Source organism: Bufo gargarizans, chromosome 6 (genome assembly GCF_014858855.1).
Source record: "Bufo gargarizans isolate SCDJY-AF-19 chromosome 6, ASM1485885v1, whole genome shotgun sequence".
NCBI lineage: Eukaryota > Metazoa > Chordata > Amphibia > Anura > Bufonidae > Bufo > Bufo gargarizans.
Genome location: NC_058085.1, coordinates 386,218,190 through 386,290,278, shown reverse-complemented (window position 1 = coordinate 386,290,278; position 72,089 = coordinate 386,218,190). Strand labels below are relative to the sequence as shown.

The 72,089-nt window shown below is 45.8% G+C and overlaps 2 protein-coding genes across 2 annotated transcripts; one reads left to right on the top strand and one right to left on the bottom strand.

The window, feature by feature from the left end:
- Positions 1-19,538: 19,538 nt before the first annotated feature.
- Positions 19,539-53,290, bottom strand: LOC122941515 (peroxisome proliferator-activated receptor gamma coactivator-related protein 1-like). Its single transcript, XM_044298830.1, is given in 15 exon segments — positions 19,539-19,948; positions 23,268-23,419; positions 24,278-24,399; positions 26,252-26,309; positions 26,405-26,578; positions 31,913-32,726; positions 33,936-34,003; positions 35,165-35,222; positions 36,598-36,651; positions 38,924-40,155; positions 40,157-41,709; positions 43,660-43,740; positions 43,864-44,016; positions 44,395-44,541; positions 53,154-53,290. Coding segments are annotated over 15 exon segments (4,851 nt in total). The 5' UTR covers positions 53,235-53,290; the 3' UTR covers positions 19,539-19,844.
- A 795-nt stretch (positions 53,291-54,085) lies between these two features.
- LOC122942267 (basic salivary proline-rich protein 3-like) lies at positions 54,086-55,211 on the top strand. Its single transcript, XM_044299771.1, has 2 exons — positions 54,086-54,109; positions 54,534-55,211. The coding sequence occupies exons 1-2, from the start codon at positions 54,086-54,088 to the stop codon at positions 55,209-55,211; spliced, it is 702 nt and encodes a 233-aa protein (XP_044155706.1).
- Positions 55,212-72,089: the final 16,878 nt, after the last annotated feature.

Here is a 72,089-nt window from a genome sequence, read left to right as displayed (position 1 = left end):
GACCAGAAACCAGGTGGGGGCGACCCACGTGCCTCCAGATTTTGCAGTTTGCAAGTTTCTATAAGGTCCCATGCACACGACTGTATCCGTTTTGCAGTCTGCAAATCGCGGATCTGTAGAGAACAGATGCTGTCCACGTTGCATCCACATTTTTTGCAGACCCAATAACTTAAATGGGTCCTCGGACAAATATAGGACATGTTCTATTTGTGGAAAGGACATGGATCATCTGTGTGCTTTCCGCATCCGTATGTCCGTTCTGCAAAAAAGATAGACTATGGGGGTCAATGATTAAGGCCTCATGCACAAACAGCGGGTCTGCAATATGGGGGCACCGGCCGTGTGCTCACCACATCACGGATGCGGACCCATTCACTTGAATGGTTCCGCAATCCGGAGCTGTGTTGCGAAACTGAGTCTTGGAACCCCACGGAGACATTACTGAGTATCTGTGCCTCTGCACCGCAAGAAAATAGAACTTGTTGATTTTTTTTGCGCTGCGGACGGATCACGGACCCATTCCAGTTTATTGCGCCTGGATTCTTCGCGGCAGCCGCATGGATGTTACCTGTGCATTGGGGACCACAACTTGCGGTCCCCAATGCACGTAACGGCCGTGTACAAGAGGTCATTTTTTGGCGGTATTTTATGTACTTTTTACGCCAGCATTGCTGCCTAATTTATCACGGGGAATGCGCGTAGTCTTTCAGCAAATTTTACACTTTTTTTCTTGGTGTAAAATTAGTACATTTCCCAGAGCTGGAGTCACGCTCCCAGCCACCGCCACTCCCTTGTGTAAAAACGCCTGAGTGACAAATATTGTCGCACGGGCATTTAAAAAGTTAATTTTTAGCCAAAATAAGGCATAAAACTGTTCGCAAATGACCCCTTATGTCCACAAAATGCAGACTACTGACACACTGAAAACAGACCGCATCCGTATTTTGTAGATCCGTGATTTTTTATTTCTGTGGGGCCATGAACGCTTCGTGTGGCCATTCAATAAATTATAGGGCATGTCCTATTCCTGTCCGTGCGGCTGTGCGGATAATTTGCGTGGGGTAATCCTACAGCGTATTAATGTACCAGCGAAGTGGATGAGATTTTAGCAAATCTGCTGAAATATCTGCAGCATAAATTTGCCTGCGTTACAGACTTTAATTTCACAGCGTATCAAAAAACTAAAAACATGTAACATGCCTGCAAGTCTAGAACGATTTTCTTTTTAAAATTCCATGATAGCTGCAAAAAGAAGCCGTTTTTAGGTATATATTTGGTGCTTGGCCCAAACTGTGTGACTGTGTTGTGATGGCGCCACCTGCAGGACAGCACTCTCCTATATTTAGTCCTATAACTGCAGCCACCGGCGATGGTAAAGGAAAGGACATGGCTCGGTGATGCGGGGTCTCTATCCAGATGGACGTGTTTCAGATTAGTGAAACTCCTGATTTCCGATATAATGACACGTAAAGAAATCATATCGTTGTCCGCCATTACCCACAACGTTACGTAAAACCGATATCCTGCAGGTCGCGGTCCATAAGTTAGATTTGGTTCTCTAGTAGCCATGGAAACAAAGGAGACGTCTCCTGCGCACATGGTGAGTCGACGTAAGTTTACAGCCTTGTGGATGTGAATCCTATGGAAGGAAAAGTTCTGGAGTGTTTCTAGGAATCATAGGATAGTCCTTAAAGGGATCCTCCGCCTTGGACAATCCTTAGCTATTAGAAGGATCTAATCCCCCCCTGCGGGGACCTCCAGCGATCTGCTGTGGGAAAGGCTAGCAGTAAGTGTTCAGTTTCTCTGCAGCGCCCCCACAGGAGAGAAGAAGCATTACACATGTTCTATGATATCAGTGGGTTATCATAACGCAGGACGGGAGCCTGCAGGTCCTCCAGAGTATAAGAGATGATGGCCAAGAGATGGGGAGCCTGAAAAAGGACCCCCCTTCTATGTTTCAAGGCTTTTTAAAGGGACCCTGCCACCAGGAAATTCACAGGTAATCCAGGCACAGTATCTTGTAGCACTGGCTCAGCTGAATGTAATAATTCCTTTCACTTAGCGATCCATTGCTTCATTATGGAGAAAAAGCACTTTTAATCCATATGCAAATTAGCAGTTAAGTGCACCAAGGGCGGGCCTAAGCCACTCTGTGCAACCTTGCTCCTCCTACTTCCTCTGCAAGTCCCTCCATCTCCTTCTTGATTGACAGGGCCAGGTTCCTGCATAGTCAGCTTCCTTGGGAGGGTCTGGCAAAGGAAGTAGGAAGTGCAGGTGTGCACAGTTTTGGTTGGGTCCTTCCTCAGTGCATTTAACTGCTTATTTGCATATGGATTAAGAAGTATGTTTTCTCCAGAATGAAACAACAGATCACTAAGTTAAAGGTATTATTACCTTCAGCTGAGCTAGTGCTACAAGGCATTGTGCTTGGTTTATCAGTGAATTTTCTGTGAGCTCCCCCTAGTGGTGACTGTATAAATCCTTATGCAGTGAGCTCCCCCTAGTGGTGACTGTATAAATCCTTATGCAGTGAGCTCCCCCTAGTGGTGACTGTATAAATCCTTATGCAGTGAGCTCCCCCTAGTGGTGACTGTATAAATCCTTATGCAGTGAGCTCCCCCTAGTGATGGCTGTATAAATCCTTATGCAGTGAGCTCCCCCTAGTGATGTCTGTATAAATCCTTATGCAGTGAGCTCCCCCTAGTGGTGACTGTATAAATCCTTATGCAGTGAGCTCCCCCTAGTGGTGGCTGTATAAATCCTTATGCAGTGAGCTCCCCCTAGTGGTGACTGTATAAATCCTTATGCAGTGAACTCCCCCTAGTGGTGGCTGTAAAATCCATGTGCACTGTCCCTAATGTTGGCAGTATAAATTCTTATACAATGAGCTCCTCCTAGTGGTGTTCAGGGGCGGATTGGCCAGAGACCTTACAGGAAAGTTTCCCGGTGGGCCGATGCCCAGACGGCCGCCTGAGCCCTCCTCACAGCTGCCAGTGGGAGTTTCTGGGATGCATTTTGTGCTGCTGGCAGTATTTTGTAATGGACTGTGGTATTTGGCTCTGTTGGGGTGGTATAATGTGCCGCAATATGGTATTGCTGGCCCTGCCTACTTGAGTTGGCCCTGTCTTCTATCAATTTGGACCCAACTACAAAACTGAGCCACTTTTAGTATTTTTTCCAGGGCCACTTTAAATTCACAGTCTATCCCTGGTGGTGTTGGTATAAATCCATATGCAGTGAGCTCCCCCTAGTGGTGTTGGTATAAATCCATATGCAGTGAGCTTCCCCTAGTGGTGTTGGTATAAATTCATATGCAGTGAGCTCCCCCTAGTGGTGTTGGTATAAATCCATACACAATGAGCTCCCCCTAATGGTGTTGGTATAAATCCATACACAATGAGCTCCCCCTAGTGGTGGCTGTATAAATCCATATACAATGAGCTCCCCCTAGTGGTGGCTGTATAAATCCATATACAATGAGCTCCCCCTAGTGGTGGCTGTATAAATCCATATGCAGTGAGCTCCCCCTAGTGGTATTGGTATAAATCCATATACAATGAGCTCCCCCTAGTGGTGGCTGTATAAATCCATATACAATGAGCTCCCCCTAGTAGTGGCTGTATAAATCCATATGCAGTGAGCTCCCCCTAGTGGTGTTGGTATAAATCCATATGCAGTGAGCTCCCCCTAGTGGTGTTGGTATAAATCCATATGCAGTGAGCTCCCCCTAGTGGTGTTGGTATAAATCCATACACAATGAGCTCCCCCTAGTGGTGTTGGTATAAATCCATACACAATGAGCTCCCCCTAGTGGTGGCTGTATAAATCCATATACAATGAGCTCCCCCTAGTGGTGGCTGTATAAATCCATATACAATGAGCTCCCCCTAGTGGTGGCTGTATAAATCCATATGCAGTGAGCTCCCCCTAGTGGTTTTGGTATAAATCCATATACAATGAGCTCCCCCTAGTGGTGGCTGTATAAATCCATATACAATGAGCTCCCCCTAGTAGTGGCTGTATAAATCCATATGCAGTGAGCTCCCCCTAGTGGTGTTGGTATAAATCCATATGCAGTGAGCTCCCCCTAGTGGTGTTGGTATAAATCCATATGCAGTGAGCTCCCCCTAGTGGTGTTCGTATAATTCCATACACAATGAGCTCCCCCTAGTGGTGGCTGTTTAAATCCATATGCAGTTCCCAGCTAGTCTTACCATGTCGGCTGTGGTTTCAGCAAGGTGTCTTCCATTGTAGACCCATTCTCAAGGGAACTGCTATCTTTCTCTGCTATTCAGGCTAAACACAACCTCCCCTCCTTGACTAATTACTTCTTTCTGCCCCCCCCCCCCGAGGATCTCTGACCTTTACGCCAAAGTGTCAGAAGTCCGGACCCTAGAGTATATGACAGCTCTGTTTCAGGATAAGGTGTACCTCATTCACACCATTCACACACACACCTATTGGATTACCAGACAACCCTGAGGTGAACCTTGGCTGGTAGTAGACCCCCTTTGCCCCCCTATCTCCTAATGCGTCCTTGTCCGTATTGTCAATGTCTTTTTCTTTTTTTTTTTTTATTATTATAATTTTTTTGTCTGTAATGTTCTAATGAGAAGCAGTTCGGATTATATACAACCCACTATGATATTCTAAGTAGCTATCTCCCTAGGAGTATCTTCTTTAGGGCTCATGCACACGGCCGTTGTGTGCCCTTGGTCGTATTGCGGCCCGCAGTCACAGAGATGCGGAGCAGAATAACAGATCGGAACTCCACGGAAGCACTACGGAGTGCTTCTGTGGTGTTTCTGTCCGTGCCTCCGCACCGCAAAAAAAATAGAACATGTTTTGCGGTGAGGACGGATCATGTACCCATTTAAGTCGAATGGGTCTGGATCTGTCCCGGCTGCCAAATGGACGTTGCCGTGCATTGGGGACCGCAAATTGCGACCCCAATGCACGGAACAGCCGCACAACGGCCGTGTGTATGACCCCTAGGTTGGAAGACTGTTGAAATTCATCCCTTTTTTCAAATAATTGAATACAACAAGAAGCTTGGGTATCAGATAGTCTTTATTCATGTCTAAAAGATATAGATTGCTTTAGATTCCAGATGTATAATCTGTTACCTCAGATACGTGATGTGTACATATACTATGTAAATGACAAAACAAATAGGTGCCATTGTATTTCCAATAAAAACACAATAAATAAAAAAATCCATAGGTAGTGAGCTCCCCCTAGTGGTGGCTGTATAAATTCATATGCAGTGAGCGCCCCCTAGCGGTGTTGGTATAAATCCATATGCAGTGAGCGCCCCCTAGTGGTGTTGGTATAAATCCATATGCAGTGAGCTCCCCCAGTGGCGTAGCTAGAAATGACTGGGCCCCACAGCATATTTTTGAATGGAGCCCCCCTCCCCCAGTAATTTTTTCGCAACCCCTTCCTTTCATGCCTCCCCCATTCCTGTGGCTAATAAAGATCGCTCTCTCAGACCAGCTGTTCCATCCGTTTTATACACTGTCTATACTGCCACTGTATATAATTTAATTGTGTAATACTGTTGAGGGGGCCCTTAGTCCTCCTCCTGGATGGGCCCCTTCGGGGTCAGGGCCCCAAAGCAGCCGCTTCCCCAATAGTTACGCCCCTGAGCTCCCCCTAGTGGTGTTGGTATAAATCCATATGCAGTGAGCTCCCCCTAGTGGTGTTGGTATAAATCCATATGCAGTGAGCTCCCCCTAGTGGTGTTGGTATAAATCCATATGCAGTGAGCTCCCCCTAGTGGTGTTGGTATAAATCCATATGCAGTGAGCTCCCCCTAGTGGTGTTGGTATAAATCCATATGCAGTGAGCTCCCCCTAGTGGTGTTGGTATAAATCCACATACAATGAGCTCCCCCTAGTGGTGATGGTATAAATCCACATACAATGAGCTCCCCCTAGTGGTGGCTGTATAAATCCATATGCAGTGAGCTCCCCCTAGTGGTGGCTGTATAAATCCATATGCACCTACTGTGTCCTTCTCCCATACCATGTAGATTGTAAGCCCTCGCGGGCAGGGCCCTCTCTCCTTCTGTACCAGTCTGTAACTCGTCTTGTTTATGATTAGTGCAATTGTCTGTATTATGTATGTGCACCCCTTATCATATGTACAGCGCTATGGAATGAATGGCGCTTTAATAATAAATAATAATAATAATATACAATCAGCTCCCCCTAGTGGTGGCTGCAGGTAACCAGAGCATTATCATTTTATACGCTATGTTTAAGAGAAAGTTTCAGTTTTGTTACTGGGCTGTATGATTCTCTATATGAGAAAGGGCCCCCATTATTAATTTTCTATATTTTCCTCTGAATCGACTTAAAAAATGTCTTTTTTGTGTCTCATTAGGGAAATTAGATTATTTTTTTCCATTCATCAGCCATGTCTACAGGACAATACCGCCCCCCGAAGCCTGTGCACTAGTACAGGAGGGGCACATTGCCATGTTAGGAAGCTGGCGCGTCCACCATGCAGGTTTTCTATTGCACCCGATATTATTCCCCGTAGCTGTCTGGATTGACACGACTGTCTGCGGCAGGCTTTCTGTCACACAATAGCAGCATTCTTACCTGTGCCGTTTTCATTAAATGCATGCCAAGGTTGCGTGCTATGAATACTCCAAGTTTCTATGACAAACCACTTAATATCAGAAAACAGTTTTTTTTTCTTTGAGCTTTCTGAGCATTTTTAGCAAATCGCAATTATTTGACAACTATATACTGGAAAGATCTCCTGATGGCTTCCATAAAGGACGACGGCCTTAAAGGACAAACACACTAGATGAGATTTTTCCTGTAGTTGCAAGACATTGCTGAAATGACATGATTTATCTAATGGGTTATCAGAGCAAATGATATTAAAGGGGTTGTCACCTTTTTAAAGGGCATCTGTCAGCAGTTTTGTACCTATGACACTGTCTGACCTGTTCCATGTGCGCTTGGCAGCTGAAGGCGTCTGTGTTGGTCCCATGTTCATATGTGCCCGCATTGCTGAGAAAAATTAAGTTTTAATATATGCAAATGAGCCTCTAGGAGCAATGGGGGCGTTACTGTTACACCTAGAGGCTCTGCTCTCTCTGCAACTGCCGCACCCTCTGCACTTCGATTGACAGGGCCAGGCAGTGAAGCATATCACCTGGCCCTGACTTATCCTAAAGTCTCGCTCTGCACCGTGCACTTAAGTATCCGGCGTAGGAGCAGTACAGGAAAGAGGCTCGCAGTGAAGACGAGAACTGCCAGCGAACCTCTTTCCTGTACTGCGCCTGTGCCAGTTACCGAAGGGCACGGTGCAGAGCGAGACTTTAGGAGAAGTCACGGACAGGCATGATGATGTTTTTACTGCCGGGCCCCGAAGTGCGATGGCGTGGCAGTTGCAGAAACCATTACACCTGTACCTAGGTGTAATGGTAACGCCCCCGTTGCTCCTTGAGGCTCATTTGCATGTATTAACCCCTTCAGGACGCAGCCATTTTTTACCTTCAGGACGCAGCCTAATTTTGCAAATCTGACCAGTGTCACTTTATGTGGTAACAACTTTAAAACACTTTTACTTATCCAGGTCATTCCGAGATTGTTTTCTTCTCACATATTGCACTTCATGACAGTGGTAAAATTGAGTCAAAATATTTTTAATTTTAAAAAAATACCAAATTTACCCAAAATTTTGACAAATTCCAAATTTTTATTTGTCTACTTTTATAATACATAGTAATACTGTCCCACAGTCGGTGGTTCTCCATAATTCATTTGCAGCACTCTCAGAATGTAAGGACAACATGGATATGGACTCAAGCACAGAGGGTGAGAAACCATCGACTCCTATGTCTAATGCATGCAAGACTGCAGCCAAGGACAAAAAAGACAAAGTGAAGTCTCAAAGAAAGCAGCTGTTGCTGGGAGATTCAATCATAAGAAGTGTGGAGCTTAAAGAAAATGGTTTTGTGAGATGTCTCCCTGGGGCTACTGCTAGAAGAGATAGAAGATGTATTATTAATATTGTTAAGCAAGCAAAGCAGGAAGGGGACGTGGATGTTCTTGTCCATCTAGGGACAAATGACCTGGCTTGCAATGAAGTGTCAGAGGTGAAAAAATCTTTTATCACACTTGGTAATGACGTACAGGATTTTGCATTCACCATTTCATTTTCTGAAGTTCTGCCTGTGCATAATGTTCAGAATGATAGGCAGAGGCGCATAAAGGAGTTCAACATATGGCTTGGTAAATGGTGTCAAGAGCAAGGATTTGGCTTTGTTTCTCATGATAGCTCCACTTGGAATAGAAAGGAACTGTACAAAAAAGATGGTTTGCATCTTTCTCTCAAAGGAACAAATGTACTTAGTGAACAACTCCAAGAATTTGCGAAAGAGCATTTAAACTAGGAAGGGGGGGCAAAAGAGTGAAAATAAAAGAGTCCAATTGCCCCCCGAAACAAAAACAATGCCAGAACAGATCAGAAGCACAGAGGTTAAGAAATGATAAGCTCAGAGTCCTGTCTACAAATGCTCGCAGTTTAGGTAAAAAAAATCAATGAACTTGGGTCAATAATGGCATCTGAGAATGTAGATTTAGTGGCTGTTACAGAGACATGGTTTAATGAAAGAAATGACTGGGACATAACCATACCAGGGTACTCTTTATACAGAAGAGACAGAGAAGGCAAGAAAGGAGGAGGAGTGGCCCTGTATGTGAAAGATAGCATTAAATCTAACCTAATACAAGTTGGTGAGGCCAACATAGAGTCAGTTTGGGTTACGTTGCAGTTTGCTAATCATGCAGTAACTCGTGTAGGTGTGATATATAGACCACCTGGTCAAGTTAAAGAATTAGATGATCTACTAGTTGAAGAAATAGCTAAAATGACAATGAAAGTAGAAGTTATCATTATGGGAGATTTCAATCTTCCAGATATAAACTGGAAAACCAAAATAGCAAGTTCTACCAGGAGTACAGATATTCTAAATTCCCTACTGGGGTTATCCCTACAACAAATGGTTGAGGAGCCAACCCGGAGGGAGGCCATTTTGGATTTGGTATTCACAAATGGGGATTCGGTATATGATGTCATTGTAGGCGAAACCTTGGGATCTAGTGATCACCAGTCAGTGTGGTTTAATATAAGAACTGTGAAAGAGTCCCACCACACAAAAACAAAAGTTTTAGATTTTCGAAAAACAGACTTTTCAAAAATGAAATTAGTCATAAATGAGTCCTTATCAGACTGGAACGGATTACATGGAGTCCAGGAGAAATGGGACTACTTAAAAGGTGCATTATTGAAGGCAACAGAAAATTGCATTAGACTTGTCAGTAAAAGCAAAAAAAGGAAGAGACCACTGTGGTACTCAGCAGAAGTGGCCCAAATCATTAAAAATAAAAAGCTAGCATTTTGTAATTATAAAAAACCCAGAGCAATGAAGATAAGGAAATCTACAAGATTAGGCAGAAAGAGGCCAAGCAAGTTATAAGAACTTCTAAAGCTCAGGCAGAAGAAAAACTAGCTCAGTCTATGAAAAAAGGGGATAAGACATTCTTCAGATATATAAATGAAAAAAGGAAATTAAAACAAGGAATAACTAAATTAAAAACAAAGGACGGAAGGTATGTAGAAGAGAATAAAGGGCTAGCCGACTGCCTTAATGAATACTTCAGTTCAGTTTTTACAAAAGAAAAAGAAGGAGAAGGACCTCCACTAGAAAGGATGACTAATAAATCGTTTGATGCATGTGTCTTTACAGAGGAAGATGTTCTAAGTCTGCTGTCTAAAGTGAAGACAAATAAGTCACAGGGGCCTGATGAGATACACCCAAAATTATTAAAAGAGCTTAGTGGTGAGCTGGCAAAACCGTTAACAGATTTATTTAACCAATCACTGGTAACAGGAGTCGTCCCGGAAGATTGGAAATTGGCAAATGTCGTGCCCATTCACAAGAAAGGTAGTAGGGAGGAATCGAGCAACTATAGGCCAGTAAGCCTGACATCAATAGTAGGAAAATTAATGGAAACCCTATTAAAGGATAGGATTGTGGAACATCTAAAATCCCATGGATTGCAAGATGAAAAACAACATGGGTTTACTTCAGGGAGATCATGTCAAACAAATCTTATAGATTTTTTTGACTGGGTGACTAAAATAATAGACGGTGGAGGTGCAGTAGACATCGCATATCTAGACTTTAGTAAGGCTTTTGACACTGTCCCACATAGAAGACTTATCAATAAACTGCAGTCATTGAGCATGGACTCCCATATTGTTGAGTGGATTAGGCAGTGGCTGAGTGACAGACAACAGAGGGTTGTAGTCAATGGAGAACATTCAAAACAAGGTCATGTTACCAGTGGGGTTCCACAGGGATCTGTACTGGGACCAATTTTGTTTAATATCTTCATAAGTGATATTGCAAAAGGCCTCGATGGTAAGGTTTGTCTTTTTGCTGATGACACAAAGATATGTAACAGGGTTGATGTTCCTGGAGGGAAACGCCAAATGGAAAAGGATTTAGGAAAACGAGAAGAATGGTCAGAACTCTGGCAACTGAAATTTAATGTGGATAAGTGCAAGATAATGCACCTGGGGCGTAAAAACCCAAGGGCAGAATATAGAATATTTGACACAGTCCTGACCTCAGTATCTGAGGAAAGGGATTTAGGGATCATTATTTCAGAAGACTTAAAGGTGGGAAGACAATGTAATAAAGCAGCAGGAAATGCTAGCAGAATGCTTGGATGTATAGGGAGAGGTATAAGCAGTAGAAAGAGTGAAGTGCTTATGCCGCTGTACAGAACACTGGTGAGACCTCACTTGGAGTATTGTGCGCAGTACTGGAGGCCATATCTCCAGAAGGATATTGATACTCTAGAGCAGGGGTAGGCAACCTCTGGCACTCCAGCTGTTGTGAAACTACAACTCCCAACATGCCTACTTGCTCATTTCTTCTTAGAACTCCCATATAAATGAATGGAGCATGCTGGGAATCGTAGTTTCACAACAGCTGGAGTGCCGAAGGTTGCTGATCCCTGCTCTAGAGAGAGTTCAGAGAAGAGCTACTAAACTAGTACATGGATTGCAGGATAAAACTTACCAGGAAAGGTTAAAAGACCTTAACATGTATAGCTTGGAAGAAAGACGAGACAGAGGGGATATGATAGAAACTTTTAAATACATAAAGGGAGTCAACTCGGTAAAGGAGGAGAGAAGATTTAAAAGAAGAAAAACTACCACAAGAGGACATAGTTTTAAATTAGAGGGGGAAAGGTTTAAAAGTAAGATCAGGAAGTATTACTTTACTGAGAGAGTAGTGGATGCATGGAATAGCCTTCCTGCAGAAGTGGTAGCTGCAAATACAGTGGAGGAGTTTAAGCATGCATGGGATAGGCATAAGGCTATCCTTCATATAAGATAGGGCCGGGGCTATCCATAGTATTCAGTATATTGGGCAGACTAGATGGGCCAAATGGTTCTTATCTGCCGACACATTCTATGTTTCTATGTTTCTCCAAAAATAGTTATTACTTTACATTCCCCATATGTCTACTTCATGTTTGGATCATTTTGAAAATAACATTTTATTTTTTGGGGACGTTAAAAGGCTTAGAATTTTAGAAGCAAATCTTAAAATTTTTAAGAAAATTTCCAAAACCCAATTTTTTCAGGACTAGTTCAGTTATGAAGTCACTTTGTGGGGCTTACATATTAGAAACCACCCATAAATCACCTCATTTTAGAAACTACACCCCTCAAGGTATTCAAAACTGATTTTTACAAACTTTGTTAACCCTTTAGGTGTTCCACAAGAATTAAGGGAAAATGTAGATAAGATTTCAGAATTTCTGGCAGATTTTCCATTTTAATAATTTTTTTTCCAATTACAAAGCAAGGGTTAACAGCCAAACAAAACTCAATATTTATTACCCTGATTCTGTAGTTTACAGAAACACCCCATATGTCGTTGTAAACTGCTGTACGGTCACACGGCAGGGCGCAGAAGGAAAGGAACGCCATATCGTTTTTGGAGGGCAGATTTCACTGGGATAATTTTAAGCTGCCATGTCAGATTTGAAGCCCCCTGATGCACCCCTAGAGTAGAAACTCCCCAAAAAATGACCCCATTTTGGAAACTACGGGATAAGGTGGCAGTTTTGGTTATACTATTTTAGGGTGCATATGATTTTTGGTTGCTCTATATTACATTTTTTGTGAGGCAAGGTAACAAAAAATAGCTGTTTTGGCACAGTTTTTTTTTTATTCACAATGTTCATCTCACAGGTTAGATCATGTGGTATTTTTATAGAGCAGGTAGTTATAGATGCAACAATACCAAATATGATAACTTTTTTGGGTTGTTTGTTTCAGTTTTACATAATAAAGCATTTTTGAAAAAAAAAAGATTTTTTAGTGTCTCCATATTCTGAAAGCCATAGTTTTTTTGGGGGGACGACTGTGTAGGGGCTCATTTTTTTTTTTCAGTATGAGATGACGGTTTGATTAGTACTATTTTAGGGTACTATTTAATTGCTTGGTATTACACTTTTTGTGATGTAAGGTGACAAAACAATGGCTTTTATTTTTTTTGGACGGTGTTCACCTGAGGGGTTAGGTCATGTGATATTTTTATAGAGCAGGTTGTTACGGATGCAGCAATGCCTAATATGTATACTTTTTTATTTATTTAAGCTTTACACAATATCATTTTTGAAACAAAAAAAAATCATGTTTTAGTGTCTCCATATTCTGAGAGCCAGTTTTTTTTTTTTTTTTTTGGGCGATTGTCTTAGGTAGGGTATCATTTTTGCGGGATGAGGTGACAGTTTTGTTGGCACTATTTTGGGGCGCATATGACTTTTTGATCGCTTGCTATTACACTTTTTGTGATGTAAGGTGACAAAAAATAGCTTTTTTGACACCATTTTTATTATTTTATCTTTTTTACGGTGTTCACCTGAGGGGTTAGGTCATGTGGTATTTTATAGAGCCGGTTGTTACGGACGCAGCGATACCTAATATGTCTATTTTTTTTTTTTTACATTTAACACAATAAAAGGATTTTTGAAACAAAATAAAAAATCATGTTTTAGTGTCTCCATATTCTGAGAGCCATAGTGTAGAGGCTCATTTTTTGCGGGATGAGGTGACGGTTAGATTGATATTCTGGGGGGCGCTTGGTGTTGTACTTTTAGTGATGTAAGATGACAAAAAATTTTTTAGCAGTTTTTATTTTATTTTTTTGACAGTGGTCACCTGAGGGGTTAGGTCATATGATATTTTTATAGAGCCAGTCGATTTGGAAGCTGCGATACCCAATATGCCTACTTTTCTTGTTTTCCCTAACTTTTTTGGGGGGAAAAGTACTTTTTATTTTTTTACTTGAAACTCTAATTTTGTTATTATAACAAAAAACACTTTTTTCCACTTTTTATATTCGTCCCACTGTGGAACTTCACGTTTTCATGGTTTGATCCCTGTTCCAATTCAGTACAATACATTATGTATTGTACTGAATTGAACTATCAGCGTCTTACACAGTAAGGCCTCATGCACACGATCGTTGTGTGTTTTGCGGTCCGCAAAACATGGATGGCATCTGTGTGCGTTCCGCAATTTGAGGAACGGCACGTACAGCCATTGATATAACTGCCTATTCTTGTCCGCAAAACAGACAAGAATAGGACAGGTTATATTTTTTTTTGTGGACCACGGAACGGAGCAACGGATGTGGACAGAACGCGGAGTGCTGTCCGCATCCAAGCCGCAAAAACTGCGGCTCTGATGCGGACCAAAACAACGTGTGCATAAGGCCTAAGACGCTGACAGTTGTCTAGGAGACCCAGCCCTTAGGCTGGATCTCCTGGGCTTTCGTAGCTGGCAGGCTCTGATGCCTGTGTAAAGCTTCGGGGCTGCCATGGCAACAATCGTCCCTGTGCCAGCGCAGCGCGGGGGGCCGATGGAATCAGAGGGAGCTCCTCCCTCTGTGAAGCCCAGCACTAGGGTTGCCACCTTTTCTTAAAGCCAAACCCGAACAGAAGGGAGGGAGGGTGGATGGGCGTACAGTATCGAAACAAAGTTTTATGCGAATCGACTTCATCCAAAGTCGATTTGCTCATCCCTAGTAGTGACCATCTTCATCAATGTCCATGTGCATTCATGTGCTGTAGACCGGATGCATAAAACAGTCTGATGACAAGGTTGAAATGTCACAAAGCAAGAAGCTTGGTCATAGGGACAATGGAAATGAAGACCTGTAGAGCAGGGTTCCTCAACTCCGGTCCTCAGGGACCACCTGCCGGTCATGTTCTTGGGATTTCTTTAGTATTAAGCAGGTGATATAATTAGTGTCAGTGCATCAGGACTTACCGCAGGTATTCATTGTGTGGGATATAAATCATGACCGGTAGGTGGGCCCCAAGGCCTGGAGTTAGAAAACACTGCTGTAGATGAGCAGAATACAATTCAATATCTCCTTACCAAACTATGGTCATGAAACAAGTCCTCCTAATGTTTAATGAGTGAGGCCAAGGACTTTATATCACACTTAACACATCTCCTTCTGAGATCAAGCACTTGTGGCACTAATGGAGGTAAAGGACGTCAACTTTTTTGTAAATTCCACGTTTTGTTTGCAAGAGGAAGCTCCATATAAGCTTTGTTCCAAAAAATTCAACTCCTCCTAATATCAGTGGTTCTCAGCTCATAATGAAAAGATCTGCACTGGAATTTACTGTGATCTTGTGAGAGGAATATAAGCTCTTTTGGATCCAGCTAAGGAGGTGCCTTCACACTAGCGTTTTTTGCGGATCCATCATGCATCTGCAAAAATGCTTCCGTTACAATAATACAGTCCTGATCAAAAGTTTAAGACCACTTGGAAAATGGCAAAAAAATTCCTATTTAGCATGGCTGGATCTTAACAAGGTTCCAGGTAGAGCTTTAATATGCAACAAGAAGAAATGGGAGTGAGACAAAAAAAAATTTGAGCATTCAATTTAATGAAAATAACGAATAAACTGAAACAGGCTTTTTTTCAGCTGATCAAAATTTTAGGACCACATGCCTTTAAAAGGCCAAATCTGTGCAAAGATGTGGATTCATTGTCCTTTTCTGTCAGGTAGTCACACGTTGTGATGGCAAAGGCAAAAAAACTCTCCCTTTGTGAACGTGGTCGGGTTGTTGAACTGCATAAGCAGGGTCTCTCACAGCGCGCCATCGCTGCTGAGGTGGGACGCAGTAAGAGTCATTTGGAATTTCTTAAATGATCCTGAGGGTTATGTAAAAAAAAAGTCAAGTGGAAGACCCCAAAAAAATGTCATCAGCACTGAGCCAGAGGATCCAATTGGCTGTCTGTCAAGACACTGGACGATCCTCGACCAAAATTAAGGCCCTTACTGGTGCTGACTGCAGCCCCATAACCATCAGACGCAATCTGAGACTGAAGGGCTTCAAAAACGTCTTCAAAGACCTCATCTCCTTGAACGCCACAGAACTGCTCGTTTGGACTTTGCAAGAGAGCACCAAACATGGGACATTCAAAGGTGGAAGAAAGTTTTAGTCTCTGATGAGAAAAAACATAACCTTGATGGTTTCCAACGTTACTGGCATGACAAGCACATCCCAACTGAGATGTTTTCTACGCGCCACAGTGGAGGGGGCGCCATAATGGTCTGGGGTGCTTTTTCCTTCAGTGGAACAATGGAGCTTCAGGAAGTGCAGGGGCGTCAAACGGCCGCTGGCTATGTCCAGATGTTGCAGAGAGCATTCCTCATGGCTGAGGGCCCTCGTCTGTGTGGTAACGACTGGGTTTTTCAACAGGACAACGCTACAGGACCCAATGCCCGCAGGACAAGTGACTTCTTCCAGGAGAATAACATCACTCTTTTGGCCCATCCTGCGTGTTCCCCTGATCTAAATCCAATTGAGAACCTTTGGGGATGGATGGCAAGGGAAGTTTACAAAAATGGACAACAGTTCCAGACAGTAGATGGCCTTCGTGCGGCCATCTTCACCACTTGGAGAAATGTTCCCACTCACCTCATGGAAACGCTTGCATCAAGCATGCCGAAACAAATTTTGGAAGTGATAAACAATAACGGCGGAGCTACTCATTACTGAGTTCATGTTTGGAGGTTGGATTTGTGTTTTGGGGGGGCTTAGTTTTTTTGGGGGAGGTGTGGTCCTAAACTTTTGATCAGCTGAAAAACAGCCTGTTTCAGTTTATTCGTTGTTTTCATTAAATTGAATGCTCAAAAAATGTTGTGTCTCACTCCCATTTCTTCTTGTTGCATGTTGAAGCTCTACTTGGAACCTTGTTAAGATCCAGCCATGCTAAATAGGATTTTTTGCCATTTTTCAAGTGGTCTTTTGATCAGGACTGTACAACCGCATGCATCTGTCGTGAACGGATCCGGTTGTATTGTCTTCTATAGCCATGACGGATCAGTCATGAACACCAATGAAAGTCAATGGGGGACGGATCAGTTTTCTATTGTGCCAGAGAAAATGGATCCGTCCCCATTGACTTACATTGCAGGCCGTCTTGCTCCGCACCACATCGCGGACAGAAAATTGCTGATTGCAGCATTATTCTGTCCGCGATGGGAGCGCAACCAAATCGAACGCATTGTGGAGCATTCCGTTTCGTTCAGTCCCCATTGACAATGAATGGAGACAAAACTGAAGCGTTTTCTTCCGCAATTGAGATCCTAGGATGGATCTCAATAGCGGAATTGAAAACACTAGTGTAAAAGTAGCCTAAAATTCTGCCATAAAATCCACATCAAGACGTCCACCATGTTATCCTATGGCAAACTGATTCTGCAGTGGAAAACGCTGCACGGCTTTTGTTGCAGATTTTTCCATGATGCTTTCCAGAGATTCTCATACAGGAAATCTGCAACGTGTGATGGCACCCTAATGTGAACAGGATACCTGAATTACAAATTCATATCAATACTTCTCTGATGCGGTGGAGAATAGAGGATCATCTGTCAGCTCTCGTATGTGTTAGAGGCTTAAGCAAATCAAGCTTCAGATCATAGATCCGAAGTCGATCCATTCAAAAATGTAATGGCTGCTTGTAGGCAAAATTCGTATATCAGCCGAAGTCGTGTGAGACTGCTGTATTCCTATCTGCGTCTTTAAAAATATTTTAAATAGGAATCTGAAGTCAGCTGTGGTACCGAGGTACCAGCCAGTACCAAAACAGACTTTAAAAAGATTTTAAAATAGAAATTCAAAGAAAGACGCAGATAAGAATAAGGAAGTGTCACGCGACTTCGGCCAATATGAATTTTGCCTACAAGCAGCCAATACATTTTTGAATGGATCAACTTCGGATCTATGATCTGAAGCTCGCTTTGCTCAAGCCTCTAACACATACGAGTGCCAGACAACATTGAAAACTGTTTTTGAACAAATCGACTTCAGATCTATGATCCAAAGCTCGATTCGCTCGAGCCTAGTGTTAACGTTTTGTCAGAGATGACCACACGTTAGGCGGTTCTTTTACAGCATTATATGCATTGTTTCTGGAGACTGATTTATCTGGGACTAGCACAAGGACCCGGCTTCGCACGGGTATATTTAATTTAATGTTTGTGTGTCTCGTTAAAAGATAGACCGTATCCCCCATAACAGTAAGATCTACAGCACCCCGCCCCCTTAACAGTGACCTGCACAGCAGCCTGCCCCTTAACAGTAAGAGCCACAGCGCCCTCCCCTTTAACATTGACCTCCACAGCGGCTGCCCTTTAACATTGAACTCTACAACAGCGCACCCCTTAACACTGACCTCCATAGAGGACTGCCCCCTTTACTGTGACCTTCACAGCAGCCTGCCCCTAGGGAGGCCAGTGGTCCGGGTTTAGGCCGGACAGTCCGACTTTCAGACTCCCTGTCCTCTGTCCGGCGCAGGGCCTGGGGAGACACAGGGATGTTCTTTTGAACAGCTCACTCTCAGACAGCAGCACTGTGATGTCTTAGTGTGAGCTGCAGAAAATCACCCTCCCTCCCACCCCTGCAGCTGACCGAAGTTGATTTTTACCTTCATTTTTTCAATCCCCGTCAGCTGTGGAGTGGGAGGGGACGTGACGTAGCGGGACCTGGGGGCAGGGTTTTTAAGTCCATCTTTTGAGAATGGCCACCCTACCTGTCCCTGAACTGTGACCCCTACAGCACTCCACCCCTTTAAAGTTAACCTACAGCAGTGAAGAAAAATGGCTGGGTTGTTCTAAAAACCTGGTGTAAAACGGTGTATGTGGAGACTAAGGACCTCCGAGCTTCTATTGGCTGATAAGGGTCATGTGACCAGGCTTCTATTGGCTAATGCATTTTTTGAGAAAATCTCAGGAACGGTACGTCCTAGAGAGCCGAGACCTGGTCTAAAACCTTCCCGGACACCTGAAGTACCCGTGTGCCAAATTTCGTGATTGTAAATGTGACTGTGTCCGCTAAAGGAATCTGCAAACAATACATGCATACAATCAGTTTTATATATTAGTTGAAGTTGTGCAGGAAGTAAAAGGATCTGTAGAGAAATGAACTGCGATTATGGCGCATGGCAGTAAACCTCGATGTATGGATCTATCAAAATTGGCGCAACGGAAAACTGGCTTAGTTGCCCATAGCATCCAGATTCCGCCTTTAATTTTTCAAAGCTTTAAAAAAAAGATTTTTTTACGATCAATGTGATTGGTTGCTATAGGCAACTAAACCAGTTTTCTTTTGCACTAGTTTTGATGAGTCTTCCCCTTAGTGCTTTCATATGGTAATGTCTTTTGGAGAGTTTGCAAGTAATTTAGGTAAAAGCAATACAGAATCATTACATCCAGCCTAAACCAAGTGCTTTCATTCTCGTCTACTTCATTAACATGATAGTTTTGACATTTTATGAAGGCTATTATCCTACCTTTCCGCCCATGGACATAAGTGTCTCGTATTTACTGAAGCCACGGTGCAATTACACAGCAAGGGGTTTACAGAACAGTCACACGATGTGAACAGGCGCCACCTTGTGGTAGTAAAGTGGCGGTGCTCCTAAAGAGATTGAGAGCTTGGGACAGACATCATTCACACACGTGATAAAAATCAGGGCTACATTATAGGTAGAGCACAGGGGGTATGTGCAATGGGGGCCTCTACCAACCACCCCGGCCTGGTTCTTGATACTGTCCAATCAGTGGTGGACTGCGCAGAGACTCATTACCAACCAGAAACACCCAATTGACAATTCGTTCATAAACTTCTTGTAGGAATAATAAAGGGATGAAAAAACTTAGGAAAAGATGCTCCAGTATCTCCCACGTGTGCGCACAAGGCCCTGCAGGAATCTATAAGCACATTAGTGGCATTGTGCATCTAAGCTGCGCTGCCTGCAGACGGCTATATTCCAGAAGAAGGCTGCCACCTAGTGGACAAATGTTTATTAGCAAGACAGGGCTTGTCCTCCCTCTACTTTACACCATGAAACCTACCAACGCTCATCCCCCTGCACCTAAATAATGACAGACAAGGACTCATAGGATATTATATATTTATTATTGATCTGCATAGTGATTTCTCTCCTCATATCTGCGCAGTCAAATCCAGAGTGCACATTAAGCGCCGTTAAATAGGTTAGAAAAAGAAATATCGTAGAAAAAAACAAATTATACCTTTTTTTATGATTATTTTTTTCATTTATTTAAAAAAAAATAATCCAGCACTTGGGCCCTGGATGTCGGGCGTCGCGTGCTCGTCTTTAGTGAATGGCCTTCATCCAGTGTTCTGAGGTAAAGGTGTTTGGATATACGTTATTCTATAGGCTGACGGCGGGCGCAGCGTTACCTCCTGTGACTCTTCTGTGCTTGTTTTAATAACGTATCGAAATCTAGAGATTCAAATTTACTTCTAACAGGCGCCGGGTCAAAATCATCGCGGTTAGAATCTGGGATTGGAGGAAAAAATAAAAAAAGTTACTCATTAGAATAAGTAGGAATATTTACGGCAATAAATAAACTGATGGAAATGCTTATTTTAAATCATTCAGTTGAGTAATTTCTGATACGTCCACTGCACAAAATCCAGACTAAAGTCAATCACAATAGAGAAACATTAGCGGGAGGGCAGAGCCCAGCGACTGGCAACAACGAAACCACAGGGAGACCAGGCAGCTACGTATTATTATACCCATTAGGGCTCATACACACGACCTTATGTATTTTGCAGTCCGCAAAAAAAACAAATTAATGTTGGGAAACGATTTGATGAACCATACATGTCTAAGATGATGACATCCTTTATTCTTTATGCAATAAAATATTTTACAAACTAAACTAAAAAAAACAAATTAAAAAAATAAATACATGACATCCGTGTGACTGTCTATGTTAGTTTTTTTTATTTTGCGGATCCATTGTAACAATGCCTGTCCTTGCCCACAAAACGGACAATAGGACATATTCTATTTTTTGCAGACATATGGGCTGCAAAAAAATCGTAACTTACATGCACAAAAAATACGCTCGCGTGCATAAGCCCTTATACATACAGTACAGACCAAAAGTTTGGACACACCTTCTCATTCAAAGAGTTTTCTTTATTTTCATGACTATGACAATTGTAGATTCACACTGAAGGCATCAAAACTATGAATTAACACATGTGGAATTATATACATAACAAAAAAGTGTGAAACAACTGAAAATATGTCATATTCTAGGTTCTTCAAAGTAGCCACCTTTTGCTTTGATTACTGCTTTGCACACTCTTGGCATTCTCTTGATGAGCTTCAAGAGGTAGTCACCTGAAATGGTTTTCACTTCACAGGTGTGCCCTGTCAGGTTTAATAAGTGGGATTTCTTGCCTTATAAATGGGGTTGGGACCATCAGTTGCGTTGTGGAGAAGTCAGGTGGATAAACAGCTGATAGTCCTACTGAATAGACTGTTAGAATTTGTATTATGGCAAGAAAAAGCAGCTAAGTAAAGAAAAACGAGTGGCCATCATTACTTTAAGAAATGAAGGTCAGTCAGTCCGAAAAATTGGGAAAACGTTGAAAGGGTCTCCAAGTGCAGTCACAAAAACCATCAAGCGCTACAAAGAAACTGGCTCACATGCGGACCGCCCCAGGAAAGGAAGACCAAGAGTCACCTCTGCTGCGCAGGATAAGTTCATCAGAGTCACCAGCCTCAGAAATCACAGGTTAACAGCAGCTCAGATTAGAGACCAGGTCAATGCCACACAGAGTTCTAGCAGCAGACACATCTCTAGAACAACTGTTAGGAGGAGACTGTGTGAATCAGGCCTTCATGGTAGAATATCTGCTAGGAAACCACTGCTAAGGACAGGCAACAAGCAGAAGAGACTTGTTTGGGCTAAAGAACACAAGGAATGAACATTAGACCAGTGGAAATCTGTGCTTTGGTCTGATGAGTCCAAATTTGAGATCTTTGGTTCCAACCACCGTGTCTTTGTGCGACGCAGAAAAGGTGAACGGATGGACTCTACATGCCTGGTTCCCACCGTGAAGCATGGAGGAGGAGGTGTGATGATGTGGGGTGCTTTGCTGGTGACACTGTTGGGGATTTATTCAAAATTGAAGGCATACTGAACCAGCATGGCTACCACAGCATCTTGCAGCGGCATGCTATTCCATCCGGTTTGCGTTTAGTTGGACCATCATTTATTTTTCAACAGGACAATGACCCCAAACACACCTCCAGGCTGTGTAAGGGCTATTTGACCATGAAGGAGAGTGATGGGGTGCTGCGCCAGATGACCTGGCCTCCACAGTCACCGGACCTGAACCCAATCGAGATGGTTTGGGGTGAGCTGGACCGCAGAGTGAAGGCAAAAGGGCCAACAAGTGCTAAGCATCTCTGGGAACTCCTTCAAGACTGTTGGAAGACCATTTCAGGTGACTACCTCTTGAAGCTCATCAAGAGAATGCCAAGAGTGTGCAAAGCAGTAATCAAAGCAAAAGGTGGCTACTTTGAAGAACCTAGAATATGACATATATTCAGTTGTTTCACACTTTTTTGTTATGTATATAATTCCACATGTGTTAATTCATAGTTTTGATGCCTTCAGTGTGAATCTACAATTTTCATAGTCATGAAAATAAAGAAAAGGTGTGTCCAAACTTTTGGTCTGTACTGTACATGACCATTCCTTGTTCATACCAGATCATATTAATCAACATGTTTTTCCAAACTGTAATTGAGGGAATGCTAGTGGACAGCCACAGCTTAAAGGGCATCTGTCAGCAGTTTTGTACCTATGACACTGGCTGACCTGTTACATGTTCATTTGGAAGCTGAAGGCATCTGTGTTGGTCCCATGTCCATATGTGTCCGCATTGCTGAGAAAAAATTCTTAATATATGCAAATGAGCCTCTAGGAGCAACAGGGGCGTTACCATTACACCTAGAGGCTCTGCTCCCTCTGCAACTGCTACTCCCTGTGCACTTTGACAGGACCAGGTGTGATCACATTTTACACTACCTGGCCCTGTCAAAGTGCAGAGGGTGCAGCAGTTGCAGAGAGAGCAGAGCGTCTAGGTGTAACAGCAACGCCCCCGTTGCTCCTAGAGGTTAATTTGCATATATTAAAACATTTTTCTCAGCAATGCGGACACATATGAACATGGGACCAGCACAGATGCCTTCAGCTGCCAAGTGCACATGTAACAGGTCAGCCAGTGTCATAGGTGCAAATCTGCTGACAGATGCCCCTTTCACACGAGTGAGTTTTCTGTGCGGGTTCAATGCGTGACGTGAACACATAGCACCCGCACTGAATCCTGACCCATTCATTTCGATCAGTCTGTGTACATGAGCGTTTGTTTTTTTCACGCATCACTTTTTTTTCCACGCATAGTTTGGCACTTCCAAAGATCTGCACATCTCCCTGTGAATATGGCCTTAGGGGCGATTAAATTGTTTTTGCAGCTGATTTTGAAGCTTTTTCTGCTTCAAAAACCCTCAAATCTGCCTCCTATTGATCTGAATGGGAGTCCGCGCTGAAGCAAGCTCAAAACAAATGCTCTCTCTTCGGGCAGAATCAGTGCTGAAAATCCTATTCAATCAATGGGTAGCAGAAAAAAAAAAAAAAAAAAGTCTACATCAAAATCAGCTTGTAATACAAAAATCTGCCTCCAAACTCAGTTCGGAAAACAAGGATGTGAACGCACCCCTACGACAGAGCATGCACCATGACATTGCCCTCACATGGCCGATCATCATCTCCTTTCACAGAGGTACTTACCAAGATCGGCATAATTACTTTTACAAAACTGCCTTCTGCCTCCAAAGCAGAGATCAAAAGGTAACTCATCCGGAAGGCGCAGCTTGTGGCCATTTTCTATAGCAGCAAAGGCTTCCTTGGTGCAGCGGTACGTCACAAAGCCATAGTTGTCACTGGGGGGAGAAAAGACCACCCGCATATTAATACAGTGCTGTGTGGACTAACTGCGGTGTGCAGAAAGGAGAATACGGGGATTACAGCAGGGGTCCCACCAGGATCAGCCTTTGAAGGGAAACTGTCACAAATTTTTTGCAACCCTAACTAAAGAGAGCAAAAGCTAGAAACAGGCTGTGGGCAAAAGACGGGGCTTTTCTGAGACTGGATAGGTCATCATTATCTGAGAGGTGGGGTGCCAACACCCGGGACCCCTGCTCACAGTAGTGTCCGCAGACTTTTGCAGCTTTTCCTAGGCACAGCCCCCATAGACGTGAATGACACTGAGTGCAATGACCATGTACGGCGCTGTGCTTGGTAAGCCGCGAGGCCAGAGTGCGCCAGGAGCTTGTGGACACCGAGTGCTAATGTCTGATCAGCAATCATGCCGATTACAGACGTTTAACCCCTCAGATTCCATAATCAATTATAACCATGGCATCTGAGGGCTTTTCCCTGGGAGCACCGCACTCCTGTGGCCTGATCAGGAAGGGGTTAAAAAAAAATCTTCGGTCGTCTTAGATGGAATACATGACCACCTTTAGCAACCCAGGCTCTGGGTCGTCCTGCTTGAGAGTAGTCCAGGAACTCGTGTGCATGTGTCCGCTATGGGAGCTGTGATGTCAGTGTGGCTATGAATATGCTGCAGGACGGCCACCGCTTACGGAGACTGAGGCGCGAGCAAGAGGAGAGGTTTACATTTGGTCTTGGCAATAGCCCCTTTTTAACCTGGTAAATTGACATGCCCGGACTGCAGAAACCACCCCGATCAGCTGTAAGAAATAGATTGGCAGAAATGTGTACATGAGACCACTCACCCCTGTTCTCTGAAGTGAATGGTGCATTCCTCGATATCCCCAAAAATAGAGAAACGCCGTCTCAGCTCCGATCTCGTCATCTGGCTGTTGATCTTGCCGATGTACACGACTCTCCTCTCCTCCTGAAAGTTAAAGAGCTATATTACCAATGGGCCCATCAGCAGTGACATACACCGCCATACACACTGCTACAGTATTCTACACCCCAGACGTATATACCGCCATACACTGCTACAGTAACATACAACCCAGACGTATATAGCGCCATACACTGCTACAGTAACATACAACCCAGACGTTTATACCGCCGTGCACATGGCTACAGTATTCTACACCCCAGACGTATATATACCGCCGTACACACTGCTACAGTATTATACACCCCAGACGTATATATACCGCCGTACACATGGCTACAATATTATACACCCCAGACGTATATATACCGCCGTACACACGGCTACAGTATTATACACCCCAGACGTATATATACCGCCGTACACACGGCTACAGTATTATACACCCCAGACGTATATATACCGCCGTACACACGGCTACAGTATTATACACCCCAGACGTATATATACCGCCGTACACACGGCTACAGTATTATACACCCCAGACGTATATATACCGCCGTACACACGGCTACAGTATTATACATCCCAGATGTATATATACCGCCATACACACTGCTACAGTATTATACACCCGACGTATATACCGCCGTACACACTGCTACAGTAACATACAACCCAGACGTATATACCGCCATACACACTGCTACAGTATTATACAACCCAGATGTATATACCGCCGTACACGGCTACAGTAACATACACCCCAAACGTATATACCGCCATACACAATGCTAAAGTATTATACAACCCAGATGTATATACCGCTGTACACACTGCTACACTAATACAACCCAGATGTATATACCACCGTATACACTGCTACAGCAATACAACCTAGATGTATACAGGTGCATCTCAAATTAGAATTTAATCAAAAAGTAAATCTACTTCAGTTAAAGTGAAACTCCTTCTATAGATTCATTACGCAGTCCACTCCTTGTGAATCTCCAAATTCCTAAATGGCCTTTTCCTGACCATCCTTTCAAGGCTGCGGTTACCCCTGCTGCTTGTGCACCTTTTTTCCTTTCTACTCAAGTCTCCATTAATATGTGTGCATACAGCAAACTAAAAAACAGCCAGATTCTTCACCAACGGCCTTTTGTGGCTTCCACTCCTTGTGGAGGGTGTCAACGACTGTCTTCTGGACAACTTAAGTCAGCAGTCTTCCCCATGTAGCCCACTGAACCAGACTGAGGGACCATATAAAGGCTTAGGAAACCTTTTCAGGTGTTGTGTGGATGAGCTGATTACAGTGTGACACCATGAGGCTACAAGATTCAACTTTTTCACAAGATTCAAGTTTTTATAAAAATAAAATAAAATGTAGCTTGAAATAGATAAATCTGTGTGTAATGAATCTATAGAATATATGAATTACTGAAACAAAATTATTTTGATGATACTGTAATTTATGGAGATGCACCTGTATATACTACAGCACAGACAGGTCAGGCAGGTGACTGAATCATTACAGACCAACCACTAAACTACAGCGTAGGATCGTTTATTGTTTCCGACCACACACAAAGTAGGGATTTTCTCTTCTTAGAATACCTAGGTGTAATGGTAACGCCCCCGTTGCTCCTAGAGGCTCATTTGCATATATTAAAACCTAATCTTCCTCAGCAATGGCACATGGGACCAACACAGATGCCTTCAGCTGCCGAGCGCACATGTAACAGGTCAGCCAGTGTCATAGGACAAAACTGCTGACAGATGCCCTTTAAACACCAAAGACTACATCGGCTGATCAGGTAACCCAATTCCTCAGAAACATGCCAAATAGCTCCTGGAGCGGTCCCCACAAAGTTTTTCCCTGTCTGGAAGTACTTACTATGGCTTGCTGTTTCTGAAAAATCCTCCTCCTGTTATAACTTTCTCTGGATTCGCACCTGTCAAACAGACGTCATGTTAACAGATGCAGAATATAAAAAAAAATATAAATAAAAAATACCACCACATAACCACCCAGAGCATGTAAACATACCTCCTACTTCTGCTCCGGTATCTCCGCCTGTCGGGCGATCTGGATCGAGACCTAGATCGACTGGAGGAAGGAGAGCACGATCGGGATGAACAAGAGGAAGATCTGGAGGAGCTACTGGTAGTGTAACTGGATCTGGAGGAGGAACGGGATCTACTTCTAGATTTGTATCTGGACCTAAGAGAGAGAAACAGGAGATGGCGGATCATTTACCATCAGTGTGCAAGCAAATTCCTCCCAAAACAAACCAATAGTATACACCGACGTGCCCTTTTTGCTGCAAGCAGGAAAATTTTACACCCTAAACTCCTTTCCAAAGGGTATAAGGACATCCTAGATAGGGACCCCCCATCCAGAGGAACCCCATCAGTCAGTGGAAGGTCAGAAGAATAGTTGGCATGTAAGATTACGTTTCCCTTGTAGGGGCAGCATGGAGAGTTGATCGTTAACGGTTTCTGGGGCGAGACCTCCGGAGACCACCAGGGCAAGTACAAATTAAAGAGGGATCGTCAAGAGGAGCCCACCTCCTTGTCAAACAGCTGATCAGCAGGCGTGGCGGACCCCCGCCGATCTGATATTTATGACCTATCCTTAAGGATAGGTCATCAATATAAATCGCTGCACAACCCATTTATGTCTAACCCAAGAAAGATGCGCTGCAATAATCGCTGCCAGTGCTCTGGACCAACTCCTTAAAGGGGTTGTCCAAGTTATATTTATTGATGACCTATCCTCAGGATAGGTCATCAATATCAGATCAGAGGGGGTCCGACACCCGGCACCCCCTCCGATCAGCTGTTTGAAGAGAAGACGTGTGCGGTGTCAGCGCTGCCTCCTCTTCACTGTTTACCTTCTAGCCATTGCATCTGCAGTGGTGAGCAGGTGTAATTACACCCAAGCCTTCCTATTGAAATGAATGGGACGGCTTGGGTGTAATTACACCTGCTCACCACTGCAGATGCAACGGCTAGAAGGTAAACAGTGAAGAGGAGGCAGCGCTGACACCGCGCACGCCTTCTCTTCAAACAGCTGATCGGAGGGGGTGCCGGGTGTCGGACCCCCGCCGATCTGATATTGATGACCTATCCTGAGGATAGGTCATCAATAAATATAACTTGGACAACTCCTTTAACACTCAGCAACAGACCTGAACGGGCAGCACGTCAAAAGTATCGCCCCTCCACCACCTCACAACACTGGGGGCTACTGTTTGGGCACTAAACTTGAAGAACTCCATCTTATGAAATAAATGAAGTTGGAAATATTGTGAGAAATCTGCACCATCCAACGTATGCAACGCTGCAGAAAACCTCTACAACATCACAGACTCAGGAACAGTTTACAGACCCCTCTCCCCTGTGGTATAACCCTACCTGGACCAATGTGGTTTTTGGGCAGTTCCAATTGGGGATGTTAGGTAAGGACATTTCGTCACAGGGACAGCCACCGAGAAGTGAAGCTGCCCCTTCCAGGCAGAAGGTGTAATGGTAGAGATCGGGTGAGCCGCCCATATGTCATACAAAGAATTTACGTTCTAACCGCTTATCGATCTCCAGGAACGATGAGGAACGGCCCGATCCTTTGAACATTCATCCAAAAGTGAATGGCCCCAAACACACGCAATCTCTTTGGTGGCATGACCCGGAAATGTACATGTTGACCCCTAATGTTATCTTTTTATATAATTAATTTTTGTGTTGGGGGTTTTAATATAGCAGAGATTAGAAGTTATGACAATCTGACAAATTTGGGTTTTCACAAAGTTTCCCGCTTCTATGTTTTTCTTGAATCTTTTTGACAGATGATTCTGTGGAATACTGAAGTACAAATATACGCATTTTATACGTTTTTTTGTCTTTTAGGCTACTTTCACACTTGCGGCAGGACGGATTCGACAGGCTGTTCACCATGTTTGATCCGTCCTGCGGCTATTTCGCCGTGCCCGCGGCTCTGTCCCCATTGACTATAATGGGGACGGGGGCGGAGCTCCGGCGCAGCACGGAGAAAGCCGCCGGACTAAAAAGCCTTACATGCAGTAATTTTAGTCCGGCGGGCTTTCTCCGTGCACCGGCTCCGCCCTCGTCCCCATTATAGTCAATGGGGACGGAGCGGCGGTCCGGAGGACGGATCCGACATGGCAAACAGCCTGTCGGATGCGTCCTGCCGCAAGTATGAAAGTACCCTTATTGACAAATCCATCAAGCTGACGTAAAGGCTCCATATTTCCAGTGCATGCTGGATATCAGCGACTGATGACAACCTATTGTTGGGTATCAGCGCTTGGAGTTTATCACGATTTCTGTGTTTTTGTTTGTCCGCCCGCTTTTTGAGGATTTTCATCCAATGGTATTTCCTGGCCATGTTTTTTTTTTTACAAATCCAGTGAACAAAAGTTAAAAACCTGGGCTATTTTCACACTAGCGGCAGGATGGATCCTGTTGGATCCGTCCTGTTGCTATTTCGCCATGCCCGCTGCTCCGTCTCCATTGACTATAATGGGGACGGGGGCGGAGCTTCAGCGCAGCACAGCGAAAGGCCTGACTAAAAGTACTGCATGTCCGACTGTTTCGTCCGGTGGCCTCTCACCGCGAACTGGGCCGGAGCTCCGCCCCCGTCCCCATTATAGTCAATGGGGACGGAGCCGCGGGCATGGCGAAATAGCGGCAGGACGGATCCAACAGGGTGAACAGCCAGTCGGATCCGTCCTGCAGCTAGCGTGAAAATAGCCTAATGAAAAGTTAATAACTGTACTTCATTAAACCATAGAAACATCTGACAAAAAGATAATAAAAAAAAAAATGTTAGTCTCAAAACTTTGGCCACGACTGCAGATGACAGCTGATCGCCGGGGATCACAGCACGACACACCCTGTGATCAAACAAATACGGGGCATTAAAGGGGCGAATATTACGGCCTCTCAAGTAACAGCCTCACTATGAAGTACGTGTACAGCAGAGCCACCACAAAATTCCCCGGTCTCATGGCGACTATATATCCGGTGTCATTTTTAGCAGTTTTTTTGGCCGGAGAAAATACCGCAGCATGCTGCGCTTTTTGCTCCGGCCAAAAATCCTGAACACTTGCCCCAAGGCCGGATCCGGATTAATGCCCATTGAAAGGCATTGATCCGGATCCAGCCTTAAGCTAAACGTCGTTTCGGCGCATTGCCGGATCCGACGTTTAGCTTTTTCTGAATGGTTACCATGGCTGCCAGGACGCTAAAGTCCTGGCAGCCATGGTAAAGTGTAGTGGGGAGCAGCATACTTACCATCCGTGCGGCTCCCGGGGCGCTCCAGAGTGACGTCAGGGCGCCCCAAGCGCATAGATCATGTGATCGCATGGACATGCCATCCATGCGCATGGGGCGCTCTGACGTCATTCTGGAGCGCCCCGGGAGCCGCACGGACTGTAAGTATACCGCTCCCCACTACTACTATGGCAACCAGGACTTTAATAGCGTCCTGGCTGCCATAGTAACACTGAACGCATTTTGAAGACGGATCCGTCTTCAAATGCTTTCAGTTTACTTGCGTTTTTCCGGATCCGGCGTGTAATTCCGGCAAGTGGAGTACACGCCGGATCTGGACAACGCAAGTGTGAAAGAGGCCTTAGGCTACTTTCACACTCGTGTTTTGGGCGGATGAGTCATGGATCTGCAAAAACGGATCCGTTACAATAATACAACCGCATGCATCCGTCATAAACGGATCCGTTTGTATGATCTGTAACATGGCCAAGACTGATCTGTCATGAACTCCATTTGAAAGTCAATAGGAGACGAATCCATTTTTTTATTGTGCCAGAAAACAGATCCATCCTCATTGACTTACATTGTGTGCCAGGACGGATCCGTTTGGCTCCGCTGCGTCAGGCGGGCAGCGTTTTGGTGTCCGCCTCCAGAGCAGAATGGAGACTGAACGGAAGCAAACTTGATGCGTTCTGAGCGGATTCTTTCCCTTTCAGAATGCATTAGGGCAAAACTGATCTGTTTTGGACCGCTTGTGAGAGCCCTGAACGGATCTCAGAAACAGAAAGCCAAAACACAAGTGTGAAAGTTGCCTTAATCAGTGGTATAAGCAGAGAGGACGTCAAAACGGAAAAAACAAACAAGTGTCTACAAAGGGGTAGTCTCCCATCTTCGAAAGTGACGGCATATCACCAATACAGGGGTCAACAACTACATCTCTCAGCATGTTCTATCCACCTCTATGGGGATTTTGAGAAAAGTCGAGCAAGTGTGCACGCTGGGAGTTGTAGTTTCACAACAGCTGGCCTGCCAGAGGTTGCTGATCTCTGCATTAGGCTATAACATCACTCTACGATCGTTGGGGGTCTGAACTCTGAGGCCTCCATTAATCTGGAGAACGAAAAGGTGGGGGGGGCGGGTCACAGACCTAGTGTAGCGCTACATAGACTGGCCCTGGCGACACAAGAAACTGCAGCACACGACTACTGGAATGAAAGGGACCATGCCGCAGATTCCTGCACAGCCGGGTGCACCACAAGGGATAAAACTAAACCAGTGCTGTGGCACTTCTGTTCTCGGGATTGGTGCGTGTCTGAGATTGGTCCTCCAGCAGTAATATCCTAGGAATGTACTATAATTTTGTTAGGAATGTACTATAATTTTGTTAGAAAGTCATACTGCCTTTAAACCAATTTTCCCAGTTTCAGCAAATTAAGTGAACTCATTTTTTATTCTAATATAGTGTCAAGATCCCTGCTTGCCATCAGTGACTGGGAACCTTTCACCGATTACAGAGCACAGCACTAGACCACCATGTCATGTACCAGAAATAAGGGTCCATAAGCTCGATCGAAACTGAATGGGGTCATAAAAGATGCAATCAGCCTCAAAAATGGCTAAACAGGCGTTCCCGATCACTGGTCGGGGTACAAAGATGGGGTCACCTTCGGGGTAATTTTTATTATCGGATTTTACCGATTTTGGGCTAAAAAACATTTTTTCAATTGGCCTTCATGAAAAGAATGGTCTGCCATTTCTGAAATACAAGGGTCTTTTCTTTGAATCCAGTCACCTGACAGCTCATGTGTAGCTCTCATCTCTGACCTCAAACACTCTTAGCTCAATTCTTATCAAACTGATAATATGGCTTAAACTGTTTAGGAGGTCAGGAGCTGAACATTTTTAATAAAATTGTTTAGCCCAAATTGCTTAAAATGCAATAAATAAAATGCATCCGAAGGTTTCCATAGGCTTTCATAGCAATGAAGTTTCCCATAAATTATTGAAAGCAGAGACCTGGGAAATACTCAATCTGATATACAGAGTGCACCAGAGCACCAATGCATACCCAGATGCCCAACAACGTCACTTGCCTCCATGCTGTTTCTATTTAATAGCAGGACATGACCAAAATGAGCAGCCAGAAAACCATAGGAGAACCTAAACACAATGGTAATTGCAAAGTGGAGAACCCCTTAAAATCGAGCACAAATCAGTTGATGGCCGAACAGCATGAGAATCCAGCACTAAACTAGAAACTTACGTTCTTCTCCTCTTTGAAGCAGGAGACCCTGACCGAGACCTTGAGGACGAGGAGGATCTTGAATCTGAGCGACTACCACTAGACCTGCCCCTCCAGGAGGATTTTTGGGGACTGGGGGATCCCTTGTATTTCCTATAGCAGCGCAGAGCTCTCCGTGACACCGAGGCATCCCCTTGTTTCAGATCAGTTCTACCTTGTCCATTCTCACTACGACATGGTGATGAGTCTGGAGACATTAACACTGAACCTGGTGGACTGTCGACTGCAGATTCTGCCATAATGTTAGTCCTATGGTCTAGGGGATCTTTGCTAGCTTTCTGAACGCTACCACAAGGTGCAACTGGTTTGCCGATGTCACAGGTGGTACTTTCGCTGGTGACCGGAGGTGCACTTGGAGCAGGCTGCTTTGGGCAAGCTTTGCTTTGCTGACGCTTGTGGAATGGCACGATTGGCTTAATGGTGATGCTCTGATGGTGCTTCACGTTCCAGCGGGAGCCTTCTTCAGAGGCAGATGGTGGAGCAGGAGGTTCGACAGTGCTGGCTGACTGGTTCTCTGGACGCTGGCTGGATAAGATGCAGTAATCATGGTCACCAGATGCCACATGGATAGGAGGTGACATTACCGATGGAGAAGAGGCAAGGTTTCGGTTTTTCAGAAGGCTCTGTGGCAGCGGCTTCGGCTCAATGAGTTTTGTAGTCTTCAGAGGTGAACAGCTTTTCTCCTGGCCATGTAATGGTTTGGATTTGACAGTAAGAGGCCCAGTAAGGACAGACTTCCATAGCTGATGCGGGGGAGTCGCAGGTGGGGTGAGACCTTTAAAATAAAAATGGCTTATTACAATCTGCAATATGTTGTAAACTGTAAAGTCTCTTTAAGGACCGACCCATTTAGGACTTCAGGACAAAGCAATCGTTTTCAATTTTCATTCCTGCGCTTACAGATAGTCTATGAATCATTACCCCAATCCCCTCATGAATACACTGGTGTATTCTTTCGGCGCCGCTTAGTTGTAAATTGACAACATTTTTGAGCAGTTATGGCCACTAGCAGTATGGACCAGTACCATATTAAACCGACAGGTCTCCTTTAAATTATAGTATTTTATCTGCCATCAATCACCACTAGAGGGAGCTTCTGAGTTACCAAGGGCAGCTTTATAATACAGTCCAACAAGTGCGGTACTGCAGGGAGCTCCTCCTAGTGGTGGCTGCAGGCAGATGACCACCTATGGACTCCTGCCGGCTGATACCAGGGGAGATAACCAACAGGCATGTTGGATTCCTGCCCAATCCTTTTGTTCTTGGCGAGATGAGCCTCCATCCTTCACTACATATGCATGCTCGGCCAAGTATGCAGATGTATGGGAGGATCGAGAGAGAGCCTTCAGTCTCTAGTTCTGCCTACAGCCATTTCATGTTTATCGCCAGCTTGAAGTAAAAAGTAGCTTAGGCTACTTTCACACTTGCGGCAGAGTGATCCGCCACTGCCTGCCGGATCCAGCAAGACGTATGCCAACTGATGACATTTGTAAGACTGATCAGGTCCTGATCCGTCTTACAAATGCATCAAAATGCCGGATAAGCCTTTGCCAAACTGATCCAGCATTTATTTTTTTTCACATTTTTTTCGGTCTGCGCATGCGCAGACAGGAAGGACGGTTCCGGCATTCTGGTATTTTGACTAATACATTCCTATGGAAAAAAATGCCGGATCCGGCATTCAGGCAAGTGTTCCGTTTTTTTTTTAGACTGAGATAAAACCGTAGCATGCTGCGGTTTTATCTTTTGCCTGGTCAAAATGACTGAACTGAAGACATCCTGATGCATCCTGAACAGATTGCTCTCCATTCAGAATGCATTAGGATAAAACTGATCAGTTCTTTTCCGGTATAGACAGAACGGAACTCAGGACGGAACTCCATGCTGGAAAAGAAAACAGCTAGTGTGAAAGTAGCCTTAAAATCAGAACAAAAGGCAAAGCATCTACTAAATATGAACTCTGTGTGTGATGACGGCTACTCACCGGCTGTGTTCACCAACTCGGGTGCCAATTGTTTCTCATTAATTTTTTTCTCCAATGTTTTCCCAGTCCTGTCAAAAGCAGCAAAAAAAAAAAAAAAAAAACTTATCACAATGACAGTCACAGCTACACAGGATACCCCAACAACAAGCATCGAACCACAGGGCTACTTAAAAGGGTATAACAGGATTTTAATATTGATGGCCCATTCTCAGGATAGGCCATCAATACCTGATTGGGGGGGGGGGGGTCTGACACCTTGTACCCCTGATGATCAGCTGTTTCAGAGTAGCTCACACAGCTGACCAGCCAAGCGGTACGGGGGTCTCCGGTCTCTCCCCTGATGGCAGAGGTCAAGAGAAAGAAGAATTGGGCATGTTTCACGAGACAAAAGCTGCTGCCAGAGGTGTACGTCAGGGTAATCCTTGCGCCCAACTGAGAACACGAGTGTATGGTGGACGGGGGACAGCCGTCAGCCGAAAGACCGCTCAGCCGACATTTATAGATTGTAAGCTCTTATGGGCAGGGTCCTCTTTAGATGATCCCCTTATTTCTATGCGCAGCTTGCTGTGAATTTTTGTCACAGATTGCCATTATAAAGAAACTTTCAGAATTCAGATCAAGTTAAAAAAAAAATACATATCTGGAATTTATGAAATTGCAAATGCTTTACACGTGCAAAAAAAAACAAATAAAAAAAACACCATTTAAAGGGGTTCCTCTTTTGGACTTTGATGGTGTGCGATCAGCGCTGAAACTTGTAATTACCTGCAGTACCTGACTCGGCCACTAGTAATTTAAGAATTATAATGTGTTCTAGAACCAGGGGCGTAACTATAGGGAAAGCAGGGGAAGCGGCTACCTTGGGGCCCTGACCCCGAAGGGGCCCATCCAGGAGGAGGAGGACTAAAATATTTTGTCAGGGCCCCCTCAACAGTATTACACAATGAAATTATATACAGTGGCAGTATAGACAGTGTATAAAATGGATGGAACAGCTGCTGGCCCTGGTCTGAGAGAGCGATCTTTACTAGCCACAGGAATGGGGGCGGCATGAAAGGAAGGGGTTGCGAAAAAAATACTGGGGGAGGCGGGCCCGATTCAAAAATATGCTGTGGGGCCCAGTCATTTCTAGTTACGCCACTGTCTAGAGCTATTCACTCCATAAGGACACGCCCGCATATTCTCCTGCAGGCAGCGGCGTGCAGCTGTAGGGTAACTCTACTACTTACCCCGAGTTTCCTACAGCCAATTTATCAGGACTTTGAGGGAGTCGTTCCTCCACTTTAGCTGCAAAGAACCACAGGTGTTAAAACCACTGTCCTCAGGTTTGGTGGAGAGGGTCAACAGGTCAGACAAGACACAAACGGAATAGACTACATCAGGGATGGCCAACCTGCCGCTCTCCAGCTGTTGCAAAACTACAACTCCCAGCATGCCTACAGCTATCAGCCAACAGCAGGGCATGGTGGGAATCGTAGTTTTACAACAGCTGGAGAGCCACAGGTTGGCCATCCCTGGACTACATCATATGAAACCTGGAACTTGCAATACTGCCTAGTGCATTAACCCCGCAGTTACAAAAGCGTAATGCCTAGTGCACACTTCGCAATTTCATCAGGGTACTTTCACACTTGCGTTTTTCTTTTCCGGCATAGAGTTCCGTTACAGGGGCTCTATACCGGAAAATAACTGATCAGGCATATCCCCATGCATTCTGAATGGAGAGTAATCCGTTCAGTTTGCATCAGGATGTCTTCAGTTCAGTCGTTTTGACTGATCAGGCAAAAGAGAAAACCGCAGCATGCTACGGTTTTATCTCCGGCTAAAAAAACTGAAGACTTGCCTGAATGCCGGATCCGGCATTTTTTTCCATAGGAATGTATTAGTGCCGGATCCGGCATTCAAAATACCGGAATGCCGGATCCGTCCTTCCGGTCTGCGCATGCGCAGACCTTTAAAAATGAAAAAAAAAAAAAAACGGATCCGTTTTGCCTGATGACACCGGAAAAACGGATCCGGTATTGCAATGCATTTTTCTGACTGATCAGGCATTTTTCTGACTGATCAGGATCCTGATCAGTCTGAAAAATGCCTGATCAGTCAGAAAAAATGACATCCGTTTGCATACAGTTTGCCTGATCAGGCAGTCAGTTCAGGCAACGGAACTGCCTGCCGGAATCAAGCAACGCAAGTGTGAAAGTACCCCCTTTTATTTAAATTTTTTTGCTAAAACCATGAGGTGGCTCTACACCGAACACATCGGGAACCTGCATACTTCTCTTCTGCATTTGCTCGATTTTGACTTACAATTAGAAATATGGATAAAAATAAATTCTGATCAGAAGCTCGTGTGTGCATGAGGCCCAAGGCAAACGGATTGTTGACGCTGCTGCTCCACAGAGAGGCCACGTCCCCGCTTTACAATACCGTACTTGATCCTATTAAGTGCTTACTGCAGAGAACGCCATCCCCAGTAAAAAGGGGCCTGTGCAGACTAAGCACATTCTCCCCCCAGACAAAGAGACGGTACAGCTCCTGTACATCACAGGCGGGTACAGTCACCGGCTCAGTACACAAGGAGTGAGGATATTTGGGAAGGGGTTTATGGACCCACCAAATCATAAGGGTTGCAATAAAATCTGGAAATGCGTCCCGTGCTTACCTTCAGACTTCTCAAACTGCTCTAGCAAGCTGGTAAGATCTGTCGCTTCGATACCTTCATTGAATGAGAAAGCCAATTAACATCAGCAAGGTGTCACCGCACCAAAATTATTACTATGGGACAAACAGGACATTTGGCATAGTAGTATTGGAATATAGATGCAATAAAAAACAGCGTTCGTGTTTTTTTTTTTTTTTTTAAGTGCGTCACATTTTTCTCTCTGGTATCGCCCCCTGCTGTTTATCCGCCTTGCCCGCGTACTCACTGGTAGACGTACCATGCTCAGTAGCTTCCCTGCGTCACATTTTTCTCTCTGGTATCGCCCCCTGCTGTTTATCCGCCTTGCCCGCGTACTCACTGGTAGACGTACCATGCTCAGTAGCTTCCCTGCTCCCTTCCCCTCAGTGCCGATGCAGCGATCTCAGAGAAGCGGCCCAGTCGCCTTTCATTCATTCGTCCCCCATATATATCTAGCTACATCTCTCTCTAGACCAGGGATCAGCAACCTCCGGCACTCCAGCTGTGGTGAAACTACGACTCCCAGCATGCTCCATTCACTTCTCTGGGAGTTCTGAGAACAGCCAAGAAGGTGTGCATGCTGGGAGTTGAGGTTTCGCCACAGCTGAAGTGCCGAAGGTTGCTGATCCCAGCTCTAGACAGTGGACCTACCATATGGTGGGACCTACCATAATAATCTCTGCAGCTATGTGTGAGGGACTTTCATATGCAGGTCAGGAAAGGGTTAACAAGAGCTAACCGCAGTGAATCTTTGGGGGGGCGAAGGTGCTTTTTGAGCTGCTGCCTATCCCACAGAAGCCCTACAGATAAGATTTGTGGGATAACTCCTTTAGAGACACCAAATTGCAAAACGTGGCCGCCAGAACAATCAGCCGACTGTGCCGTGGCCCGCCGGGCACTGTACTATCACATGGCAGTCATTCGGATAATTAGGGAATCACCAGGAAGAGTTGGCTTCACATCACTGCTCAACCACCGCAGAAATAGAAAAACTTAAAGGGACACTCCCATCAAACCTTTTCACATTAACAGCCCATCTATGGATTTTTTTATATATATTTTTTTTAATAAATAAAAAAACAGTCCCTACATGGATTATCCTTCTTGTCCTCTGAAGTGACTCCATTAAAGCATCACACTGATTAACACAATGTTCTTCTGTGAGCATCTTTATCTAGATCTCTCAAGATGACGAAGGTCATACTCGTACTCTTATCCCAATTCTACACCTACTATTATGAAGAGTACACTGCAGATAACTGTCCCCCAGCAGCAGGAAACTGACAATGGACTGACCATCTACACTGGAGAATTTACCATTTGTGCCAGAAGAACATGATTTTGCATCACATTTTCAATGACCCTTTCTGATGTAAATGTCCCTTTAAAAGGGGGTTATCTACTAAATATGGGTGTAAATGGAGGGTGCCATACTCAGGACACATTAGCGTAGGAGTAAAACCACTATGCACACAAACGCACCATGTTTCGCCGTCCGCTAAACACGGATGCCACCCATGTGGGTTCCGCAATTTGCGGAACGAGCAGCCCATTATAGAAATGCCAATTCTTGTCCGCAAAATGGACGAGAATAGGACACGTTCTATTCTTTTTGTTGCCGGGCCACGGAAGGGAGCAACGGATGCGGACAGCGCACACAGAGTGCTGTACGCATCTTTTGCAGCCCCAATGTAGTAAATGGTTCCGCATCCGAGGCGCAAAAAACGTGGCTCGGATGTGGACCTAAACAACGTTCGTGTGCACGAGTCCTAAATAGCAAGTCTTACACTGGAGGATCAAGAGGCACCACATTACAGTTGGTTGTCCTTTTCTCTCAGAACCTTGACTTTTTAGACAATTTGTTAGGCTGGAATCACACATGCAGTTTTTTGAGCCATATATGACAAATATGAAAAAACTGAAAGATTTCTGCATATGAAATCGCAGTCATAAATGGATCGCATCACAGAGAACCCCTTTAGTATGGGTGCAGCTGCAGCAATCCGCTTATTTTCAAGGTTACACCTCCTGTAGGGAGATCATGCAGGGATACGCTCTTTGAACATCAACCCCAGCCACACGTGACATTACTGTCCTGTAACATTCATATATTCTCCACTTTGATGCTACAACCTGGCAAAATAGACAGAAAACTGCTGGAATAGCAATTTTCACTTCCCAGGGCTCCTCATGGGAGGGACTTCAAACTACTAATTCCAGTCTTGTGGAATTCTATTGTTTTTGAAGCAATTCACTGCTCATTGACCAAACCATAGCTCCCAAGTGGAGGCGCCTCGTGACATTTTACCTGCTTCACATGTAAAGCTTTTCTCGGGCTCCTTCAGATCAGATTCGGTTATCGCCTGGAAGCTTTCCCCAGATGTAGTCAGGGTTTCAGCAGGTGGAAGTAGGACAGGCTCGTTGGCTTTTTGGTCAGGCACTATACAGGCTGATGCCAGTTTTTCTTCTGCCACTTCATGGGCATTTACACTTCCGATGGCTGGAATCTGCTCAAGTTCTAACTTCTCAGCCTTCAAAGACTGATCTGCTGCCGGTGCAGGGGTTTGTGTAGAAGGTTTGTCTACTGCCTGCACCGTAACATCTGCAAGCACCGCCTGCTTTGGCGGCTCTGGTTTTAAGGCTTCTGCGGATGATGCTACCTGAATGCCCAGCTGTGCGTTGGCAATGGCGGCGTCAGAGGACGGCTTAATTTGGTAACCTAATTTCTGTGCTTTTTTCAAAATTTCCATTATTTTAAAGACCACTTGGTTTGCAGATTTTAGATCTGGCAGAGGAGAATTTGCCTTGTTACAATCTTTGGGCAACGCATTTTCAGATTTCTTAGCCAATGAGGATTTAATGGCATCAGCGGCTGCAGGCTTGTCATGCTTGCCGCTTTCAGGTTTTGCAGCAGTTCTGGTCTCTTTCGGTGGGACACCGTTCTCAAGCTTAGTCACTGGCGCTCGGCCTGTTTGAACAAGAAGAGGGGCAGCAGTCTTGGGTCTACACTCTACGGGCGAGACAGTTTCCTGCACCATCTTCTGGTCAGGCAGAACTTGGAGATTGGTTCGGACAGAATTCTCAGGAGAGCTGTGAAGGGACTGACTTTCATGCATCCCTTGAGCATTTGGCCAATACATAGTTGTTGGTCCCGAAACCCAACCGGTAGGATGTACTGGCGGCATTGCAATAGGTGGAGGTGGAAAGGGAGGCCAACTTATGACTGGTGGCGGCTGGACAGGCAAGACTGATGGCATAACATTTGGATAATGAGGAACGACTGGCAATGGTGGCATGCCAGGATAAAAAGAAGGATGTGGAGGGACAGCTGGCCAGGCAGGTGGATAAAATGGAGGTGATGGCCGATTAGGTTGTGGAGTAAGCGTTGGTGGAGCTACATCCATAGCCATTTCGCATGGTTTCTCATATATTTGAACACCTTGACTTGCCATCGGCTTTGGAGTCACTGTCATTGGAGCAGAAGCTGAACTAACAGGAACGTCTTGGCCAGAAACGCTGCCGGCCCTTGTTTGGTGGGCACGTTTTTACCTCGACTGATGGTTTATTTGTTTGTGTAGGGGCCATTAAGCAAGGCAGCTCTGCCAATTCTGTCGGGGGCTCGGGAACACTTGGCCATTTGCTAGAAGACAGCTTCTCGTTGTCTCGATCGGGGTTCGGTTTGCGGTGCTGTAGTCTCTTCCTATATTCGCTTAAGCTAAGTGACTTGGGCTTTGCTTCCTTCGCGGCCTGAGAAGAGTCCCCATCCTGTACAGCTTCCACCTTCAAGGCACTTGATTCTTCATTACTGGAGGATTTCTCCCCACCACAGATATCGGCGGAAACCAAAACGTTTTCTTTATCAGACTGTAATTCATCAACCTTGACAACAGAATCTTGAGTGTCCTCACATTTGGGGTCCTTAGTTTTTGGGTCTCCCTCTAAATCTGTGTCAATGCCACCTACTACTGTAATCTTAGCAACAGGTTTTACTTTTAGATCTGTCAATTTTTTCTCCAGGATGGACCCGTCTAAGCTTGCTCGAGATCTCGCCTTGGTGCGGCTGACCTTGGACATCCGATGCTCGATCTGGGACTCTTTAACCTGGTCCAATGTCTTAGTTAAAAAGTCTGACTCCTGCAGGGAAGGGTTACTCGATCGGCTTGCAGGTGTTTGGGCGACACTTTGCCCCACTGTCGCTTCTGGGGCAACTGGAGATTTGTCTTCAGTAGCGCTCTTAGTTTTACTTTTCGACTTAGATTTCGAGGACTGCTTTTCTTTGCTGGATCTCTTTCCCTTCATTGGCAACTTGTCATTTGCTACTGTGATATCTGGTTCACTACTTTTCTTACAGTCTGGAGCAATTTCCTCCGAAATACAAGCAGAGTCAGTATCTGAAGACCTCTGAACCGTTACGTCAGCCCCTGGAGGTTGAGGAGATAAATCTTGCAATGTAGGGAAAGGCTGGTAGTCCTCCCCTGCAGGTTCCTGATTAACCTCATCTAATGTCTTTGTACAATCAATTTGTTTTTCATGATTCCTTTCTAGCTCTGGACCACGCTGCTCCGATGAGGACTGGTCTTCAGTTTCGGCATCATCTGAAGACTCTGAGCAAAACATTTCCTCCAGGGGTTCTACCACCACAGGTACTTTTATACATTCGCCTCGATCGGACACAATCTCGAGGAACACTTCATCGCTCAGAAGGTTTTCCTCATCTTCTGACTCCAGGCACACGGTTATGGCAGGCAGGCAGTAAGGATGCATGTATTTTACCAAGTCATTAAGGGTGACATTTTCAGTATTTATGATACACGGTGTCCCGTGCCTTAACATCTGCTCATGATCCCCATCATTATTATCCGCTTCAGATTCCACCGAGAAGTTTTTGTCAAATGAAAGTAAGTTATAGTTAGTAGCGTCCCCAAGAGTTGGCACTTCTTCATCCTCTCCGTCACTTCGCGGTTGGGTCTCTTCAGCTTCTGACCTGCGGGGTAAACATACCCTCATACTTTTATGATTGTTACGTCTCTTTGGTGTAGAGCTGATGATATCTGGAAACAGATCCCAGTTTGGCCCAGAACAACGTCCATCAATCTGCAATAGGAACATAAAAAATAAATAAAATAACTCAGCAAACAGGCCTCACAGCAATAGAGAACACTTGTCCCAGAAACCACCCCCAGCAGCTGTTCACCTCTTAAAGGGGTTGTCTCACTTAGGCCTCATGCACACAGCCATTCCGCGCAATGGGGACCGCATTTTATGGTATGCAATGCAGGTACACTATCCGTGCGGCTGCCGCGACCGATCCATTCAACTCAGTTCCACACTGCACCTTCCGGATTGCGGACCCATTCAAGTGAATGCAGTGAGCACAAGGCCGATGCCCGCATACTGTGGACCCACTGTTTGCAGGCTGCAGTATGGGCCACGGCCGTGTGCATAGGACCTTAAGCAAATGGCATTTATTGTGTAGAGAAAGTGAATGCAAGGCCCTTACTAATGTTTTGTTATTGTCCATATTGCCTCCTTTGCTGGCTTCAATAATTTTTCCATCACATTATACACGGCTGATATCAAGGGGTTTTGACCACCGCTGCAGCACAGATACAAGGTGGCCGGAATGAGAGCTGCTGCGCATGTGTGCCCCCAACAGTCCCAACCAGAAAGGCCGACTGCTTTTCCTATAGTGTGCAAGCACGACCACCGATGGTGGTCATAACTCCTGGATATGAGAAGCGTATAATGTGATGGAAAAATGCATCCAGCCAGGAAAGGAAGCAATATGGACAATCACAATACATTAGTAAGTGCCTTGTATTAACTTTGGATGCATGATAGATGCCATCTGCTGAAGTGAGAGAACCCCTTTAACCATTTAAAGGGCTTCTAGAATTAGAAAAATAGGAATGCTTTTCTTCTGCAAACAGCTCCACAGTTGTATGTGGGTCGTGTCTGGAACTGCACCTTAGCTCTGTTGAAGTGAATGGCACTAAGCTGCATTACCACCAACAATCAGCAGAAAGGTTTAGAACGGCTTATGAAAGAAAGCAATGTATTTTCTAATCCTGGACAAACCTTTTGACCAGTGTTTCGGTCCTAAATGACTCGGTGAATATTATATCTCTTTATGGAGAGCACCTAAGCGGCGCAAATTATCAAACTCTTTAGCGATTTTGCAGGTGGTGGTTTAATGACTTTTTGCTTAGCCACCAAAATAATTTCTGCACTGATTTCTTGACACATAATGTGTAGAGTTTTTTTTCCAGTTTACACTTATTTATTCTTTGCATTTGCAAATTCACACTGAAAGAGAAGGAATGAATTGGGAGGGTTTGGCTACTTTAGGGGTTTCATCCGTTTTATCTGTATTTCAATAGTCGTTGGCAGAGCTTATCCGCCATGCAATTACATGACCGCAGTGTCCAATTGGGGCCTCCTCTATTCACAGTATAACGGCCATTGAGTGCTACGTAGGCGCTGTCTTCTCCTTGGGGGTCCCTGACTGTCTCCCATTTTCACTAGACTGCAGAAGCTTTAAAGGGAGATGCCGAAAGAAGTTGCTGCAGAGTCAGGGCTTAGGCTACTTTCACACTCGCGTTTGGTGCGGATCCGTTCAGATAATACAACCGTCTGCATCCGTTCAGAACGGATCCGTTTGTATTATCTTTAACATTGCCAAGACGGATCGGTCTTGAACACCATTGAAAGTCAATAGGGGACGGATCCGTTTTCTATTGTGCCAGTGAAAACGGATCCGTCCCCCCATTGACTTACATTGTGTGTCAGAACGGATCCGTTTGGCTCAGTTTCATCCGACGGACACCAAAGCGGAATGGAGACGGAACGGAGGCAAACTGATGCATTCTGAGCGGATCCTTATCCATTCAGAATGCATTAGGGCAAAACTGATCAGTTTTGGACCGCTTGTGAGAGCCCTGAACGGAAAGCCAAAACGCGAGTGTGAAAGTAGACTTACACCATCCGCCTTCAAAAGTCAGTAGACTGTCATACAGGGGTTAAAATACCACTTGTTTTACTCACTTTGTTGGAATTCGCTCTGCGCTGGCCGTCCATTGAGAACATATCTCGATCAGGCGGTGTACGTGACAAACCGAGCAATCTCTGCAAAAAAAACAAAAGCATGAAAATGACCCCCAAAAACCATAGCTAAATAAAAGGGCGCACACAGTAACACGTTTAGACGTTACACCCCTGTATAACCTTCAGGCATACATCTGGACTTACTAAGCTGCCGTCTCGATCCTTGGACGACACCAGGAGTTCTGTATCCGGAATGGTGTCAAATGGGGACATATTCTCATCATCTGCGTTGTCCAGTATCTCTGTGAGAGCGTTCAGCAGAGACAGTTCGTTTTCCTCATCAAAATGATCTTTGTGCTGCAAAAGGAGGTTACAAGGGGTTATACGGGATCACAAAAACAGCTACACATCTACTGGTTGCTTGTGGTACTGCAGCTCAGCCCCGACGACTGCAACGGAGCCGAGCTTCAATACCAGACAAAACAGGGATGGTCGTGGGCGCTGCCATGTTTTTCCAATTTTGGTCCGTTCCTTTAAAAAGTCCAAATATCAAGAACCTCATCCTGACCAGCTTCAAAAATCATGAGCCAAGATATAGGATATCAAATTACCCCAAATTTTATGATCATGTCCTGTGCCCCAAGAAATGCAGCACGTACCACCCGGGAAAAAGATAACCGCCAAAGAAAAAGATCATTGCTGAAGGCCGAATTGTGACAATTCTATGGGTCCTACCTCTGCCTGGGCACCAGGATCGTCAATGATAGAAATGATTGAGTTGTCAATGTATCCATGGAAGGTTCCCAGGATTCCTCCAGCGTCCAGTGACAGAGCGAGATCAGAGAGGCCATGACAGGTCTCATCTTCCTCCAGATCATGGCACTGCAAAACAAGACAGAAAAGGTCAACCGAAACCACTTGTAAGGGACACAAATTGCTTTAATTCAGATTTCTAGCACAATTGTGATCAGGAAAGGACGATATTCTCCGGTCCTGAAGCCAATCTAAATTGAACAGGCAGCAATCAGCAAATTAGCTCTCCTCCAGCGGGAAGAAAACTGCTCCTGCAGGTAACTACCCCGTCAACGTGGACCCACAATGGAGCCTTGAAACACGACCAGGGATTTTAGCCGAGTCTCCATCAAGAACCTAAAGGACTGAACACTGAATTACAGGGTAGAAGCCTATAGATGGCGCAAGAGTTCTCCTCCTCCAGGAAGAGAGCTCATCTTTTCACTACCTGTAAGATTCCCCACAAATGGACAGTAATCAAAACCCCCAAAACTGAAGCTGCTGCAAATTTCTAGGCACATTAGGCTTCATGTGCATCCAAGACGGAGGTTCCGGCAAAATACGCAAATTCCGACACACGCGGAATCTGACGGACCCCCATTATAGTTAATGAGATCTGGAGATTCCGGTATTCTACGCCTATGCCGGAAAAGATAAAAGGCGTCTATGCAGAGGTGTAAGCAAGGTAGCCCCTGAGTCTATGACAGTCCAAGCTATGCACATTATTATTAAAGGGGTGGTCTAATCAAATATAAACAGTGAGTCACAACCACGCTTTAAGAATTTTTTTTATCTCATCCCCTTCAGTGTCACTGTATACGTTTGCAGGTTTTCAGTAAAACTAGTGCGGCCGGACACCAAATCGCTGAGCCGCCGCAGGTCCAGAGGCCACTACAGTGGAGTTGTATTACATCCGGCTATATAAATGAATGCCCATCCAGGCTTTTTGGATGTAGTCCACCTGAGCCGGATTTTTTTTATTTTTTTTACTTTTTTGGGTTCAATGCACTTACACAAAGCAGGTGCGAGAAGAGTTGTGCTCCTTTTGATGCCAAGGAGTGATAACCGTCTGCCGGGCGTAAAGGGAAAGTAAACGCAACTCTGTAGTAAGAACGCCACACAGGTCAGACAGCAAGCAGAGGAGGTAATGCGCCGCATGTGCCTCATACGCGGAGGGGGGATATGGATATATGAGAGCTGTGCTGTGGAACTTTTGGAAGACTTACGCCCCCATCTACAGGATTTGCACTAAACTCAGGCACTTCCCAGGACTGTCAGAACCGCGATAATGCTTGCATACAACGCCATGCAACACAGCCATATGGCGGTCACATGACACCGCCATGTACGTTTCCAATCCAGTTCTTGGGAGATTTTTCCTAAGGAAACGGACAGGGAATCGAAATTAGCCAATCATAACTGGTTATCCAGTAGCCATTCCCAGCGGCCGACGCTCGCCATCTTGTCACACGCCGTTAGTTATTACCATGTGAGCCCGCAGAGAGGATGGGAAGAAAGCTGCGTTGTTTTTCCAGTCAAATAAGACATGTGAACATTTCTTTGTCTTCGCGCATGGCATCTAATATTCACCCCATGGGCGAGGCTTGAGGAGCCCAAATTCTAGTCACACTAAACGTGTGCGCTGCGTATGACATACGGAAGATAACATACAACGCGCCGAGCGCCACAAGTTTCTTCCCATCCTCAAATCGCTGGAAATTCCTCCAAACAAAAAATAAAACGTATCACTCCTGTGGACAAAGGTCGCGGATTGTGCGCCGGCGGGATCCTTGCAGGGACAAGGCGCAATTCTATAGCTTGCTGACCTTTGCTCAGCAACAAATTAGACCAAGTCCTTAAAGCGGTTGTCCCACAAAAACAAAAACTACATTTTTCTTGCCAGGACCTGGACCTGAATACTTTTGGAATTGCATGTAATTAAACATTTAGTATCGCCATTTAGAATTCAATATAATGTATCTGTATAGCGCCACCTGCTGTCTGTCCTTTTCCTTACATCTCTGTCCACCTCACTGAGGTGGTCGCACATGCTTACTTCTATCTTTCATCTGTTAGAAGCAGTTACAGGACACAGCTCCTGAGCTGTGATAGGAGGAGAGCTGCAGAAGAAGGGACACACCCTGAGCTGTCAGCTTGAAGAGAATCTAGCAGTGCTATTGGAGCAATGAATGAGGAGATCTCTGGATCCATGTGAGGTACAGGACTGGATCTAGCTTTGTTAGATTGTCGTGTACCAATTCTCATTATTTCCACATTAATCATAGGATAACCCCTTTAAAGAGGACCTGTCCCCTCTCCTGACGCCTTTTTCAATAGCTTCATGCATCCCCCATGTAATAACAATTCTGGAGCATCTATTCTTATGGCTGTGTTGTACCATTCCTCTATTCTTTCTACTAGAAGTTATGAATAAATTGCTAGCAGTCTGCAGTAAGGGTACAGAGGGGAGGTAACCAGTGGGGTACACCCCCCCCCCCCCCCGACTGGTAACTCCCCTCTGTACCTTTACTGCAGACTGCTAGCAATTTCTTCATAACTTCTAGCAGGAATAATAGAGGAATGGCACAACACAGAGCCATAAGAATAGATGCTCCAGAATTGTTATTACATGGGGGATGCATGAAGCGATTAAAACAGGCATGTCAGGAGAGAGGACAGGTCCTCCAAGAAAATTACTAATCTTAAAAAATAGCCGTGATACAAGACTGTACACTAATGCCTCAGACACAATCTAACTAAATGTTACCATACAGATGGGTTTCAGCATGAGAAGGCCTATATACTGTTCATCCCCCACCCTAGGTTTTTAGGACAGGACGCAGCTGTATGATACAGATACTTCCCGTCAGCCATACTGACTCTCACGGGGCACATTTCTCCTGTCACTGACACCCATACAGCTCGTCCCATTAAAGGGCTATTCCCATCACAAACAACAGGGGCATATCTCTAGGGTATGCCCCCATTGTCTGATAGGTGCAGGTCCCACTTCTGGAACCCGCAACTACAATGAGAACGGATCGGGGAAATGAACGGAGGGCGCACTGCGCATGCACATACTGGCCCTATATTCCTTTCTATGGGGCCGCCAAAAATAGCCGAGCCAGCCCATAAAAAAATGAATGGGAGCAGGGGTGCGTGCGTGGTGCGCTCCCATTCGCTTCTATGGGAGCAGCGCTTGGTGGACGGACCACGGGGTCCTCCAGCCACAGCTCTCCCCGCTCCGTTCTCGTAGCGATATGCCCCCATTGTCTGATGGGAATACCCCTTTAACTCCCCCACTACCACGCCTTTCATTTGTAAAACAGACCAGGCTGATTTAAGAACAGCCACGGACACGGGGTCATGTACTATCCAGAATTCTGCCTATATTAGGCATGGAGCGGGCGGCGAAGGGGACAGGCTGGCAGGCCCATCTCATTCATAATTTTCTACACCTGAACTAGCGCTGGAAACGCCAAAGTTACGTAGAGGCCTGCGCCTCTCCATAACTCCACCGCCAGCGCAGAGTTAGCAAGATCAGTGTCTAAAACGTAGTCTTCAATAACGACCCCCACACAGTTCCTGTTCTGCTCCACCTCGTGGATGTTCAGCAGGACTCCTCAAGAGGCTTAAAACCTCCGAATTCCAATTCGGGGGCTGGATGCAAATTTAACCCTTCAGAGGACGCTCCCAGATCACGATTGATCCAGACTTATATTTTACAAGACGATCCACTGCAGAAATCCCAGGCTGACACTTGGACGTCTGCCACAGAACGGGCGTGCTCTTTCTCCTTGCAGATTATTTTTTTTTCCCGCAGCACAAACAGAAATCCGCAATTATTTTACTAGCACACGAATGAGGTGTTGTACATCCCGTTCGTCTGCACTGGAGGTGGCAGCGAGGTGCAGGACCCCAGCCTAAACATGTGGACATACCCCAATATGAGATAGCCAATGACCCCCTTAGGGCTCATGCACACAAATGTATGCCGTATGTCCGTTCCGCGAAAAAGATAGAGCATGTCGTATATCTGTCCGTTTTGCGGATAAGCATAGGCATTGTTACAATGAATCTGCAAAAAATACAAAAAACGGATGCAACGCGGACGTATGCATGAGCCCTAATAAGAGCCTATCATCCAGTTGAATCTAAACTTATAACATCCTGTTGCTCAGAATAAGGCCTCATGCACACGACCGTTGTGTGTTTTGCGATCCGCAAAACGCAGATTGCAGAACGGCACGGACAGCCATTGATATAAATGCCTTTTCTTGTCCGCAAAACGGACAATAGGACAGGTTATGTTTTTTTTTCCGGACCACGAAACGGAGCGACGGATGCGGAGAGCACACGGAATGTGTTCATGGCGGCGTCATGACTGACAACTGCTGGCCGTGCGATGGTACGATAATACCGCCTGTTTTCACGCCAACCAACCTCTCCGCTCACCCCTACTCCTTTCAGGTCGCTTGCAACTTTCTTTTCCATAGAGAAGCGTTGCACAAGTCGCCGTCTGCATCGCCCCCGCAGTGCCCTAGCCTAAAAGCGGGGCATCCCTTTAAATATGTAGCAACAGGCAAGCCCGAAAACTAGAATCCTAGGACTGAGCCGGTGATTCACTCCTTAGTCGTCAGTGATTCATCGCTTCTTCAACTGTTACAATGAAATGACTCGGGAAATAATTCTTACGGTCTGACATTAGACGCTATAGGGTTTAACCTTAAAGGGGTTGTCTCGTCTCAGACACTGGTGGCACACCGCTAGGACAGGGATCAGCAACCTCCGGCACGCCAAGTGTTGTGAAACTACATCTCCCATCATGCACACCTGCAGGGGTGGCGCTGCAGGCTGACCCAGATAACTGGAGAGACACCTAACAAATGGGGATTATTCGAAGCTAGCCCTGGAGAGGTATTCCTAACCCGGACTATCCATGGGTATGCTACAAGCGTCCACCCGCACCCATCCCTGACCCACCCGATGTGCGCACCTCCCTCCTATGAAAGTCACAGGAAAACACTTTACACAAATTATTTTTTTCCTAAACAAAAAATAGTTAAGGGGAAAAAAATATAATAAAAAAAATAAAAAAGCGATTCTGAGCACCAAAGATTACCTAATCCGCGCAGCTGCGACTCAGGTACACGACAGGTTAACTGATGTCAACAAGCCGTGTGGGAGAAACTCCGCACAGACCACATGTCTCCGCAGCAGCGATGTGTACACACGGATCCCGTCCCTCAGACCGCCAACACCGGACGGGAAGAACCCGTAGAGCGCAGCAGTCTGCCGCCAGCTCCAGACACGTGGGACCCCCGCTCCACAGCGCCCCCCTCACGACCAACCACAACATATGGAAAGTGGCGTCCTGCACCGCCCTCATACACGTGTGCGCGCCCGCCCAGAGAACAGAACAACAACTCTCATCATCATCACTGGAACACCACACATCTGTGACGATCTCAAAATCTAAGGGGAAAAAAAAATAGAAAGCGACCGCAGCGCCAACTGGGATAGCGCCACTGTGGAGCTGCTGCTGAACTACAACTCCCAGCGTGCCTGGACAGCCAACATGAAAGATTTTACTTTTATAAGAGCTGAAGAGCGCTACTGTAATGTGTGAGGTCGGCCATAGAGGTGAGATGTCCCGATCACAGGCGGGGGACTTACTAAGAAAAATGCGCCAAAAACCGGCGCATGCTGCGCCAAACTCCTATTTTACACACCTACCCGCAGTAAGATGCAAAATACGCCAAATGTACTCAATCCGGTCACTTTTTCTTTTAGCTGATAAGTACTGAGGTAATTGACCGCCTGCCGTGAGTGGCACCAGCTTTACCGCGCCACGAGTACCGTTTTCACGTCATTTTGATAGCCCCGCGTCTGCTGCAAGACGCACGTGGCTGGTATCCGTGTTTTGCGAATGCGCAAAACGCACGCGGCAGTCTGAAGAAGCCCTAAAAGGTGAGACATATGGAAGTCTAAACTGATAAAACCATGCGCCTCACATTAGTAGTGACCCCACCAAGTACCGCCTCACGTAATGGACAACATGGGGTTAATGCATGAGGTACATGATGGAGTCACCTCTATGTGCCTCACATTCATAGTAAATAACCCCATCATGTATCATATTAACCCCGTGTGGCCCATTATGTGAGGAGGTACATGATGGGGTCACTTACTATTAATCTATCAGCAGATTTGCACCTATGACACTGGCTGAACCGTTTTACTATATGCAAATGAGCCTTTAGGAGCAAAGGGGGCGTTACCATTACACCTAGAGGCTCTGCTCTCTCTGCTTTGATTGACAGGTCCAGGTGCGACATCATTTTGACTGCCTGCTCCTGTCAAAGTGCAGAGGACGCTGCAGTTGCAGAGAGAGAGAGCTGATCCTCTAGGTGCAATGGTAACGCCCCCTTTGCTCCTAGAGGCTCATTTGCATATATCAAAACTTAATTTTTCTCAGCGATGAGGCCACATATGGACATGGGACCAACGCAGATGTCTGCAGCTGCCAAGTGCACATGTAACAGGTCAGCCAGTGTCAGAGGTACAAAACTGCTGACAGATGCCCTTTAATATGAGGCACATGGAGGTACTGAGGTACTAACACCATGTGCCTCACAATAACAGACCGCAGAGTCTCCATGAAGCACAGACCTCCGTCACCTGCTCCTGAGGAAATCTCCACATAAACACAGTAGGTAACTTCTTCCGCAGCAAGACTCCTCCAGGAGGCTCACAGGATAAACAGCCTATGATGACATCACCAAAGATGTTACTGGTCACATGGCGATGATGTCATCACAGGTCCTGTATTCTACCAGCATTCTCCGATTGGAATTGATGCTAAACTACACAATATTGAAGTGGGTAAACCTGGTACCAAACCGAGCACTATCATGTCTTTTATACCCAGTGCAACCCTTAGCCAGAGTGGACATCTGCCAGACCCCCATGACGACGTCTCCATCTTCCATCAGGAAGGGGATGATATCAGGTGGACAACCCCTTTAAATTCAAGGCTGGACAGCTCCCAGGTCCGCAATGCAATTTACTACTGACGTCTCTGGACCTGGAGGGGTTCACCACCACCCACAAACAACGCTCCCCTGGTCCCGTGATGAGTGGGGGTCCCACCGTTCGGATCCCCACAGTCTAATAGTTCCCCGGATTCGGCTGCTGCTAGGACGGTCATGGACGTGAAGTTATAGAAAGAGATTACAGACTGGGAAGAGGGGGGAGGCGCGGCTGCAGGTAGTCAATTACCAGGGAGATTTCTACTACTGAGGAGCTGGATGCTGGGGGTTATAGTCTATTATGGGGGTGGGGCAGATTATGCACATTAGTTTTATAGCTATGGGGGCGGGGGGTGTCACACTATAATTAGTCTGGAAAACAGCGTGCGGGGCATTAGTGTGAATACTTGGGGGAGGGAGGGATATGAAGTCAAAGTATTAAGAGTCCGAAGGGGTGGGGGCAGGGAAGTCCTAAAAAGTTAAAGTATTACAGGTGGGGGAGGGGGCAGACAGCATTATAAAAAGGGTATTATAAAATATGAATTACCAGGAGCTGTGCATTAGCAGTGGGAATAACAGGAGGATAAAGTATTGCAGATCAGGAACAGTGCATTATCAGTGGGAATAATAATAGGCAAGGAATGGTGCGTTATTAGTGGGAATACGAGGATATTAAAAAAAATATTAAAAAAAACAAGAGTGGTGCATTAGTGGGAATAACAAGAGGAGAGTATTACAGACCAGAGATGGTGCACTATTAGTGGGAATAACATAAGGATAAAGTATTAAAGACCAAGCGTGGCACATTAGTGGGAATAATATAGGGATACAGTATTACAGAGCAGGCGTGGTGCACTACTAGTGGGAATAATATAGGGATACAGTATTACAGAGCAGGCGTGGTGCACTACTAGTGGGAATAACATAGGGATACGGTATTACAGAGCAGACGTGGTGCACTACTAGTGGGAATAATATAGGGATACAGTATTACAGAGCAGGCGTGGTGCACTACTAGTGGGAATAATATAGGGATACAGTATTACAGAGCAGGCGTGGTGCACTACTAGTGGGAATAATATAGGGATACAGTATTACAGAGCAGGCGTGGTGCACTACTAGTGGGAATAACATAGGGATAAAGTATTACAGAGCAGACGTGGTGCACTACTAGTGGGAATAATATAGGGATACAGTATTACAGAGCAGGCGTGGTGCACTACTAGTGGGAATACTATAGGGATACAGTATTACAGAGCAGACGTGGTGCACTACTAGTGGGAATACTATAGGGATACAGTATTACAGAGCAGACGTGGTGCACTACTAGTGGGAATAATCAGGGGATAGGATAAAGTGCTGCAGGTGTGCGGGGCCGGCAGCGTGCACCCCGCCGGCTGTTCTCGGGGCGTCTCCTCCCGTCCCGGGCTGCACCGTCTCCACATGTGGCCGGCCTCCAGCACGGGCGGCCCCGGCACCAGGCGCACAGAGCAGCCGCGGTGTGAGGCGGTGTCAGCGGCGAGCCTCCCCGGCCGGGCCCCGGCACACACACGCGTGTCTCTCCCATCCACGTGTCACAGGCAGCCGGCTCCAGCAGCGCCCCGCGCCTCTCACAGCGGCCGCCCCGGGTCCGGAGCAGCTCAGCAGGCTGCCGCCTTCCTAGCGCCGTACCTGGAGAGGGCCACAAGCGGTGAAGAGCTCCATTCCTCCGATGGTTAACGTCTCCTCGCCCGTTCCCCACCGCGCCGCCATCTTGGCCCCTGAGTTCCGAGCCGGCAGCAGCAGAGCCGTCCGGGAACACGTGGTGCTTGCCGCATGGGAGGGGGCGGGGCCAGACGTCAGCCACTGCCAGGACTAGAGCAACTAGGAGGGGGAGGCGGCCATCTTGGTGGTGGCAGACAGGATCACGAGAACTTCGATGTGAAGGAATTTTCTGAGTTGTAATCTAGTAATACAGTCATGACGGGAACGAGATGCCCGGAAACTATATGTATATGTTCTGTAATGATTACTGCTGCAATTAATTAGTAACCACCAGGAACGTTCAGAACAAGACAGCCATAGTGACCCCATAAGACTGACAACGACACTGCCCCCTTAAGACAGCCACAGTTCCCCCTAAGAGAGTGACATCCACAGTGTCCTCATAAGTGTCGTCCACAGCGCCCCCATAACAGCGTCGTCCACAGCGCCCCCATAACAGCGTCGTCCACAGCGCCCCCATAACAGTGTCGTCCACAGTGGCAGTGCCCCCATAACAGTGACATCCACAGTGCCCCCATAACAGTGTGTCCAAAGCGCCCCCATAACAGTGTCGTCCACAGCGCCCCCATAACAGTGTCGTCCACAGTGCCCCCATAACAGTGACATCCACAGTGCCCCATAACAGTGTCGTCCACAGTGCCCCCATAACAGTGTCGTCCACAGTGCCCCCATAACAGTGACGTCCACAGTGCCCCCATAACAGTGTCATCCACAGTGCCCCCATAACAGTGACGTCCACAGTGCCCCCATAACAGTGGCGTCCACAGCGCCCCCATAACAGTGTCATCCACAGTGCCCATCACTGAGGACAGTGCGAATAACATCTCACATTATAAAGCATGTGGGGGAGGCTGGCTGGGGAGGTAGGTGACCGACCACCTGTCCAATGATGACCATTTGCTGTAGGACATTGTCACATTCAGAGCTGTCAGTCAACATTCAAGTCCTGGTCACAGGGAGCTGCCGCCTCCTCTACTGCCTCCATGGAAGGGAAGCTGAGCCTGTCAGGGGGTCCGAGCTGCGGGGCTGAGCTTGTCAGGGGGTCCGAGCTGCGGGGCTGAGCCCGTCAGGGGGTCCGAGCTGCGGGGCTGAGCCCGTCAGGGGGTCCGAGCTGCGGGGCTGAGCCCGTCAGGGGGTCCGAGCTGCGGGGCTGAGCCCGTCAGGGGGTCCGAGCTGCGGGCCTGAGCCCGTCAGGGGGTCCGAGCTGCGGGCCTGAGCCCGTCAGGGGGTCCGAGCTGCGGGCCTGAGCCCGTCAGGGGGTCCGAGCTGCGGGCCTGAGCCCGTCAGGGGGTCCGAGCTGCGGGCCTGAGCCCGTCAGGGGGTCCGAGCTGCGGGGCCGAGCCCGTCAGGGGGTCCGAGCTGCGGGGCCGAGCCCGTCAGGGGGTCCTAGCTGCGGGGCCGAGCCCGTCAGGGGGTCCGAGCTGCGGGGCCGAGCCCGTCAGGGGGTCCGAGCTGCGGGGCCGAGCCCGTCAGGGGGTCCGAGCTGTGGGGCCGAGCCCGTCAGGGGGTCCGAGCTGCGGGGCCGAGCCCGTCAGGGGGTCCGAGCTGCGGGGCCGAGCCCGTCAGGGGGTCCGAGCTGCGGGGCCGAGCCCGTCAGGGGGTCCGAGCCCGTCAGGGGGTCCGAGCTGTGGGGCCGAGCCCGTCAGGGGGTCCGAGCTGCGGGGCCGAGCCCGTCAGGGGGGCCGAGCCCGTCAGGGGGTCCGAGCTGCGGGGCCGAGCCCGTCAGGGGGTCCGAGCTGCGGGGCCGAGCCCGTCAGGGGGTCCGAGCTGCGGGGCCGAGCCCGTCAGGGGGTCCGAGCTGCGGGGCCGAGCCCGTCAGGGGGTCCGAGCTGCGGGGCCGAGCCCGTCAGGGGGTCCGAGCTGCGGGGCCGAGCCCGTCAGGGGGTCCGAGCTGCGGGGCCGAGCCCGTCAGGGGGTCTGAGCTGTGGGGCTGAGCCCGTCAGGGGGTCTGAGCTGTGGGCCTGAGCCCGTCAGGGGGTCCGAGCTGTGGGCCTGAGCCCGTCAGGGGGTCCGAGCTGTACAGAGCCGTAAACTATCACAACCTAACATAAAACCCCATAACCATAGCTCGTTTCCAGAGTAACTTGTGTGAAGCCGCCTGATAAGGTGAAGGCGTTTTCTGGATTATTGCTAAAAATTAGTCGTTTTTCACCACATAGTTTTACGTTACACGGACTTCCTATGGGTCTATATCACCTGTAGGTGCCTCCACCATGTACAATGCAGCGGTGGTGCGATGGGAGAAGAAGCTGTAATTACACCGCCCGGCCGCTACAACCCAGACGCCGTAGCTTTTAAAATCCGCACTGTGTCAATTATTTGGGCGGCTCCGTGGCCGATGTATTGTGGGTTTCCCTCCGTGTGTCCCAGTGATTCCCCATTGTGGACTCTGCTCATTTTGCAGGAGTGTACAGCATTGTACTGATTTATAATACTGTGTGTCTCTGCATGGCCTTACTGACAGTGGCATTTCAGTACGGCTCTGCAGATACAGGCCACGCAGAGACACACAGCATTATAAATCCTAATACTGTGTTCTTCTGCAACACGAGCAGTGTCCACAACGGGGAATCACGCTCACACACGAAGCGTGATTTCCGCACAGGACACGCTCGTCTGAAAGAGGCTTTTGGGTACAACCACACAGAGCGGTCGTGTTGCGGTGGCAACGTAACCGTGCGGAGGTCAAGTACCAGGCAGCCGTACTAGCCTCTGATTAAAATGAGACCACGCGGTTTAGTCGGTCTGCATTGTTAATGGCCACGCAGTATTGAAGGTGCCGCAATTAACAACGCAGACCAACTAATCAGTGCAGTCTCAGTTTAATCAGAGCCCGCTGCGGCCAATATGTGCATGCAGTACTCGACCACAGGCATTGTTAGAATGGATCCGCAAAAAAACGGACGTCACATCGATGTCATCCGTTTTTGTTTTTTGCAGATCCAAAATACATACGGTCGTGTGAATGAGCCCTAACTCTGTATATATTTTACATGTAAATTTGAAAATAATAGAGATTTACGAAACAAAATTTCAAAACAAATGGATACATTTTCTGCGCCAAATAGTAACGTCAAATATACATGGTGCAGCGGGAGCCGTAAACATGCAAAAAGACAACGGCCGTGATGCGTCTGAAATCTGTCTAAAAAGTGGCACAAATTGGAGCAACTGGGGTATCTACACTTTTTACTGAAAGGGGAGGGGCTGATTGGAAAGGGGCGGACCTTGCCGATAAGTGGGTGCGATCTAAGGGCACTTTCACACTTGCGTTGCTGGAACTGCCTGCCGGACCCGGCAATCTGTATGCAAACAGATCCTATTTGTAGATGGATCCGGATGCGGATCCATCTCACAAATGCATTGCAATACCGGATCCGTCTCTCCGGTGTCATGCGGAAAAACGGATCCGGTATTTATTATTTTCACATTTTTAAAGGTCTGCACATGCGCAGAGCGGAAAAACGGATCCCTCAATGCGGCACTAATACATTTCAATGGATCTGGCGTTCTGTAATTTTGGACGGAGAGAAAAATGCAGCACGCTGCGGTTTTTTTCTCCGTCCAAATACTGTGAAAGGACTGAACTGATGCATCCTGAACGTATTGCTCTCCATTCAGAATGCACGGGGATATAACTGATCAGTTCTTTTCCGGTATTGAGCCCCTAGGACGGAACCCAGCGCCGGAAAACTTTAACGCAAGTGTGAAAGTACCCTAAGACGCACAAGAATTCTCAGGCCTCTTGCACATGTCGGCGTCATGTTTTGCGGTCTGCAAATTGCGGATCCGCAAAACACGGATGCCGCCCGCGTGCATTCCGCAATTTTTAAAGAACGGGCTGCCCCTTAATAGAAATACCTATTCTTCTCCGCATAACAGACAAGAATAAGACATGTTCTAAAAGGGTGCGGGGCGGCAGTCACAGCCGGGGGGGCCCTCTGCCATGTAAGAAGACCAGCATTAGAAGTGGCGCCTGGGAGAGGTGTGGGTAGGTGACCCCATTTTGGAGCGCTCACTACTCACCTCCGCCCAGCCGTGCTCACCGCTCCTGGGCGGTGACCTACTAATTACATCGTTTTATATTCACATAATTATACCGACGGGTTGTGTCCTTGTAAATTACTAGAATTGCTCCTCACACGGACCCTGTACTGCAGCAGACGTACAGACCTGCGCGCCGCCATATGGTTTCCGGCGACACAGCGAGCCATACACCTGCAGCGTAGACGTACCTTTAGGCTAAATGCACGCGATCAGGATTAATCCGCACCGTAGGTCGTGAATATTGTATTCTGTATTAAATCCTAAACGTGTGCATTTACCCTCAAAGGGGACCGGTCGCCTCTGCTGGGTCGTGTAGTTCAGCAGATCCTTGCATTCCGCACGCAATAACCATTGAACGCCTCGTCTTTCTTTTCCTCTATTGTTCCTCCTGGAAAGTGACAGCTGTACCTCAGCATCCCCCTTATCACCTGGCGTGGACCAATCAGCACTGGGAGACTGTCAGCAAGTCATACAGACACCATGCTGGGGGATCTCATCTGTAGCACATGCAGCTGCAGGGGGGGGGGCAAGAAAATTGTATTTAAAAATAAATATATATATATATATATGAAAACGGAAACACAACTGCAAATAGTTTTTTATTATTACACACTATGCAATAAAGAAGCCATTATTACACAGCGGAGAGACCGGCGCCTCCAGAGCCCTGTGTACAGTCATCCCGGTGACGTCACCCAGATGGCGCGAAACCTGAGCCCTGGGCTGCGTATTCCGCGCTGATTGGCTGTGGAGTGCGGAGACCACGCCCAGACGCTTGTGTTTTTTTTTGTTTTTTTTTCTCGCGAATTGTGCGAGCGGCGCGTTTCCCGCGCTGGATGCATGCTGCACGTGGTGGGGCGGGCGAGGAAGTGAGCAGGCCTAGTGACGTGGGCGCCTTAACCCTTTACTGGCTGCCGAATGAGCAGTGGTGGTAGGACGTAGTCATGGCGCGGGTGTGGTAAACCAGTAGGGGAGGCTGAAGGCTGCTTGTACACTGTGGGAATGCTCGGTGACCTCTGTGCTGCTGTTTGTGTTCACACCTGTAATAACCTGCACACCATAAGGTTGAGTTCACATCACATGTTTACCATATGTTTAACCCTTAGGATACCAGATTTTAGTTTTTCATTTTTCTTCCCTATGACTTTTTTTTCATTTTTCTTCCTTGAGCTATGACTTTTTTTTTTATATCGCTGTTTGAGGGCTTTTTTTTTTTTTTTTGTACTTCCTATTGCCACCACCATTAATTATAGCCCACAATGTAGTGGGAACCGGTAAAAAATTCCAAATGGGGTGGAATTGGGGGGGGGGGGACTCAATTCCTCCACCGTTTTATGGGTTTTGTTCCCACGGCGTTCCGTATGCGGCAAAACTGACCCGTGCCCTTCATTCTCTGGGTCAGTACGATTACAACGATGCCACATATGTATGGCTTTTTTTTAATGTCTAAAATTGTGTAAAAATAAATGTAAACTTTGAAATAGTTTTTTCATTTGTTTACATCACCATATTCGGACCGCCATAACTTTTTTATAGTTATATCTGCTGAGCTGTGTGGGGGCTCATTTGTGGCGGCACAATCTGTAGATTTTATTGACACCATTTTGGAGTGTGTGTGTGTGACTTTTTGGTCACATTTCATTTTTTTTATGGGTGAGAGTAGTGATGAAAAATGTCAAATTGGCAATTTTTAACCTTTTCCATTCACCGTATTGGAAAAATATTTTTATATTTTAATAGTACGGATATTTTTGGTCGCAGTGATCCCTGTGATGTTTATATATTTATTTATTTTTTATTATACGGAAAGAGGGGCGATTTAAGGCTACTTTCACACTAGCGTTCGGGGCTCTGCTTGTGAGCTCCGTTTGAAGGCTCTCACAAGCGGCCCCGAACGGATCCGTCCAGCCCTAATGCATTCTGAGTGGATGTGGATCTGCTCAGAATGCATCAGTCTGGCAGCGTTTGGCCTCCGCTCCGCTCAGCAGGCGGACACCTGAAGCTTGCAGCGTTCAGGTGTCCGCCTGGCCGTGCGGAGGCAAACTGATCCATTCAGAGTTACAATGGAAGTCAATGGGGACGGATCCGTTCGACGGTGACACAATATGGCTCAATTTTCAAACTGATCCTTCCCCCATTGACTTTCAATGTAAAGTCAAAACGGATCCGTTTGCACTATCATGATTTGTTCATGGTAATGCAAACGGATCCGTTCTGAATGGATCTAAGCGTTTGCATTATAGGTGCGGATCCGTCTGTGCAGACACCAGACGGATCCGCTCCGAACGCAAGTGTGAAAGTAGCCTAAACTATTTTATATTTTTTTATTTTTTTATTTTTTTTATATATCTCAAGTTTTTTTGATTTTGAAGCACGTCTTTGAGCGTACAAATTAAAAATTTTATTCCATTTAACCTCTTAGCGCAAAATGCTGTGCATGTACGGCGGGGTAGGCTATGCCAGATCGCATTCCGCTGTACATGCACGGCAGGCTGATCGGGCGGGTGCAGGAGCTGCTGTTTACAGCGATGCCAGCGGATTAACCCCTTGTATGCCGTGGTCAGACATAGAAGAGGTTTGCGGCGGGTGAAGTAGCGCATCGGGTCCCCGCACTGCTGTGGCGTGGGACCCGATGTGTGACAAGACTGCCCAATGCCCTGCACGGCATCGGGAACTGCCTTCTACGGGAGCCGAGGAGATCCAGCCTCAGGCCCGTCGCCTAGGCAACCTGTTAGTGGATTACTCTGTGTAATCCACTAACAGGCAATGCCCTACAATACAGATGTATTGTAATGCATTGCAGAGGGGATCAGACACCCAAAAGTTGAAGTCCCAGAGTGGGACAGAAATAAAGTGGGAAAAAAAAGAAAGTGTTTTTAATAAAAAGAAAAAAGTTTCAAGTAAAAACAACTAAAACACCCCTTTCCCCTGATTTTATAAAAAACAAAAATAGAAAAACAAAACGCACATATTAGGTATCGCCGCGTCCGTAACGAACGGCTCTATAAATATATCACATGATCCACCCCGTCCGATAGACACCATAAAAATAAATAACGATATTAAAAAAATGCAATTTTTGTAACCTTACATCACTAAAAGTGCAACACCAAACAATCAAAAAGGCGTATGCCACCCAAAATAGTACCAATCTAACCGTCCTCTCAACCCACAAATTATGATACTCTACCTAAGACAATTGCAATAAAAAAAAATAACTATGGCTCTCAGAATATGGAAACCCTAAAACATGATTATTTTTTTTTGTTTCAAAAATGCTGTTATTGTGTAAAACTTAAATAAATAAAAAAAGTATACATATTGGGTATTGCCGTGTCCGTAACAACCTTCTCTATAAAAATATCACATGATTTAACCCCTCAGGTGAACACCGTAAAAAAGTAAATAAAACTGTGTCAAAAAAGCCATTTTTTGTCACCTTACATCTCAAAAAGCGTAATACCAAGCGATCAAAAAGTCATTCACCCTAAAATAGTACCAATCAAACAGTCATCTCATTCCGAAAAAAATGAGCCCCTTCATAAGACAGCCGGACAAAAAATAAAAAATAAGTCTTTCAGAATATAGAGACACTAAAAAATATTTTTTTTCAAAAAAACCTTTATTATGTAAAACTGAAACAAACAACAACAAAAAAGTAGTCAAATTTGGTAATGTCGCCTCCATAACAACCTGCTCTATAAAAATAGCTCATGATCTAACCTGTCAGATGAACGTTGTAGATAAAATATAAAAACAGTGCCAAAACAGCTTTTTTTTTTTTTTTGGTTAACCTTGCTTCACAAAAAGTTTAATATAGAGCAGTGTTTCCCAACTAGTGTGCTTCCAAAACTACAACTCCTAGCATGCCCGCACAGCCAAAGGAGTGGTGGGAGTTGTAGTTTTGCAACAGCTGGAGGCACACTGGTTGGGAAACACTGATATAGAGCAACCAAAAATCATCTGTACCCTAAAATAGTACCAACAAAACTGCCACCTTAGGCCCCTTTCACACGGGCGAGTATTCCGCGCGGGTGCGATGCGTGAGGTGAACTGAATACTGACCCATTTATTTCTATGGGGCTGTTCACATGAGCGGTGATTTTCACGCATCACTTATGCATTGCGTGAAAATCGCAACATGCTCCTCTTTGTGCGTTGCGGTGCGATAATCCACGCAACGCAGGCCCCATAGAAGTGAATGGGGTTGCGTGAAAATCGCAAGCATCCGCAAGCAAGTGCGAATGCGGTGCGATTTTGACGCACGGTTGCTAGGAGACGATCCGGATGGAGACCCGATCATTATTATTTTCCCTTATAACATGGTTATAAGGGAAAATAATAGCATTCTGAATACAGAATGCATAGTACAATAGCGCTGGAGGGGTTAAAAAAATTTTTAATAAATAATTTAACTCCCCTTAATCCACTTGCTCGCGCAGCCCGGCATCTCCTTCTGTCTTGATCTTAGCTTTGTGTAGCAACAAGGACCTTTGGTGACGTCAGTCATCACATGATCCATCACATGATCTTTTACCATGGTGATGGATCATGTGATGACTGTGACGTCACCAAAGGTCCTTGTTGCTACACAAAGCTAAGATCAAGACAGAAGGAGATGCCGGCTACGCGAGCAAGTGGATTAAGGTGAGTTACATTTTTTTAAAAATTTTTTTAACCCTTCCAGCGCAATTTTACTATGCATTCTGTATTCAGAATGCTATTATTTTCCCTTATAACCATGTTATAAGGGAAAATAATACAATCTACAGAACACCGATCCCAAGCCTGAACTTCCCCTTCCAATTTCCGCGCCTGCGCCATGCGCTTCTGTATTCGGCGCAGGCGCAGTGAGTGAATGCTGCACTCCTGGTGCCGGCTCCCTCACTGTAACGTACTTGGCGCAGTGAGGAAACCGGCGCCGGGAGAATACAGAAGCGCACGGCGCAGGCGCGGGAATTGGTACGAGATACTGAGAAGTTTCACGTCAATCAACAGGAGCGGGGCGGGCTGGAGGGACGCGATGGGCGGCTGAAATGGTTAGTGGACGGAGCCCTCTAGGTGCTAATGACGCCCACATAGCACCTAGAGGCTCATTAGCATATCTATAAAAGTACGTAGATGATAAGAACACTGTTATGGACTGCTGACACTAGCACATCGCTAGTGTCAGTCAGCTAAATAGGACCAAATCTGGTGGTAGAAACCCTTTTAAAAAGTGGGTTTTGGAAATGTTATGAAAAATGTCAATATTTGCTTCTAAACTTCTAGGGCTACTTTCACACTTGCGGCAGGACGGATCCGTCCTTCCACTATTTCGCCGGACCGCCACTCCGTCCCCATTGACTATAATGGGGGCGGAGCTCCGGCGCAGCACGGCGAAAGCCGCCGGACTAAAAAGTCGGACATGCAGGACTTTTTAGCGGCAGGACGGATCCGACATGATGAACAGCCTGTCAGATCCGTCCTGCCGCAAGTGTGAAAGTAGCCTAAGCCTTTTAACGTCCCCAAAAAATAAAATGGCATTCAAAAAATGATCCAAACAGGAAGTCGACATATGGGGAATGTAAAGTAATAACTATTATATGAGGTATCACTATTTGTTTTAAAAGCAGAGAAATTGAAATTTGGAAAGTTGCAAATTTTTTTAAATTTTTGGTAAATTTGGTATTTAAAAAAAATAAATATGAAATATTTTGATTCAAATTTACCACTGTCATGAAGTACAATATGTGACGAGAAAAAATTCTCAGAATAGCCTGGATAAGTAAAAGCGTTTTAAAGTTATCACCACATAAAGTGACACATGTCAGATTTGCAAAAATCAGTAAGGTGAAAAATGGACCGGTCCTTAAGGGGTTGATCCTCCATGATGGCTGCGGATGAGATTGACCTCTGTAGGGGCAGGAATACACAGAGATTGAGAATTTAAAAGCCCCCACCCACTCTCACCCTTTTTCCTGTCCCTACAGGGGCATTGCACATAGAGGCCTCCCTAAGGGGAGGTGAAGAGTTTTTTATTTTATTTTAGTATCTTTTTCCTTTAAAAGAAAACTGAAATTGGCTTACCAATTAGGAGATTAGCTTGATTCTCGTCCCTGTGTTGGGGGGGGGGGGGGGGGGGGCTGTTTTCACATATTGCTGTACGGTCTCCCTTCTCTTGGGTGAGGAAGCAGACCTGCCGGAGCGCAAAGCCGCACGCCGAATGGGAGGGCGTAGCCAGTTGCGCCACTCGGATTCCTGGTGGGGCCGGAGCTTGGAGACATGTGGGGAGACTCTTCAGCACACCGGGGACGCAGGCTGATGACATCAGACGCCGCTCCAAATGAAAAGAATCGTGGCGATTCAAGAAACATCGACACCCCTGACTCCAGCAACATGTCAGCTCCTGAAGCTCCCGGGACCCGTATGGACAGCGCTCCATCAGTGAGTTCCCCTGTGGGGAATCTGCAGATATCAATCTGTTTTACTTTTTTTTTCTTAAGTTGGCTGATATTTGGTTGCTCTTCTTTTCTCAGGCAGTGAAGGAAACTAAAATTAAAACCAATTATATTAATTGTACCACTTGTTTTAAAAAAACTTCCTAAAGGATACAAAAAGAAACCATGTAAATCCTGCATTAGTGATCTGTTGAAAGAAGAGCAACCATCTATCCTGATGGAAGTAAAGTCTATGATTCAGGGTGAAATTAAATCCTCCCTGGCCTCCCTTACACCTGTTCAGCCTACACCTTCTACCAAAAAAACAAGGTTATCAATTCCATCCTTCTCTGATTCAGAGGACATGGACGAAGAGGCGTCCGTGTCTAGACATGATATTGAGGAAGATCAATTGTCAGAAAGTGAAGTGGTTGAAGACAATAAAAAATAGTTTTTCCCCTCACCCATGACTGCACCCTGTGCGACTCAGGACCTCCCATCAGGACAGGAAACCTGAGAAGATAAAAAGGACACACCTCCACCCAACACCAGTTCAGGTTTCCTGTCCTCCGGATGGGAGATCCTGAGAAGCAGCACTGCTGATGCTGAAGACGTACCTCCAAGACACCGGAGCTGGGGAAGGTCTGTGGCTGTATGCCATAGGAAGGCCTATCCCTGGGGAGCGGTAGTTCTGTGGCCGTGTCGGAAGCCGCTCCCCATAAGTCTGCCTGCGCCTGCCCTCTCTCCGGCCCTGCGGGGAGCCGCTGTGTTCAGGCGGCTCCCCATGCTCTTCCTCGCTCTCCCCGGTTCCAAGATGGCGCCCGCGCGTCCGTGCGCTTATGTGCATGCGCGGGGCCGTCTCCTGAAGATGACGTCGGGGGAGGGCGGTGCTTCAGCCCGTGCAGGACCTGGAAGTAGAGGCCGGAGCGCGTCTTTTAAAATACAAATACGGAGGCAGGTTCAGGCAGCCAGCTGAGGCACAATTTGGATGTGCCGTGTAGCGATCCTGGTTGCATCATGTCGGAGCCTACAGAAGGACGCGCTGAACCCCAGGAACCCTTGAGGCCTCAAAGTCCGGTATTGGTCTGAGGATGGGGAAAAAGGAAAAAGCTTCAAATGGGTGAGAGCGTTCCTTTTTATTTCTAATATGGTGTTTTATATGATTGTCTCCTTTTAGATCCCTAAGCCACCTAAAAAATCGTCTTCCAAGACAAAGCACAAGGAATGTGCGGAATGTAAAACGTCCCTATCTGCATCTTATCAGAAGGCGTTATGCTCAGCGTGTATAGACAAACTGGTAGCAGAGCAATCCCAGACCCTTACTAAGTCCATGAAGTCTATTATCAAGGCATCCTTTAAAGCATTCAGTAAAAGCCGTGCCAGGTCCCCAGATAGACCAGGGAGGGATACAGAGTATGACAGTATTGAGTTGGACTCATCCGACGATGGCGGAGAATCCGGACAACTATTTGCTAGTAATTCAGACTCTTCGGATGAAGATTATTCAGGGAGATCCGTCTTTTCCCCTGAGGATACACAGCCGTTACTAAAAGCGGTCAGAGCAACCATGCAGTTAGAAGACGTTAAACAGACCAGATCAGTTGCGGACCAGGCCTTTCAGGCATTAGGCCCTAAAAAACATAGGGTCTTCCCTATTCATGAAAACATGCAAGCGATCATTAATAGGGAATGGAAAAATCCTGATAGAAAATTTTTCTTACCCTCCTCGGTGAAAAAGAAATATCCTTATGAAGAAAAAGTTTCCTCCAGCTGGGATAGGGCCCCTACGGTAGATGCTCCAGTCGCTAAGATAGCTAAGAGATCTGCCCTCCCCTTTGATAATCTGGGTTGCCTTTCGGACCCGTTGGATAAGAAAGCAGATATTTACCTAAAACGGGCGTGGGAAACTTCTGCTACTTGTCTTAGACCCGCAGTTGCAGCCACTTTGGTATCCCGGTCCTTAAGATTGTGGATTGAACAGCTAGAGGCACATCTTAAAGAGAAGAAGCCTAGGGAGGAAATCTTAGCTTCTCTTTCCACCTTTGCTAAAGTGGCAGATTTTCTAACGGATGTTATGCGCTTTGCCGCCAAATCCTCAGCTATGACGAATGCGGCAAGAAGAGCTATTTGGCTTAGATCATGGAAGGGTGACCAGGGGTCTAAGGCCAGACTCTGTGCCCTTGCGTGTGAGGGCGATAGATTATTTAGGTCCTCCCTAGATGACATCTTGGAGAAGGCATCCAACAAGAAAAAAGGTTTTCCGGTCCCTCAGAAGACTCCCTTTTTTCGTAAACCCCAGCAGGGCTTTAGAAAACAGAGGGGTAAGCCATACGATAGAAAGGAAAGGGATAGATTTCCAAGAAAAACTAGCGGCTTCCTTTTTAAAACCCAGGATAGCAAACCAAAGGACAAGCAATGACGCCAGACTCCAGGTTGGGGGAAGACTCTCTGCCTTTCTCCCGGCTTGGGCGAACGTCACCCAGAACAAGTGGGTTTTGGGGGGGATAGCGGAGGGATTCAGGTTGGAGTTCCGCTCTTATCCCCAAGTCTTTTTCACCCATACTCCAACTCCAAAGGATCCTCTAAAGTCCACAGTTCTGGAGAGAGAGGTTCAGTTATTGTTGGACAAAGGGGTTGTTTGCCAAGTCCCAAAGAGGGAGGAGGGCAGGGGGTTCTACTCCCCACTCTTTTTTTAATAAAGAAACCCAACTGTTCTTTTCGGATGATTCTGAACCTAAAACGGCGAAACAAGTTCCGGATGGAAACTATAAAGTCGACTTTAGACCTGTTATACTAAGGTTGCTGGATGGCAAGTATAGACTTAGAGGATGCCTATTATCACATCCCAATTCACTCTTCCTCCCAAAAGTATTTAAGGACGGCTGTTCAAGTAAAGGGCCAACTTCTACACCTGCAATACAGGGCACTTCCGTTTGGGGTCTCTCAAGCCCCGAGAATTTTCACCAAGGTCGTGGCGGAGATGGTGGCATTCCTTCGATCGTCTGGGATAGTAGTAGTAGTTATCTGGACGATTTTTTGTTCGTGGCCCAAACAAGGGAGCAGTTACAAACAGAGCTCGTCCTGGTGTGCTCTCTGTTGAAGAATCTGGGGTGGAAGATCAATCAGGAGAAGTCTTGTCTAACCCCTTCTCAAATTTGCACCTTTTTAGGAATGCAGCTAGATTCCACGGCTCAGAAGACATTCCTCCCCCAGAAGAAAGTGTCCTCAACAATAGAGCATGTGTGGTTCCTTTTCCGGTCCTTCCGATGTTCCATCAGAGAGGCGATGGCAGTACTGGGGCACCTGACGGCTACAATTCCAGCCGTACCATTCGCACAGATCCACACAAGACCGTTACAGTCGGACATCTTGAAGAATTGGAATGGTCTTCCACAAACACTAGAGGAAAAATTTCATCTCTCCTCCAGAGCAAGGCACTCCCTTCTGTGGTGGACGTCCGAGAAGAACCTCTCGGTAGGAATGCCTTGGTCCTTCATGGAACCCATGCTGATAACGACAGATGCCAGTCCGTGGGGTTGGGGAGCTCATTCGGGGGGAAAATACTGGCAGGGAAGATGGGATTTAAGAACCCGGGACTGCACGTCAAATTACAAGGAGCTCAAGGCAGTAGAAAGAGTACTAAAGGTGGCAGTTCCAGAGGTCTCCAACAAGAAGTTGGTCTTTTACTCAGACAATTCAACGACAGTGGCCTATATAAATCATCAGGGCGGAACAAAAGTACCATCCCTAATCTTCCTCTGCCAGGAAATTTTCAAAATAGTGGAAGACGGGAACCTGGCCTAATCCACAATACATTTGAAAGGAAAAGAGAATACGGTGGCCGACTTTCTAAGCCGAGTAGAGCTCAGTCAGGCAGAGTGGAGTCTGAACGAGGAGATTTTTTCCCAGATTGTAACAAAGTTTGGGACCCCATCTATAGACCTCTTTGCCACCCGGAAAAACAGAAAGACAAAGAGATTCTTCTCCCTAAATTATACAGAGAATTCTACAGCGGTAGACAGTGTGGCTCAGGATTGGAGCCAGGAACTCGGCTATGCCTTCCCACCGATTTCCCCAATTCCGCAGGTTCTGAAGAAAGTGCGGAGGGAGGGAGCCACCATAATCATGGTAGCCCCCAAGTGGCCCAAGAGGGTCTGGTACTCCACCCTCTTAAGTCTAGCCAGGAGCCCTCCCTGGGTGATCCCTCCAAGGGAGGATCTACTCTCCCAGGGGCCTGTATGGCATCCCAATCCGGGGATTCTTCAATTGGCAGTATGGAGATTGACAGGGACATCTGGTTGAAGAGAGGGCTTTCTAGCAAAGTTGTTTCCACCCTTCTAGGTAGTAAAAAAACTTCAACAGCTAGGAAGTATAATAGGGTTTGGAATGTCTTTTCTTCCTTTCTAGGTTCTAGCCCTGATCCATTTAGTCCTCCAGAAATCCCTAAGGTTTTAGACTTTTTACAAGCGGGCTTAGACAAAGGGCTCAAGGCCTCCACCTTAAAAGTCCAGGTTTCGGCCTTGAGCTACTTTTTTGACTTCCAATTAGCAATCCACCTGTGGGTCAAGCGTTTCCTTTCTGCCGCTGCCAGAATCTGTCCTTCTGTTAGACCTCTTTCCCTTCCTTGGGACCTGAACAGGGTCTTGACGGCCCTAACCGATAGACCCTTTGAGCCCTTATTAGAGGTCCCTATTGACATCTTATCCATTAAAATGGCTTTCCTCCTGGCTATTACCTCTGCTAGGAGGATCTCGGAGATCCAGGCCTTCTCGGCATATCCGCCCTATATGATCATCCAGGATAACCAAATAGTTATCAGGCCCCTGCCTTCTTTCCTTCCCAAGGTTGCAAGATGCCCTTTTAAAAAAATGTTGGGAACCTTCCATGTTTGGGGTAAAAACAAATATTGCGGCAACTTCCGTGGCTAGGGCCATGTATTTCTGGCTTAATAAGCTAGAAAACCCCATGGAAAGAAATCTTGCATACCATTCCCCTTCTAAAATACGCCACTGCGTTCCTGGCAGACGCTTCCATGGATTCCGTCAGATTTGTGGCCAAAAATGCAGCCCTTTCAAATTTGGCTAGGCGAGCGCTAAGGATGAAATCCTGGGGAGATGACCTCCAAGTCAAAATTATGCTCCATTACTTTTTCAGGAGAATGTGTTTGGGCCCATATTAGATAAAATCCTAGAAAAAAGGGCCGATAAAAAGAAAGGCTTTCCAGAGGAAGGAAAAATTATTATTTTTTGTCCCTACAACCAGCCATCCAAACCCTATAGAGAAAAGAAAAACAGGACGCTGGAGCTATCAGAAGGGGGGCAAAGGTAGAAGCTTCCTCCTCAAACCCCCAAAACAAACAGAACAAAAAACAATGATGCCAGAGTAGGGGGGAGGTTGAGGAATTTTCTGAGCCAGTGGGAATCTGTAACATCAAACCCTTGGGCATTAGACATCTTGATAAAGGGCTACAAATTAGAGTTTGCCTCAAACCCCCGGAGAAGATTTCAGATCACTTCTCAGTTCCACCACTCTGTCAAAAATATGGCAGGGAATTCTAGTTTTAGAAGTGAGAGATGTTCCTGAAACGGAAAAGGGAAAAGGTTTCTACTCAAGACAATTTCTCGTTCAAAAACCAGATGTATCCTTCCGCACCATCATAAACTTAAAGGATCTTAACAAATCAAAAACAAACAGTTCAGAATGGAATCAATTTCGTCCATTGTTCCTCTAAATCAATAAGTGAGCCTACATGACATCTATCGATCTCAGACACTTACTATCATATTCCTATCCATCAAAACTCACAAAAGTATCTTAGATTTGCACTAGAAGGCTCGGGGCACATATTGCACCATTTCCAATTCTGCGCCCTTCCATTCGGGATTTCCTCAGCACCAAGAGTTTTCACGAAACTGGTAGTAGAAATGATATCCCCCCTCAGGCAGGAAGGTCTGTTAATCTCCCCATACTTGGACGATTTTCTCATAGTAGGAAATTCAGAAGCAGTCACAAAGACTATTTATTTTTTTTTGCAAAAAATATCGTATTTGGGTTGGTTAATAAACCTAAAAAAGTTCTACCTAATCCAGTCACCCAACAGGAAGTTTCTAGGGGTAACGATAGACTCTGTTTCACAAACATCATCTCTTCCAAGGGAGAAGATAGAAGCCATCATTGGAAAAATAAAAAAATTCCAGTCTCAAGACCGATGCTCGATCAGGAATGCCATGAGCATTCTAGGCCTTATGACATCCTGCATAACAGCGGTAGCCTGGTGTCAAGTCCACACCAGAACTATGAAAACCTGGATCTTAGGCAGTTGGAACAAAAAACAATCGTCCCTAGACAAAAAAAATTGTCATTCCATACTAAGTAAAAACAGATCTAAATTGGTGAAAGAAAGAGAAAAATCTATCCAGGGATGTCATCTTGCTAAAATAACCAGGGATACAGATCGTGACGGATGCAAGATCTGTGGGTTGGGGAGCAAAAGTAGCTTCCTCAACCTGGCAAGGAAGGTGGCCACAATAAGTAAAAAACTAATCCTCAAATTACAGAGAGATATCTGTAGTCTGGGAAACTCTAAAACGAAATCAAAGTCTGTTAAACAAAAAAACATCTAAAAATATTTTCAGACAATACCACAGCGGTCGCTTATTTAAAACATCAGGGGGGTACAAGGTCCCCAAGTTTGAAATCCCTAGCAGGAGAAATATTTTCCTGGGCAGAAAAAAATTGTCCTATCCATTACAGTGGTTCATCTCAGGGGCCTGACACAAATAGACCTGTTTGCCTCAAAAAGAAATGCAAAGGTCAAGTGCTTTTGTTCTTTAAATTCCAGAAAAAAGTCATGGGCAGTAGACGCTTTCTCGGTTAAATGGACATGGGATCTAGCATACATGTCACATGCCGGGGGTTCAAGGCAGACCTCCGGGATTTCCTACGAGCAGGTCACAGGCCAACAGAACAGACAAACAGAAAAGCAGGTAAACAGAAGTGGTAACTAAACCACAGAACCACAGGAAAAAGACCGGCACTCGGATGTCGATGAAGATAGCTTTATTCAAGCATCAAAGGATAAGCAGAGAACAAAAGCGACACGTGTTTCGGCTCTATGAGCCTTTGTCAAGCATAGTACATGTATATGAACTCAAGTTTTAAATAGTGCGCCGCACCTGACGCACACAACGTGGTGAGGTCATGTTACCATGACTACCATTGTCAACAAAAATACTATAATGCAGGGATTCTTATCATTCTTGCATTTAAATCAAATTAGCAATATACGTTATAACATCATTCCCTCATTGTGAAGGTTTACCTCATATAGATATTTTTTGTATAAAACAGTACCTTTTTTATATAAGCATTGTATATTAATGAAAAAAAAAAATTTTTTCAAAAGAAATTTTTCTGGGGCAATCCAATGAAACAAAGGAAAGAAAAAGGGAAAAAAAGAAGAATGTCAGCGTGGGACAGCTGCAGAAACTAAAAAAATTTTTTACACAAAATATACATAGAAATTCATCATCAATTAATGATGGCTGGCTGTAATCTTTATTTTCTTCTATTTCTTCTTCTATCACTTTTTCTGAGACTGTAAAAGGAAAAATTATATAAATCTTTTCATATATATATATATATATATATGTGCGTATACTCACACATATATATACAAATGTATACACATCTGTATTTTTTCAAAGAGAAAAATTTTTTTTGTAAATAATAATTTCAGAGAAAAAAAATATATTATTCAAAGGAATGCATTTAAATCATACTCTCGGTTGAGACCTTTGGGTTCAACAGTCTGCAAGGTGTGTATCCAAAAGCTCTCACGCTTTTTAAGCATGAGAACTCTATTGCCCCCTCTGCGTGCTGGCAAAACTTGCTCAATAATTTGAAATCTCAATTGAGATACATTATGGGAACATCTGTCAAAGTGAAGGGGAACTGGTAATAGTAAGTTTTTTTTACGTATAGTAGATTTATGATTGCTAAACCTATCCTTCATTCTGACAGATGTTTCACCAATGTATATCAAGCCACAAGGGCACTTTAATAAATATACAACGAAATTGCTATCGCAAGTGAAAAAACCTTTTATGGGAAACTGCTTCCCAGTATGTGGGTGAGAAAAAGTTTCACCTCTAATAACAGCGGAGCAATGAACACAATGCAAACAAGGAAAAGTTCCCTTTTTCGGAGCACTCAAAAAAAGTTGGCGTGGCATTGTGGTTCCTCCTATGTCTGCTTTTACAATAGTATCACGGATGTTTTTCGTTCTTTTGTAGCAGATCATAGGGACCTCACCAAATTCAACAATATCAGGATAGGCCGTACGCATAATCCCCCAATGCTTGTTAATCACATGACG

Bases quoted from the DNA above. Each gene is read 5' to 3' on its own strand.
- LOC122942267 (XM_044299771.1), top strand. From the start codon at position 54,086: ATGTGGGGGAGGCTGGCTGGGGAG. The intron at 54,110-54,533 runs GTAGGTGACCGA...TGAGCCCGTCAG, and splicing joins GGGGGAGGCTGGCTGGGGAG to GGGGTCCGAGCTGCGGGCCT.